This window comes from Elaeis guineensis, chromosome 15, assembly GCF_000442705.2.
Source record: "Elaeis guineensis isolate ETL-2024a chromosome 15, EG11, whole genome shotgun sequence".
NCBI classification, from domain to species: Eukaryota; Viridiplantae; Streptophyta; class Magnoliopsida; order Arecales; family Arecaceae; genus Elaeis; species Elaeis guineensis.
Window position 1 is genome coordinate 59,408,031 of NC_026007.2, and position 72,089 is coordinate 59,480,119.

The 72,089-nt window shown below is 37.2% G+C and overlaps 2 protein-coding genes and 2 pseudogenes across 2 annotated transcripts; all 4 read left to right on the forward strand.

Annotated features, from left to right (window-relative positions):
• Nucleotides 1-7,348: 7,348 nt before the first annotated feature.
• LOC109506653 (uncharacterized) lies at nucleotides 7,349-27,631 on the forward strand. Its single transcript, XM_073249087.1, has 7 exons — nucleotides 7,349-7,473; nucleotides 16,058-16,143; nucleotides 21,949-22,643; nucleotides 22,741-22,902; nucleotides 23,018-23,173; nucleotides 27,286-27,290; nucleotides 27,401-27,631. The coding sequence occupies exons 1-7, from the start codon at nucleotides 7,450-7,452 to the stop codon at nucleotides 27,629-27,631; spliced, it is 1,359 nt and encodes a 452-aa protein (XP_073105188.1). The 5' UTR covers nucleotides 7,349-7,449.
• Nucleotides 27,632-30,228: 2,597 nt separating this feature from the next.
• On the forward strand, nucleotides 30,229-32,276 carry LOC140853968 (uncharacterized; annotated as a pseudogene).
• An 11,342-nt stretch (nucleotides 32,277-43,618) lies between these two features.
• LOC114914824 (uncharacterized) lies at nucleotides 43,619-51,186 on the forward strand. Its single transcript, XM_029268369.2, has 6 exons — nucleotides 43,619-43,700; nucleotides 44,029-44,149; nucleotides 46,583-46,804; nucleotides 47,060-47,184; nucleotides 47,884-49,157; nucleotides 50,122-51,186. The coding sequence occupies exons 1-6, from the start codon at nucleotides 43,619-43,621 to the stop codon at nucleotides 51,184-51,186; spliced, it is 2,889 nt and encodes a 962-aa protein (XP_029124202.2).
• An 8,379-nt stretch (nucleotides 51,187-59,565) lies between these two features.
• LOC140853969 (uncharacterized) lies at nucleotides 59,566-66,170 on the forward strand (annotated as a pseudogene).
• The last annotated feature ends 5,919 nt before the right edge of the window (nucleotides 66,171-72,089 follow it).

Below are 72,089 nucleotides of genomic sequence, written 5' to 3' on the forward strand. Positions count from 1 at the left end.
AGAAATGCTAATCCAATTAGAAATCCAATCTCCTCAATAAGATCCTAATCTAATTAGAAAATTAGTTGAACCCAAGTCCTGATCAAATCAAAAATTGGTCCCCCTCACAATTGGGTTATCTCATAATTTAATTAGACTTGATCTAATCAAACTCAAACCAAATCAATTTGAATCCAATTCAATTAGACTTGATCTTAAGCCATTGCTCAATCAAATTGAATGAAATTACAATCTAATTACTAATTAATTCTTCTACAACTCACTAACTTTTAGTAAATTATTTTATTCGTAACTTTTGCATTGAATCAATCATCAATCACATTGGTAATTAGATCTAATTATGATTCATAATCATAACTCAACCATCTGATCAGTCAAAAATCTCTATTATATGTGACTCCATAGGTTCTATTCTATCTGATAGTAAAATATACCGTAATCCTTATCACAGTATCATTAAAACTTTTTTCAATGGATATGAACAATTTCAACTCTATCCATCAAGGATCATCGATCATCAAGATGATACTCGATGAATCTCATAATCTACTAGTGACACCTAACAGTATGTAGTGACAATCCAGCAGAATGAAAGTATTGAACCTCTAGATGTAATTACCGTGTGATTTAATCTTTCTATCATGAGTTCTGACTCGACGAAGGTTATGAAAACTCGTCAAACCCCAACATCAATCATATGCAAGATTGGCTCGACTCGAGTTCATTCGTAAATTTTCGTGAAAAATCTTTTTCAATATTCATACTTGCTTCGATCGAAGACTTTCTAAACTCAGTCTTGCGAATCGCATAGGATTTCTCTTTTTCTATCAAGATCGATAGATTCCATCTAGGTGCATCCTACTCCTAATAGTAAATCTGAATCTACTGTAGCCAACATACACTGCAAGGATCTGAATAGCTAGGAGACCAAGTATATATACAGTCACACTACAATAACCTTACCGTGCATAGCCGAAGCACCGCAGGTCAAAGGATCATTCATACTACTGCATCATCGAGTAAACCATTGATGAGTGAGTAGACATCTAAGTGGTTTCTCATATTGATCATATTCAGTGTAAGTTATTCTCTAACAACCATTTACACTCTTATTCAGTGTCTCTATACTATAGACTCGAGACACATCTGTCCAGAAGGGAAGCGATTCGTAAATCGATCTAATTGGATTGATCACCGTCCTCTGTGATGATCCCTCGATCAAAAATTTTTAAAAATTAATCATCAATAATATATGTCTCAAATTCTCAATATTTTGAAATACAATTATCATCTGTTAATTCCTTAGACGAATCATGGATACATAAAAATATGATTGGTATAAAAATTATCTTTTTATTAATGAATAAAATTTATAAGTATAACTTTATATCCTAAAATTATAACATACGTCTGCCAACAATTGACTTCTAGGATGCACATCTAACAATCGGATCCGTTGTATCTCCTTCCCACACCATCTTTATTCAAGGCAGATCAATTTATAAGAGTTTCATCATTGCTTCTGAATTAATCTTCTTTTGCAAGAGAACCAAGTCCAAGGGCCTTTTATGCAAGATTGACTTTGAGAAAGCCTTCAACACCATTTCTTGGGATTTTCTCAAAAAGCTATTTTGCCACTGAGGTTTGGGCCACGATGGACCTCCTGGATACTCTTCCTTCTTCAAAAATCCAATTCTTCAATTCTGATTAATGGCTATCCAGGTAAGTGGCTCTGTAACAAGAGGGGCCTTAAACAAGGCAACCCCCTCTCGCCTATGTTTTTCATCTTAGTTGCAGATACATTATCATGAATATTGATGACTACTGATCAATCTAAAGGACTCATCACCAGCATCGGTCCATATCTCTTTATTCTGTGTGTTAATGCTTTGTCTAGGACCTTACGAGTAGCCATCCTAGAGCAGGCCTTGGATTCCTATGGCCTGCCCTAGGAGCTAGGCCGATATCTCATCTTTTGTTTGCAGATGATTGTCTTTTGGTTAGCCAGACATCTATCCAGAATGCTAACTCCTTCAGAAGGATTCTCAAGAGATATTGCAGTGCTAGGGGTAGAAGGTGAATCTACTCAAATTAGCCCTATACTTCAGCCCGAGGACCAAAGTCCGACTGAGGCAGGCTATCAGACAGCAGCTAGGGATTACTAATAGGATTGAAATCGGATGGGATACAGATTGGATACCACCATATCTATATCTATATTTGTTTTATCTGACGAATACAAATATGGATATGGATATTATTTGGATGGAGAAATTTATATCCATATTTATTTTAAACGGATACAGATATAATTTGGATACTGAAAGTATGGATATAATTATGATTTTTACTTAGATAATTAAATTTTATGACTACAGAATTAAAGATATCACTAAATAGATGATAAATCAAGTTAGTAACATGCTTATATAGTTGTATATATTCTTTAAAAATTAATAACTGCTATATAAAATTATATAGGATCACATATAGATTCGAATATTTGGATATAGATTAGGTAGTTGTCTATTCATATCTATATCTATTTTTCTTTGATAGATATAAATACAGATATGGATATTAATCAGATCCTTAAATTTTTATCCATATTCAGATTGATTCGGATATGAAAATGAATCCGAATGGATAATATCCATACTACTTTCACCCATAATTGCTGAGCAAATGGGAGCTTGCCACTACTTAGGGTGCCCATCACGGGACGAAAACCTCAGAGAGTGGATTGCTTCAGGATGGAGGCGTCAATCTGGAGATATTTGGAGGGTTGGTAGGTCAGATGCTTATCCATGATGGGCAGGGTCACTCTGGTCAAATCAATGCTCAATTCAATTCCGATCTATCTAATGTTCATCACCATTATTCCAAAAGTAATCGTGGTGAGGATCAAGTAGCAATGTAGGCACTTTCTATAGGGATCACATAAAGATGCATGGTGTTGTAGTTCACCTTCTGATATGAGATGTGGTCTGCCAGCTGATTGGAGAGGAAGGATTAGGCATTCAGTCCCTTGCAGTGAAATGTGAGACTCTGATTGTATGACATGCTGTTAGATTGTTGTTTTAGCTGAATTATATTTAGAGTGAGGTGATTAAAGCCATATATGGCTCCTAGACTGCTGGCACTAACACTCAAGTTAGCCGGAGGGACTTCTTTATGTGGAAGAAGATTTGTCTACGGGCTCAGGTGGTTCTTGACCATGTTAGATGGATTGTAGGGGATGGATGGGATATCGACCTCACTATTGATCCTTGGATTGCCGACATAGCGGTGGACCACTGGCCGACCTTTATCAGTATGGAGACTATAGGCTCGATGCTGGTTACTGATCTTCTCCACCTAGGAGGGCATGGGTGGCGTGTTGATGTGGTATCCTAACTTGTCGGGTTGACCCTTGCGTGCAGAGAGAGTTTGGTCACTGTTGTCCCTATCTTCAGTGATTCAAATATTAGAGTCTGGAGCTCTACTTGCACATCAAAGATAATGACGAGAGATCTTTACGAGGTGTTCAGGGGGCTGAGAGGTGACCAAGAGAATTGATGGTGCATAGATTTGGAGGCTCCATGTCCACCCGAGAGTTTGTCTCTCTTCCTTTAGAAGATAGCTTGGCATCGACTTCTAACCAAGGCAGTGTTGTATACCAGGGGATAGAAATTCCTCTATTCTGCCCAAGAAGCTGTAGTGATGACGAGATGGTGGACTATGTCCTGCTTCATGGTCCCAGGGATCAGCATGTTTGGACATTGGCAATGCTCTCCCAGGTGGCAAATGTCTCTATGAAGCCAACTTAGCATTTCTTGGAAGGGCTACGACAGAGCGTACATAGCGATTCTTCCAAGGGGCTGGGGATTAGGGTGGCGTATATCACTTATCATATTTGGCTTGTCAATAATAAGAGAACCTTTGAGGAATCTTAGCAACCGGCAAGATTTGCCCTGGAGAGGGCATTAGTGCAGGCTAGGGAGGTTATGGATGTACTATTGACTAGTTCGACCTCTATTACTTGAGACACCTATAACTCTCCAACTGCTCAGACGGCGGTCTGTATAGTGTTTATTATTTGAGAGCCTCCACCTTCGAGTTTTCTGAAGGTTAACTTTGATGACAGTATGAGAGGTCCCAAAGGTGGTGCAGGCTTCATCATCTATGATCCTGACTCCAGACTTGTAGCAATCGACGAATGTCACCTTCTTGACAACACTATCCATGCAGCAGAGTTATGGACTACTTGGTCTGGTATTTCTTTTGTAAGGCTGTGGCTACATGCAGAGAGGCTAGTTGTGAAGGGTGATTCGGCTATGGTCATTAGTTGGCAGTGATGCTCACCTCTTCCTTAGCGATACTTAGCATCTTATGCAGGTTAGCTCCTTGATTGAGATTAGGCTTGTCTACCGTGAGGCCGACAATGCAGCTGATTGGGTGGCCTTATTCATGGTTGTGCATATCGGAGTTGTTTGGATGAAGATGGCCGTGGTGTCGCAGGCATTTTGAGATATTCTTTTTTTTGACTATTTTGGTTGTATTCATACCCATAATATATGAGTGCTCCATCTTACAAAAAAAAAAAAAAAGAAGACACTAAAGATCTCTTAAAATAAAGAATCATATGGATCGGATATTTGACACGTACTCAAACTCAAAAATAAAAATCTACTAAAATATAAGCTCTAAATTAAATTAAATAATTCTAAAAATAGAGTTTTATTTAAAATAGGACACATAATAAATATTTAAATAGAGTTAAGCCATTAAAACTAATAATCAACTAAAAATCGAATCCTATATAAACTAGGATTTAGCAATGAATCTCCATAGTTACTTGTACAAATACTATTATGGTGCTCCATACTTTCAAATAATTACAAGCAGAGTGCTTTTGGAGGTCTTTGTGATGTTACACATGCAATGGAGCCATTGCGTTGAAGATAGTGCATGTAATGTTATAGGTTCTTGCCCCCAGGGAGGCCACTAGTCCTTAGTTCCCTGTTTTTAATGCTTTGCTCTCTATGATATAGCCCAGAGCACCAGAAAGAAATTGCCGCAGCTCACTGCAGGAAAATCCGGCTCATACAAAGTTCTAATCATGAGAACTCCCCTTCCTCAAAAGGTATTTCCATCTGTAATACATGCACGTTACTTAAATCAGTTCATATTACAAGGGAGGGACAAGATGTTTTGTATATTTATTAGGTGATGAATAACAAAAATTACTTATCATAAGATGGCAATTTTAAAAGAGAGAGAGTGTCACTAACACACATCAAGCATGCCTTCATTGCACCAACATTTATCACTTTTATGCTGTTGGTCTAAACAGCTACAATTAGTAATGCACTAGTGCTAGCTTTTCCATTTTGAAACTCAGTAGTAATGTTTGTCTATACCACCCAGCATTTGACCATGTTTAAGAAAATTCTAAGTATAATGATTTTATGGACCTCCTGTTACTATAGCATTATCCTTTTAGGATAGTCGTCACATAGCAAGAATTAAATTATGATGACATGTTCGATAGTTACCGGAATGAATTCATGCATTTAGATTTGAATCTTCATTGCAAGTACAAAATAGTAATTTGCTGGGACAAGCACATGATTAAACAGCATCATTATTTTTTGCGTTACGTTATGGTTTGTTATGTTAAGTTTTTGTAACTACTCATTATTTTATTTCTAGAGAAACTCAATCCAGGACTAGACTGAAATAATGGTTGTCATTTCTATTAACATATAAGCAAAATGATGTGCAAGATAGAATTTTTTCTCTTTTTTCAATTTATTTTTCAGATGCAATAAAGCAATGAAATAAATTATAATATATAAAAATTTTAATAACCAAATTTCTATCATTCATTAGGTAATAAATTTTAAACTATAGTCGAGCAAAAACTCTTATCATTAATATCAGATTTATTAATACCAGTGTCCATTTGATGAACAGAGAACTTTATACAAGCCAAACTTTCACGTAGGATACTAGTTAGATTCATACAATGCAAAGCATATGGATTTTTTCCCTTTCTTTAAATTATTTTTTAAATTCAATATGATAATATAATGAATTATAATAAGTAACAAGATTTAATAGCTAAATTTCTATCATGCATTAAATAATGAACTCTAATGAAGGTCAGATATAATAATACCAGTGTCATTAATATATGTTGCATTTTAAGCAATTGACTTTAATAATGGTCGAGCATATTAATACCAATATTATTAATAGTGATGAATATTCAAGCACAAATCAATATGATACTAATGATCATGAGGTGAATAAAGAGCTTTATAAAAGTTAGACCTATATGTAGAAACTTCTATAATACGAGTCCTGTACAATGCATAGAGTCATTTTTTTTTCTTTTTTCCAAAAAAATGATATCACAATGTAACAAATTATAATAAATAAAAGATTTGAATAACCAAATTTTTATTTCATATTAAGTAATGAATACTAATGATAATTAGGTACATTAACATCAGCATATATATATATATATATATATACCATATCATGTAATAAATTTTAATAATAATTGAGCATAGTAATACTAATGTTATTAATACCAGTGCCCATACTGACACAAGCTGAACCTCCCACATATGTGTATATATATATATAATAATGATGTTGATGATGATGAAAAGAAATGGTTTTTAAGAATAAAATTATTTGAAAAATCAAGAACCAACAAAACTATGGTTGCGGGTGAGTAGCATTCAACCGAAGTAGGCCATGTTGGCTCAATTTTGTGTAATCAACAGTTCAATTACACATTGGGGCATGGCTTTGAAATCTAGCTTGTAGGTCCTAATCATGGTCTTGAGCTAGCCCCACTTCAATCTTGATCTAGGTTCCCCTTAATTGACCCTAATGCTCTGTGCCGAGAAACTAATAAACAAGCCCGCTTCACCTTGACCCGGCCGCTCACCCAACACTCCTCTTTCTATTACACTCCAAACCCACCCGATCATGCGATATGATGGTTCAGAGACCCACTAACATTCGGTTCCTTCGCCCCATGTAGAACCGGCTTGGACCAATTAAACGGTCCAAACATTAAAAAAAAACCGGGTCGACACGTCACGAAACTCACCACTCGGACCGTCAACAGGTATAACTGTCGTAAACCCAACCGACCGTCATCCACCCGGCCCATCACGACCGTCCAACAAGTGGTCCTTCTGATCGGAATCACCTCCGGATAATTAATAGTTTCCTAATTGCGGGTACACGGAAAGTCCCAGTACTGCCACTCAAGGTGGAAAGAAATTTAAAAGGCAGCCAGGAGCGTTGATTCCTTCTCCTACACTGCTCTGTTCTCCTTCTTTTTCCATTCTCGTCTGTCTCGCAGGAGATCCCACCCTCCCATATTTGACCCCCCAAAACCCTAGAAATCCATCTTGTGTCGTCACCTCGCCTGGTCTCAAGATGACGAGGTCGAAGCGCAGAATGGTGAGGAGCTTCGCTTGAATCCATTCTTCTCTGTCAAAGACTCGGTTTCTTTGGTTTTTGTTCTGCTTTCTTGCTTTCTATTGTGTTTTTCTTGCTATATTCGGCAATGCAAAGAAGGTTGGGATCGTTTCCGCTTAATGTTTGTGTGTTTTGTTTGAGATGGGAGGGAGGGTGAGGATTTTGAGCAGACCCCGAGCTGGATTTCGTGACATGGCTCATGGTTTAGTGTGGATTTTTGTTTTAGATGGTTACAGTTCTTCTTCTTATGTGCAGATGAGATTGGTGTGTGTCAGTAGGATACCCTCACTGGGTATTGATAGTTTGATGTAGTGAAGCTATATCCCATATTCATTATGTTTTCATTGTAATGGACTGGAGGGTGATAGTTTTGAGCAAATATGAGTGGGATTTTGTTAAACTAGGATGATATGATTTTGCTAGAAAAATCCTTTTTACACCATTATTTTATGCTTCTTTTGTGCAAATAAGGTCACTATTTTTGTTGGTGGGATACCTTCACTTGGTACTATTTGGTTGATGTTGCCAAGTCTCCCTCCCACCCATTAAGTGATCGATATTGGATATGTGTTTCGGATGATTATACATGGTGATGAAGCAAAGCTTGAAGCAAATAATGGTCAAAAGGAAATCAGTGACAGTTTTATTTCTGCTCACAGATGTTAGCCTTTTTTGATTGGTGAGCTCTTCGTGTTTCCTTATGAGTGATTATTTTATCGATCATGCAATGTTTCTGATTTGTATTATTTGAGTTTTTCTGTGTTTTTCTTTTATTATATTTGGCAACACTTAGATATTTTACTTGAAATTGATTGGAGAGTGGGAGAAGCAATTCTAGAGCCTGATTTTGTTGTAAGATGGTCATTGTGATTGTTCATAGGATATTTTCACTAGATATTAATTGTTTGATATTCTGAAGCTAAAGCTCATCCTTCTTGATAAGCAACCATTAACAAATTATGTTACAGTGGCTCGTCTTCCCCAAAGGAAGTGAACTGTGAAGAAAGTAACAGTTTGAAGGAAGCAATGGTTTAGCTTTACACTCAAAGTATTCTTGTATTCTTGTTCTATGGATTATATATTTTGATTTCATTGGGCAGGACCTAGTGGGTTTACTCATGGGATGGAACAAATCTTGGTTAGTTAGAGTGTACTCCTCTACAGACCCAACGAGGCAAAAACTTTGAATCCTTATTATTAGAACCCCTTTCTTGTCTTGTTGCAAGATCTAAAGCATTTTTCAGAAAGCAAATTCGATTGTTGCTCCTTTTTCCAACTCATATGGTCAATTAAGTAGGAACATATTTTTTAAACCTGTAAGGTTCCATGGAAATAGTTGATTACAAAAGCTAAGGTTTACATTGAGCTCAATGAATTTTGATTGCACAAAACCTAAATTTCGGAGTTGCAATAAGTGTGGGTTTCCACATATCATGTCTTATGGGAAGAGAATTAGATGCTATATACAAGACCAATTTTAAAAGGGATTAAGCTATAAAGCAGTAATTCTTAAATTTATAGATTTATGTTTTTAGCCTCCTAGCTAGGAGTGGTTTCTATTTGTTCCATATGAATTTCTGAAAAATAATGAAATGACCCAGGACCTAACCCAAAAAGGTTAGCTAGAAGGTACTATTTATGTTCTTTAGTACACAAGTCCTCACATTTTTCCTTATTTAATCCTTGGCATCCTCGCTAGACTAAGGTTCCAAGTCCATTCAAATCCACTCATAAACACCACTATGAGCATATGGTCAACGCAAATGGGCTTGTGCTACAATGTCCTGTAGTCCACATAGGTCATGGGCCAAGTCCGATCCGATACCATTTGAAACAACTCAAGACCTCACCTAAAAAGACTAGTTTGAAGGTATTATTTTTCTTAGTCTTGTATAAGTATCCAAGATCTCTCTTGCAAATAATTGATGCAAGATTAAATGCAAATAAAAAGAGTCAAAATCATCCATTTATTAGATTCATCAACAATCGCTGGCCTGCAAAACGGGATCCAATTAGTAGGAGGTCCATGTCTAAATCTTAGAGCATGGGATCTGTTTCTATGTTGTAGAGCAAGATCTCTAGTTCTACATCTCATGTGGCATTTTAGAAATTTCTTTCATTATATATTTTTTTCTGATAGTTGAGCTGCAATATCTATGACATTTTTTTTTCTTTGGCTATATTTTTTCCTGCATTTCTAATTTTATTTATAGCGACGTAAGTTAGGGCAAGTATAAGTGCTGATACATTGTAGATAATAGAGATGAAAGTGGATCGCTTGATATCTAACCAGGTTTGCTTCTGTAATTGAATGTATCCGGATATTGGCGAACAACCAATAGAAAGCCTCTTCACCAAAGAAAGCTGGAAAACATGCCAACTTAGTTTTATTTAATAAAACACAATGGAACTATATTATGTCCAAGAAGTTTATATATATGTTTGAAACTGCCATAATGGATCATTCACAATTATATTCACTAACAAAACTTCTTTCCATTTGTTTGAAATATGTTTCGATGCTACTCATATGTGATTAATTATCATTTTTCTTTGAACAAATATGGACATGTTGATATCCAATTACTATCCATATGTGTTTAGAACAATCGTGCATACAAATTTTAGCATCTAGTTAACATTTTGTATTTTCCCCATAAAAGTGGACAAGAATATAGACATATTAATATCAGATCCATTTTTAGCCTTATTGGATAGAACTTGAACACTTTTAGTGGTTGTCAAGTTATATGCCAAGTTGGGTCAAGTAAGCAATATTGTTTTGGCCATCATTATGATGTGTTCCCATTTGAAAAATGGTTGGTATGCTAGGTATTTGTTCCTAGGCAATACAAGTGGGCATTGATCTAGGCAATTGATATCCAAATTGCACCCTAATCAGTCAATTTGACCAACTTGAGTAGTTTGAGGTGCATCAAGATCAATCCAACCCAAGCTGAGCTCAAATTGGGTACCTCAATATTGTTGAAAAACTACCCCCATACTGATAAGTAACTTGGTTTGGTCAAACAAGTGGGGAAAATTGAGAGGCACCTAGGAATGGTCAAGAAAGTGGACCCAATCCATTAGGTACTTCCAAATGGGTCAAAAAGGGGTACTTTTTACCTCATTCTCCACCATTCGAAGTTGGAATAAAGTTTGGGAGAAGGGATAATAGCTTAGGGAGATTGTCTTGTGAGATCCAAGCTTGGATTTAGATTTCTAGGGATAGAAACCATCCTGGCATGGTAAATCTTCCCCCCTCCTTTTTCATTATTTCTTCAAAAATTATAGTTAAACTTTGTGTTTAATTGCAAAGCGAGGGAGAAGGAATTTTTTTGTTCAATAAGGATTTAATGTTGTTTAATCCTCATATTCATGCCCTAGATTATGAATCTAGGATCCAAACTCATGTTTTCTATGTTTTTGGTGAACCCCAAAACTTAGAGCCAAAAATTGTGTAAATCCAAATCTGATCAAATGGTGCCCATGCAGGTTGATTTTTGGATATGTTGTTGAGAAGGGCTGATCTATAACCCTATGGACTATTAATTTTCTTAAAAATTAATTTTATAAAAAGAATTTTAAAAATTATAAATAGTTACTATTTGGGAAAAGGTGGTAGCATGTTTTCATGATCGTGTATGCATGCTAACAAAATTGAAGCTAGATAGATACTATGTGGGCATGCCATGTTCCATCCAAGCCTAGGCTCAAAATTATTCTAAATTTGAAAACAACTTGACAAAATCATATCTATTTGAGTTGATATTTTTCTATGTTGTCAACATGGGGCTTATCGACACAAGCCCTAAACTAGAAATAATTTTGGGACCATTTCAAATTTTTAAAATTGATTCTAAATTAACTATTTATAAATATAGTATGAAATTAGTATTCTAATAGAGGTAAATTGTTAGACAATCACATGCTACCATCTATTTCTTGGAAAACCTAAGCATTAAGGCAAGAAAAAAGATAAAATATCAAACCCTAGACTTTACAAGTGAAAAATGGCCATATCAAGGGCTTAATTGTCTTATCTATAAAATCTATCCATTCCTTTTTTCAAGATGATCCATGCGCATGCTGCACCGACCCTTTGTCGATGGTCAGTACATCACCATACCTCTGTATTTCCAACCTTCTGCATACCTTACTCTAGAGGATAAAGAGCTTGTAGAAAGGTGGAACAGTGGACATATAGGAGTACAGTACTTCTAAAATTCATTTGTAATATTAATATATGTAAAATGTAACCACTTTTGTTGTATTCATTTATAATATTTTTTGTGATTTTTCATAACTGCATGTGTATATGGTGCCATAACTCTATCCTATATTATAGTTCATGCTTGATAGTTGATAGGGCTTACACACTAGTCAATTTTGCATGTAAGATCTGGACCCAGAAACCTTGATTTAATGTAGCAGACATTAAACCAATAGCTCAAGCATTAATGGTTGCAGAAAATGAGGTTTTAGAATTCAGGAGTACCTTAAATATGGTTGTCATTATATCAAAGAACTAATAAATTTTGCCCAGTGTTATTGGATTATATGGTAGTACACTAAGTGACTTTTTAGACCAGTCACTAGAGAAATCTTTTGCTGATCGTTTGGAAAATGTATCATGGTCATGGTGTACACTATTTTATGAGATGATACAATGTTGACTGATGAGATGAGGATAAAATTAAATGCCAGTTGAAATATCATGGGGAAAACTCTTGCAATTGAAGTACCTAAAATATGAAATTGCAACTCTTTCCAAAAGTGAACTTGAAACTAAGGTTTCCTTCACAAAATTTGATGGATTAAAGTTGGTTTTGTAATCTTGGATGTATTTGATACAAAGGAATGGTGAAATATGAAAACCATATCTCATAGAATTCAGAATGCACGAAAAGAAAAGCTTTTTGGGGAAGTTATGTGATGGATGAACACCATCTGACTTTAAGAAAAAATTTGCAGAATGAAAATAGGGTAAATATTGCATAAAAAATTTGTTGGTTTGTAAATATTAATGCTATAGATGAACATGGCAAAGATGGAACTTTTGAGATTGACATGTGTTTCGTTTGGAAGGATGAGGCTTATTATGTTAAAGGATGCCAACTTAGTTACAAATTGATTGGTATGGTATGGGCATCAAGGTTGGAAGTTAGGTTTGCCGCACCATCCCGTACCGCTCGATGCAGGATGTACTGTACCAATCTTGTATCGATATACTATCTTGTATTGTATTGACACTTAATACACTATATCGTACTGTATTGACACTCTGTATGTTGTTTCATACCACATCAAACCGCATATTGACACTGTAATAGAATGGTACCAATATGGGATCCGATATCGAGATGACAAATCTTGATTGGATTCTTCAATATAGAGCAAAGAAGGCACAATCGGTCCCAACCAGCATGCTGATAACCAGTCGATATGGTACCGTACCATATCGTACCAACATTAAAAAACCAAAGAAAAGGAAACCCCTCACCCACCGACACGAAAAAATAAAAGAAAAAGAAATTGGGCTGAACCGATCAGTTTGGTCGATTCGGACCCTATTTCGAAACTCAGGGCCAAACCGGACCGTTTTTGCACTGATTTGGCTCGGTATGGGCCAAACCAGGTAGTTTGGTCTAGTTCGGTGAACCATGATTATAGAGTGTGTAGTGATTGTATTAGCATCATATATGCCATGGTATGGTGGTGCATACCATGATGTGGTCGGCTTTTGAAACCTTGATAAGCACGTTGAAGAAACACTTGAGACCATGGTTTACTGAACCTGACTAGACTACCCAGTTCAGCCTGTACTAAGCCGAACCAGCATCAAAACGGTCCGATTGGGCCCTGATTTTCAAGTCAGGCCTAAACCAGTTCGAACTGACCTGAACCGGCCTGAACTGGACTGAACCACCCGGTTCGATATGGCTTGGGGTCGAACCAACCGATTCGACCCTATTTTTTTTTTGTTTGTTTGTTTTTTAGTGTTGGTGGGTGGGAGTTTCCTTTTTTTTTTGATTTTTTAATATCGGTACGGTATGGTATGATGCTAGCTGGCTACCGGCATGCCAGCCGATACCAATTCAACCTTTCTTACTTGAGATTGTCTCAATATCGGGCACCATACTAGTGTCAACCTATTATTGAGTCAGTATAGGCTAGTTCAGTGTACTGAGTGTCAATACATTCATAGGATTGAGAACCTCAATTGAAATGAAAGATCGATACCTTGATTCGGATTTTATTGAATGAAACCTCCTTTGATTAGGGTCAATCTTGGCAAACGACATATTGATGAGTGGGATGATCTATTTTCAAAGGAGTTTTTCTATTGCATAGGATGATAGTTTTCAAAGTCATTTATTATGGAATGAAAGGTATACTGGCTCTTTCCATCTATCATCTTGCTCTCCTCTATTGAGAACCCTGATTCACGAGCACGACCTTAAAAAAGGCTTTGACGTCACTAGGTGAGGACAGAACTTGAACCTACGATCAGTCAGTTAACAGCCAACTACTCTACCATGGAGCTACTAAGGAACAATAGGAGATTTGACCTCATAGAGTCCAACTCCCATTCTCAACCCATGAATAATATGAGTCCAAAGCTTCCTTCGTAACCCCTAGAACTTCTTCATAGTGGTTCCATTCCATGCCTCATTTCAAAGGGATAGTGATTCTGCTGCAATCTCGTTGTAGTTGTAGCTGTAGCTAAGGCATCCAACCGGTGCCCTTAGAACTGAAACTTAAAGCAACAGAAACTCCCATTAGATCGGAACTTGGACTGTTTCCTATGGCATCGAATGAAGAAAGGTACCCCATGCCACGTACAAGTACCAACTTGATCTGGTATGGTACACCCTGTACTGGTATGGTACGGCAAACCTTGCTTGAGAAGACTTCAAAGAGAAGAGGTGTGAAAGAATTAGGAAGGAGATGGTGACCTAAGCTTTCAAGAAGATCATGAGGAACAATACATAAGTGCTTGCAGAGCAATCATGGAAACTAATAAAAGGATGATTGGCAAATAAAAAATTTGTCATGCTGAAACCACATGTAGTTGGGAAGTGCTTGATTTTTATCATTTCACAGTTAGGGAGAAGCATATTTAGCTTCATGACTTCATGACTCCATGACCTCAAGGATGCAAATCAAGAATAAGAATATTTTAGGTTACATGCACATTTCAGCCTACTGATGCTAAGATTTCCAGAAATTCTTTCATTTCACAAGGTTTCAGTCTAAACTATATGGTTTCGAATTGGGTGTTCCAGGGATATTCTGAAGTGGGCAACGCACCGCACCCTATGATCCTAAGCAGATGATTCCTGCTACCAATATCAGAACTACTATAACAGTTTTTGCAGAGAATGATTGTTTTAAGTTACTCAGATATAAATACATGAGCCGACTACACTGGCAACCTAATTTAAACAGTTTGAGCAAATTTGAAAAGCCTAAAATTTTTTACATCCATGAGATCTGTTGGGGTTGCTTTGATATGCCATCTGACACAAAATTGATTCATGTTAGAGCTTATTGCCTTATTTCCATATTGCACACATATCACTTGCAAAATATTATTGAAATGGCCAATGTTTAGATCTATACTCTCAAGGAGAAAAATATTTCATGAGAGGAAATTTTTGAAATTTTGATGCCACTAGATACTAAAAATTGCCATGCCACTGTCAAAGGGCATGATCATCTGCTTTGTGTTGGTCTCAAAGGATTGATGTTCTTATCAATCATGTGGCCCCCACAATATGAAAAAGGGATCACCATGAATCTGGTCATTACTATGTTAATTAGCTCTGAGAAGCTAAAAAAGGACTCCATGAGTCCATGTTCTTCAGAATCTTCAACAATGTGTTGGATGGCCACAATGATCTTTGGAGGACTCTGATCTACACTTTTCTGCTCCATGTTCTCTCTATTTTGAAAATTCGCAATGTGATCCTTAATTAGTAAGTGAGTGAGGAAGTGAGTGTCTAGGATGCAATTTTTTTTGTTATACAGAATATCATGAAGTGCTAATACTCAACCGGTCTCTTCCTAATTAAGTATGAAAAGTTGTATTCAAATGAAAAGAGATAGAAAACATAATACATGACTATGACTACCATAGATTTTGTGGAAGACATGTTGATATTTATATAATATGGTAATATTTGAAGTTTGAACATTCTTGATGGAAAAGCATCTTAGCAGCAACAGGACTTGAGGATAGGCATGACATGATGGTCCCATAAATTAAAATAACCAAGCTGGTTAGCATTGTTATGTGAATAATTATCATATATGTGTCCGACTTTAGTTCTGGTTCTTCTATGAATGACAGCTTTCTTATTGATATTTCAAAAAATGACTTTTCTGAATTTCTCAAGTTGTTTTTGTTGGCTTCTATATAGTGAATAAATTTTATGTTGCTGATTACAGTATTAGTTTCTTAAGAACGTTTTGTTAATGTTGCTTTCTGCATCTTCATTACAGTGTTGTTTCATATGATTTCTTTTCTTCACCATACAATGACATTCTTTTTCTCTAGCAGGTTAAAGTCTGTGATATATGTGGCGACATTGGTTTTGCGGAATATATTTTCAATTGTTACCAATGCAAAAATGCTTCAGAACATATGTATGTCCTCTTATCTTTTATAAGGACACCCTTGTTATTTACATTCCACAATGTACAGAATTATTTGTACTCTAATATCTTGTAAAAGTAGAACTGAATACAATGATTTGATGAATATTTTTATTGGCTTTAAAATGATTCATTAGTTTATTTATATGTATATTCTTAAGACTGAAAGTTTGAGTTCTGGAATGTTTCCTCAAGATTCCATTTATCACTTCTTTCCTAAAAAAACCTTTGACCAAAAAAAATTCATGTGCAATATGTCTCAAGTCTTTCTCTTATGGACATTCAAAAGGTTGAAGAATAAATAAGATATGGGGAATGGCCAAGATTTTGTTAATATCTCTTCTTAATATAAATATAAATGACTCACTATTCTACCAGATGTATCTCATCTTCCCATAAATATAGATGTCTCTCCCTTGTTTCAGTCATTTTCTTGTAACAAATATAGATGCCCTGCCTCTATCATATTCAATTCAAAATCACAACCATTTACTAAGGCTAGTTAATATTTGTTCTTTTTTCTTATAATATGTTCTCCTTGATTTTCTTCCATAGATAAAAAATGGAAAGTCAATATAATATGTATATATATGATTTTTAGTTAGAACGAATTGTTGATGGCCCTTTCAATATGAAAATCCACAACAAAGGATGATCTTTGTTTTATAAATTACCTAGAAACTAAGGATTATTGATTTTGTAGGTCTCTTGCCTATTTATCAAGTGAGTAAAAAATGGACGACAAAAATATAGCTTGCAAGCAAATAAATATTGTAGACTATGGATCAACAATTTGCAAATCCAAATTGTTGATCTTGATCTAAATTTTTGAAACATATGCACATGAAAATTCAATTGATTTGGATGCTTCTAGTCTATGGATCAAACCAAAACATGATACCATGCCATTAAAATTCCTGATTTTGTATCCATTTCATGCATGGCTAAAAAAAATCTCAAACACATGATTTTTTGTATTCTAGCCATTTTGTAAATCATGATCACTACTGTGGATTTCATTTTGATAGGGCCATCATTGATTTTCATTGAGAAACATTTTGGTTAAATGCTTCCAGAAGCATTTTAGACTAACTCCCTATATGTGTGTGTGCACGCACTTGCATTTGTGCATGTGTGAGTGTACCCATCAAGGCCACTTTTATCTTCATAGAAAATAATCAAAATGATTAGTACTTTCCAAAATGAATGGTGGGCCATTCAAGTTGATGATCCATACCATTTCTTGTTTTTTACTTATCTCAGAACATGCGTATACTAAAATTCAATTGTTTTGATAACCATAAATCGAGGTAAGTATTTTGTTATATTATTAAAAACTGTTCATTTAGTGATCATTTGGCCCATAGATAAGCAGTCTAAATATATTTTAAAATATGCTTACAAGAAACTTTGGATGTTATGGATCATGAATGGTGTACCATTTTCTATTCCCCATAAAGTATGTTAGCTAAAGGATGTGACCAAGTTGGTAATGCTCTAGGTGCAATAAAGTTACATGCTTATTAATACTCTAGGTGCAATACAACTACATACTTGTTTTTGGTGTATATGACTAGCTTTAACGATCCAACTTTGTTGTGGCACTCTATCCAAGAGTTAGTCATTTCAAATGGAAAATATCATGTAACTAGTTTTTTAAATTTTTCCACGCTTTACTGGCCTCCCCCTCCTTTATACTAATATTTTAGGTTGAAGATTCTGGCCACGAAGGTTTAGTCATTCACCTTAACACTATACTTGTGTGCTGCACACTCTTTGCTGCACTAACCAACATCCTACTCTCTGAAGCAAAGCTTGTCTATTATCGTCTTAGAATTTTCTCCTTCAAGTCTTAACAGATGATCCGACTTCATTTCCTATATGAGTTATCAAAGTTGCTAGTTTTTGAGTCTAAAGTGGTAACCTAAATTTTTTCTTTGGCTCACATCTTGTGAATTACCTTTTTTCCTTACCTTCAATTTTCCTACTATCTTGGTATGCAATGTGTGATCTTTCCCAAGATTTTCTATATCGACCTATACTTGTTTATGTGTTTACCATGCTGGCTTGATGAAGTATCAATATAGTATGGAAGCTTGATATGGTAATGTATTGACACATAGTACAACTGCTCTCTTATCTCCAACAATATAACATGTGTCAATGCATGGGCTGCATCATACCAATTTGACCTATACAAGTAAGCTATCATTCAGGGTCCAGTACCGATAATGAAGATCTTGATCCTTTCAACCTCTTACTTGTACATTCCCCTCCTTCACATATGTTTCCAATATCTTCCCCAAACAAAGTTCCTTTCGTGTAACCTCCATGTCCATCATGAGTTCTCCCCATTTAAAAGCTTGTCCACATTAATTGCTTGAGTGGTATAGGACCAATTAGGGATGGCACATGTATGCGTGGAAGGTTCTATAAAGAAACATCTCTCTCTAGTTTTCAGAAACAGGGTGGAAGAGGGAAGTTTTGATTATTTTGACTAAATGAGAAACCAAATAAACATGTCTCATAAATTAGTCTGTAGGAGTATTAGAAATTCTAATACGAAGATTCGTGGTTATTAGAAGAGTTTTGATGTAAGCAAGACTCAAAAGACAGAATTTTGTGTGCAAACATTACATGTGAAATATAGTAAGTCTAATGCAATATGGATTATAGATCAGCATGCACAAAGAAGATACTAATGGTATGCGAGTAGAATAGAGGACTAAAGATGGATGATGAAAAGAGAAAGGGAGAGGAGAAGGGGCTGAACCTGGTTATGACTTCTCCTAACAAATTAAAATATCTTTGTTCTTTATTTACATAGGTCTCTATTTGTAGAGGCCAAACAGCTAGAAAACATGGGTCCTACTTAGGAAGGATTGTCAACTTATCTGTAATGGCTGTAGGATTCTTGTAGTACAGTTGACACCAAAGGACTCCTGAAATGAATCTCTTAAACAAATCGATAACTCAATTGATGCCAATTAAGGTATGTGAAAATCTATTGACAATCAACTAGTGCTTTGGACCGGTCATGCTATCCCATACTGCCTAGTATAGGGCGTACCATATTGTACCAAATGAGAATTGATATGAAACTCAAGTTCAAATTAGTACAAGCCTTATACCACCTTGTACTAGGGTATATCGAGGAGACCCATATCAAGACGTACTGACCCATATCAAAGCATATCGAGATAAAAAGTGAGAAAAATAGTTGAAGGCCTGTTTTGGTATGGGATGCATGCTATGGCATACAAATTTGTATTGTGCTGAACCAATAAGGTACCCATGTGATATCTGGTATTGAGATTATAGGCTTTGACTAATGCTTATGACCTAAGTATTAGTCTTTATTGGACTCTAACACAAAAAGAAATCAAATTTTCTAGTAGGAATAGTACTTTACAAATTGTACCATTTCAAAAAAATACTTGAACCACTACAATAAATATCTTTTTTGTGGTTAAATTTGGATCATTGATGTAGTTCTAATTCTCATATCTTTCTCCTTTAACAATTCCAATGAATTGATTATAAATTTGAACCATCATCAAAAGGATTGTGGAACTATCCCGAACCGTCCAATTTGGGGCATACCGAGCCATGCCGATGGTGGACTAGGATAGTTTTGGTATTCGAAATGAGAAAATGGTGAAGGAGAAGGAGAAGGAAGGAGAGGAAAAGAGGGAGGGGGATGGAAGGAGGAGAGGGAGAAAGGGCATTGGAGGGTGGGGGGAGGGGCTCTGCACTCCTCCCGTTTGAAAAAGTGACCATCCACCCCTGTTTGTTCTTTGATTTTGTCAACATTAAGTGAAGTTGGCAATAGGATCTCAAACCATATTGACGCATGCTATACCTCGCCATCTTATACTATATCGCATATCGACACTGTAATGGGATGGCACTAGTATGGTGTCTGGTATAAGATAGTGAAACTCGATCGTACCCTTTAAATATCAAACAAAATGATCTAAAAAGTTAGACTTTAAAGGAACTAATGTATTTACCAATGCTTATTGTTTTGCCTTAAACTGTCCAGTTTGGGCATACCATATTGTATTAGGTCCGAATCGGCATGAAAATATCATTTTGGATTAGTTAGGCCTCTAACCAACATGTACCAACTACCAAACAATATTACCCCAATTCGGGGTGATATTGTATTGTATCAATCCGTACAGCCTAGTTTTCAGATAATATCATGATAAAAAGTGAGAAAAAAAGGTGACATTATGGACTGCATCATGGTTTGTGGTACCATTCTGTATGGGGTGTACTGTATCGTATCGGGAGAAAATTAGTACAAAATCTCACTTCAAGTCAGTACAAGCTCTATACCATCCGTACGAAGACATACTGTTACATACCGAGGTGCATACCGACCTGTACCAATTTGAACTGAAATATACCAAGATAAAAATTGAGAAAAATAGTTTGGGAGCTATTTCAGCATATGATGTATACCATACTGTATTGAACCGATAATGTACCAATATGGTACCCCATACTGAGATAGTGGACCTTGGACTACATACCATATTATACTGACTATACCGTAATGAACCAATAAGGTACATTGTAATGAGATTGAGGACCTTGGCTACGAGGCCTTTGTATTGTTTAAGCAATATCTAGTCTAGTGCAATTCGTAACGTGCATAAAACAACCAATGATTTGTGAGTACTTCAATTAAGCCACAAATACACCCTTGTTTTTATTTAGTTTTCTACACTAGGGTCATATGGTGTACTTAGAGATTTACAATCAAACATATCAAATTTCTTCAGCATTTTCTCTCTATAATATGATTGTGAAATAGATTATAGTTAAGATATAGAGTTATATTTAAGTAGGCATTCCTTTTATCTTATATCCAATATGGGATTATTTGAAAATCCCACAGTTTTCAATCACTTTTCAACAAAACGAACATGTGGAACTGTAAGATGAATGTAACATGTCAATAGTACCATTCTAAAAAAACTAAAGGCGGTTTAGACATTTTACATTAAAAAAAAAAAAAAGATGGTTTAGACATACTATAATAGATTCCTTTCTTATGGTTAAATATTCCTTTGTTATGGTTAAATCTGAATTGTAGATGCATTTTTTATATCTCCTATTTGCTCCTTCAACATTTCCACTTAATTTGTCATAGACTTGGATCATTATGATAAGAATTGTGCACATGCTTTATTCCCTTAACTTCATCATAAATAATAGAGATTAATATCACAGAAACGCCACCTTGAAGAAAATAAAAATAAAGAGACTGGTGGGTTGAGATAACTGTCAACATGATAATATGCTGCTGTAGCAGAAAAAACTGTCTGATGCATTGTAATGTAACTGATACTTAATCAAGCTCTATTTATGGCATAAAATTGACCATAAAGATCTCTGAGGCATATGGCATTGAGGATTTTTGCAACTTATGTGAAAAAAAGTCCTACATCTGCATACTGACAAACTCTCTTGTTAGAATCATCTTGTTGTATATTGTCTTTATACTTAAAATATGCCCAATCAGCAGAATCAATAGTTGCTTTCCAGCAGATAAATTTCCACAAAATTTCATATTTGGCCTGGTTAAAACCTGCATCCATTTGGGCATGCTTTTATAGGCCCAGCAGATTGGCCTGCTGGTGCTGGTGAGGTCCATTTAATACAGCTCAGGAGTTCTCAATTCCTTTATTTCAGAATGTTAGCTATGCATCCCTTCACTTTGTTACTTCTGATATACTGATTTTACTATATCTTGTCTGAGAGTATCCCATTTCCTGTTTCCAGATATTGCATGCAAGGTCAAGGTCTTACAATTCCAGATATATGGTATTGTGAAGTATGTAAACTGAATACTCAAGTAGCTCATGAGGGAAACGGACAGGATTCTCATATAGAAAGGATGTCTGTCAAAGGTGCTAGTTCTGATCTGGAGAGATCTAAGACTCCACTTGGAAAAATCCTTCCAATGAATTACTGGGGAAGCCCTGAACAAACAACTGATGGTGAAAAACAGGTATCAGGAGCTAAAAAGCTAATATATTGCCCAGATAACTCATCGAAGATGGTTGATACTGGTAATGAGAGGAGGGTTCCAGTTGCTGGCTTTCCTGATAAGCCTGTGACACAGCAACTATCCCATAACACTTATTTCAGGACAGTTGAAAATGCCAAAGTAAAATTTATTCCTTCTGAAGAAGTTGCTTTCTTGACTTCTCGAGAAAGGACTGCTAGGAGATGGAGTAACTTGGGTGGATCACATCGTGAAATCGGCGTAACAAAAGGGAAACCTCCTCCCAGCTTGAGGAGGATGTCTACTGATGAGTCTACCTCACATGATCCAAATACCTTGAACGTCCTTGCTCAGACAAACAAGGGATCTATTCATGTTGAAGAACACTTTTCTCATGTGAAACATGCTATGACAAAAGAACATGCAAGAAATAATCACAATGCAAGGTCACAAAAAAGGAAAGTTTCAGGTTTGTCTTTGATGGATCTATCATTTTTGATATTTATCTTCAACAGACAGCTTGATGTTACTCATGCCGTGATTCCTCTGCTGGTAACATCTTTCAGAAATAGAGGCTTCTGCTGGATTATGCAAGAAAAAGCTCACTAAGGAATGTGTTGGTGCTGAAGGTTATCTTTCTTCCACAAAGTTAACGACACCTACAGTTTCAGATGTTCCAGTGTTGCCTATTGATGAAAAGAGGAATAGAGCAACAGTTAAGGCTTTAGGTATGTCTGCACCATCTTATAATCTTAGTATCCTTGTCATTGGTGCATGTTGAATATCTTTTCTCACCACAGCTGCCATCTTTTATTTGTTCATTTATTTTTGCTTAAGGAGCAGATGTGCTCCCGGCACCTCATGTTAGTGGAAAACATGTGGAAGCATTTGTTGATGCTGAAGTGAAAGATTCTCCAATGAACAATGCCAGACCTGCAGATTCAAAACATATTGATCACAAACTACCAGACACTGATAAGAATGAGAAAATGAGAACCGGTGAGTCACTATGTTTTTGTTTCTGTCATGCTCTCATTTTCTTTTCATCTTCTGATATGTTGGAAAATGATTGATATGATGCATGCCATGCCTTATATCGTCTTCTGTTGTGGCCAATCCTCGAGTACACCTAAGTCTGGTGACGAGCGACCTGCAAAACAAGTCCACACTAATCGGAGCAGTGTCCGACGGGGACCCTCCGATGCCTAAGTCAGCGAGGAGTGGTAAACAGGATAGTTGAAAGTAGACTTTGGCAGAGTATCAGCCCAGTATGTTTTACCCTTGCTATCCCCTTACCTCCCCCTTATATAGGCAATTTGGGTGTAACCGTCGAACACGTGAAGTCCCACTTATTATGGCACGAAAAGGTAGTTAACCCCTATTATCGGGCCATTATCATGGAGTTAGTAGGCAATTTATGCCCACTAACAGTCGTGGTGTAGAGTAGTTTCCCACGATTGTGGTATCATAACTATCGATTCTGATTACCGACCGAGTGTCGGTGATCTGGACGTACTGATTGCATATCAGTGCTTTTGATATGCTGACTGACCATTGGTCGTTGACTCTGATATACCGACTAGCCATTGGTTATGTAGTTGATCGAGTCATTATGGTTGTTTTGTAGCCATCAAGGAAGTTGATTGGGGGTTACCGATCGTTAGTCGGCATACCGACTGATGGTCAGCAGTCCGTGTCCATGGCATCGATGAAACATCGGGTGATGAGACTTGTAGATGTTGTGGTTGAACTGGAACTCCTTCGACGGTCCAGCTTTGATGGTCCATCATTAGTTATCGACACATAGTTGGTAGACTGACTGTGAATCGGGAGAGCAGATTCGATTGTCCCAACCAAGAAATGTTGTACCAGGCCGAACCGCCCATTACGGTGCGTATCGAATCGGACTGGCGGCTAGTCGATTCGGTTCAATTCTTCTTTTTGAAAAAATACTGGAACCACACTGAATCGGGCGGTTCAGCATGGTTTGGAGCCATACCACCCAAAATCGGATGGTATGGCTCGGTTCGATATGGTTCGCTTGAACTGAACCGTACCGACATTATCACATGGGGGTGGAGAGTGTGGGGGGGGTGTAGTGGGACCTGGGCTGTCATTTAGTGGCGGCCCAAGATTCCTTCTCTGAGTGAAATCCAAGAGCTTTCTCAAAGAACTCTCGAGCGCTCTCACCTTTTAGGCTTTCGACGATACGAGCCGAAAAAAATAGAAAAAAAAATTCATCAAATTTCAACACTTCTTCGAGGAGATGATGATTTTTGATCGGAAGTAAGATAATGTATTATTCTTTTAGTAAATATTTTATTTTTTATATTTTTGTGACTAAAAAAATGGATAAGAATGAAGAAGTAAGAAAATAAGAGAAAATTATGCCAAAATTTTATGATTTTGGTATTATTTGATCATATGTGATAGATCTTTGGAAGATCTACATGATGATACTAAAATCATTGATTTTTATTAATTATATATTTTTTAAATATATATATTTATTCTTAAAAAATATTAAAAAAATAAATTCAAAAAAATATAAAATCAGAGATTCAAAATTATGTTTAGAATGATTCAAGCTACTTGAATCTAACCTTAGATTTTTATAATTATTTAAATAATAATTATTTAAATAATAAAAAATAATCAAATAAAAAAATATGTAAAATTACTACTATATTTTAGCTTATTCAAAAATATTATTTGAAGTATATATAATATTTTTTTGAATTTATGAGTTTTAAAATTATTATTGAATTTTTTTTGAATTTATATATAATATTTTTTTAATAATTATTAAACTGTCGTGTTTTGTTATACTTGCAGAAATAAGTAAGAAGAAAGATTCAGAGCGTGATATTGATTGGGATCATGGCGAGATGCTTTCGGCTCGATATCATTGGAAATACAGACGGTGCAACACAGAGTTCAAGGGAGGAGGGGTGACTAGGTTGAAGTTGCATATGACTGGTGGTTATCCTAATGTGTCCATGTGTCGGAAATGCCCATAGGAGGTCCGACAATTGATAAAAAAGTACTTCACTGATTCGAAAACAGCGAAAGAAAGGGCAAAGTAAAAGAAGGCGGAGGTGGACCGTCAAGCTGCAGAGCCACATTCCTATCACTCTAGAGAGCCAGAAGAGGCTTTTGCTTCAGATGATGAGGAGGCACAGATTGAAGTTGTCATTCAGACAAGCTTGAATGATCAGTAGATGGCCAGATATAGAGAGCAATTTGGACTATCATGCTACGAATCGGGTCTGGATCAACAATCGATGGAGGAGAATCCAAGTTCAAAAAGACTACCTCAATCAGAGAACCTAATAGTAGAGGGAGCAGACACAGTATTTTATTTTTGTTGGGAGCTTTTGACAGTAGGAGGAGGTCTTTCAGAGATATTTTGGCATGAGCCACCATCCATGATTTGGATCCATATGCTTTTTCCAGCAAGAATTCAAAGCAGCAGAGGATTGACATTATGGTGAAAAAAGATAAGAAGAAGGATATGTGGCGAGCTATTGGATTATGATTTCATTTCAGTCATATTCCAGCAAATGCAGCAGGCAATCCTTACTATCGATTTGCTATTTCAGTCATAGAGACTGCCGGTTAGGGTGTAGATCCGTCAGGACTTAAAGACATTTATGGTCAGCTTTTTGATAGTAACAAGGAGGATCTGCAGAGATGGATTATTTTTTACAAGAATAAATGGTCCACATATGGACTGACGATGATGTGTGATAGTTGGACCAATCCTACTAGATGGAGCATCATTAATTTTTTGACATACTATGATGAAAAAATATTGTTTCACAAATCAATTGATGCTTCAGATAAGATGCACGATGCCATATATATCCTTGATTTGATGGAGGAGGTGATTGATTCAGTGGGTGAGCAGTATGTCATGCAAGTCATCATAGATAATGGGCCACAATATAAGGTTGCCGAAGAGTTGCTGATGGAGCGGCGACCGCAGATATACTGGACCCCATGTGCTGCACATTGCATTGATCTTATATTGATGGATACTAAAAGATTCGTAGGGTACACTAGGTAGTAGAGATTGTCCAGATTATTACTAAATTCATTTACAATCACACATGGGTCCTTTCATTGATGCGGACGTATACTGGAGGGAAGATCTTGAGATCAGGTGTCACGCGATTTGCTACCAACTATATAGCACTTGATAGTCTTCTTCAGAAGAAAGCAACCTTACGTCAGATGTTTGTCAGTGTTGAGTGGCAGGAGAGCAAATATGCGAAGACCGGCATTGATGGAAGTCATGTGGAGAACTTGATGACGAGTCAGTCATTCTGACAGCGGGTTGAGAAGATAGTGAAGGCTATTAAGCCATTATACGAAGTGCTTCACATCATGGATAGTGAAAGATACCCTTAGATGGGCTTCTTATATTACATGATGGAGACGGTAAAGAAACAGATCAGTGAGAATGATCCGAAGTATGCTCAGAAATTCATTAACATCATTGAGCACCGTTGGGACTATCAGATGGGTAGAGATTTGCATCTAACCGATGAGCATGGATTCAAGAATACTTTAAAATATTTTTTTCTTATATTTGTAAAAGTATACTTAATCAATTATGAAATTTATGTGCAGCTTACTATTTGAATCCGTGATTTTAGTATACCATTCTTAAGATAGATATGGATAATAAACTTCTTGTTGCTCTTCATAATGTGATATATAAGATGGTGCCTGATTCATAAATCGCATCTTTATATTTGCAAGAGGTATGCTAGTTTAAAACAGATGTGATTATTCAATTGAATTTGATATGTACTCAATAATATATTTATTAATTTAATAAATATATTTTTTACAGATGAAACAGTTTAGAGAGGGATCAGACAGCTTTGAAGTCCCATCAGCTATCGTAAGCAAAAAGAAGATGAATCCAGATAAATTATATATCAATAATGAGCAGCATAAATTGACATCATATGCCTAATAATATTATAAAATTTGATATGTAATTTTATTTTTGCAGCCGAATAGTGAATTTATTTTAGAATGTCCGCAGAATATTTGAGAGGTGTAGCTGTCCGTATTCTTTTCCAAATGGTCTCTGCTAGTGGCTGTGAGCAAAATTGGTCGACTGTCGTCCTTCTCCACAGCAAACAAAAAAATTATCTGATATAAAAGTGCCTCAATGATCTTGTATATGTTCACTATAATCTGAGGTTGAAGCTAAAATACGTTCAGAAGGAAGTACAACTGAAGTACACTAATCCGACACTAGATGATTATGTTGAGGAGGATGACGATCTGATCATCGAATGGCTTGTAGGTCAGCAGGAGTCAAAGCTTGATGAGCTGGGATCCCCTCCACAACCAGCCAGTGTGGCAGTTAGGGAGATCAAAGTGGATCCAGGGCAATGGGCAGAAAGAAATATTCCATATAAGGTTTCAGTTGATTAGCCATAGTCTGAGGGGACACAGAAGACTCATTCATCACATGACTCGATGTCCGATACATCCTTATAAAGATTTGAGCAAAAAATATTTAGACAAGATCGGCGGCCAGTAACAAGACATTCATCCTCCTAATCAAAAAAAAACTCAATCAGAGAGGGGCATAAGGGAAAAAAAAGATTGTTGCATGTGCACTACTCTCGAGAGTACATGAGCTATCTGGCTCAGATTCGGAGATCAGAAAAAAAATTGTACTAGTAGTAGACATGGATCTGATGATCAGGGAGGAATCGGAGGACAAGAGACCACTACTTATGAGACACAGCTGTAGGATAATATTCGATTCATCGGTGAGTCCTAGTTTACATATGCCACATAAGATAGGGACCATGATGGATAAGTCGGTAGAGACCATGGGGAGTCGATTTCATATAGACGACGAGCTTCTGGAGGTCGTTTAGCATACGATACAGCTGTAGACGATCTTGCACATGGAGTAGGATCCATGGATGTATTTGGATTATCCTGGCATTATAGATCCTATTACCTGCAGCCACCTTATGATCCATATGGATATGGTACATCCGAGGCATTATCTTCTAGTGGATACTACCATATACAGCTTGGAGCATCTTACGAATCAGATTTTACGACCGGCATATTTGGATGGGCTCCTCCATAGTCATACCATTATCTCGAGGATACTTCTCAAAGTCAGAGTTTGAGTGAGAAATCTGAGATGTCTTACAATCCAAAGAGGATGCCTTATGGGATGAATATTCAGGAGTACAGTGCTTCTTGGTTAGAGGGATTGACTGATGTTCCTTCAGACTATGCTAATGATCCAGATATCTACGAGCGTCACAGACACTTGATGAGATATTAAATGTAGAGCAGATCTTGAGGTTAGTATATCATTTTTTGTGCTTTGTACTTTAAAGGTTTAGATACATTTTAATGCACATTTATATATATATATATATTTTTAATTTTAAGATGACAGTGGTAATATAATGTAAATAAATATATATTTAAAATTTTAGATCAAGATTCTCTGTACCACTGCCGAACTCAAAAATTGAATCCAAATATGTCAATAATATATAATATAATATAATTTTAGAGTTATATTATAAATTAATAACTTGGATATCCAAAAAAAATAAAATAAAATAAAATAAATTTGTATAGGTACAGAATCGGTACGTCGGAGCATATCGTGTGTTGGTATGGTATGGTACCGATACCGTACCATATCGGCCTGACGTCGGTATGGGTACCGATATCGGTACAGCGAATCTTGGCTCCAACCAGGGTTCGTCGTACCGGGCCGAACCGTCCGATACGGGGCATACCAAGCCGGACTGGTGCTCAAACGATCCGGTTTGGATCTTTTTTTCGAGAAATAGCCTGAACCGGTACCGAACCGGCAGTTCGCTTCCATACCATCCAAAATCGGACGGTATGGTCCGGTTCGGTGTGAACCGAACCATACCGACACCCCATGTGCCAAAAGTGACGAGGGGGGAGGGGGGAGGGGGGTCGAAGATCACATGCATAAAAAGCCTTACCTGTTTTGGAGTTCTCTGAGATGTCTCAGAGAACTCCCGAGGGTCTGAAGGTCTCAACGAAACCGTTGAGACCTCCGAAAAATTAGAAAAAAAGAAAAAATTTCCGTCAAATTACAGGAGTGATTCGAGTAGAGGCTGATCTTTGGCCGGAGGTAAGATAATGTGTTATTTTCTTAGTAAATATTTTTTTTAATTTTTGTTGTTAAAAATAGGATAAGAATGAGAAAGAATGAAAATAAGAGAAAATCATGCCAAAATCTTATGATTTTGGGATGATTTTAATTATATGTGATAGATCTTTGGAAGATCTACATGATGACATCAAAATTATTAATTTTTGTTAATTATATATTTTTTAAATATTTTTAAATATTTATTTATTTAAAAATTAAAAAAAAAAATTAAATTTTATGAAAAAAATCAGAGTTTGGGAATCATGCTTAGAATGATTCAAACTACTTAAATCTAATTTCTATTTTTTTTCAAATATTTGAAATTAAAAAATATTTTTTTAATTATTTAAATTTAAAAATTTAATTATAAAATAAAAAATATATAAAAATAGTGTTATATTTTAGTTAATTTTAAAATATTATTTGAAGCATATAACATATTTATTTTGAATTTATAAGTTTTAAAATAATTATTAAAATTATTTTAAAATTATATATAATTATTTTAATTATCGTTAAACTATCGTTGTTTGTTATACTTGCATATATTTATAAGAAAAAAATTTAGAGCATGACGTTCGTTCACTTTAATTAATCAGCTATTTTATAGTATATATTTATTTATATAAAAATTATTAAAAAAATAAAAAAATAAAAAATCAGTGTTAGTTTTGAAATTGAGAATAATGTTTAGAATGATTCAAAACAATTGAAATATTTGAATCTAACTTGAGATTTTTTTGAAATTTTTTTTGTAAATATTTAAATAGTAAAAAATATTATCAAATAAAAAATATATGTAATTAGTGTTATATTACAGGTAATTTGAAATAATTAGTATTTTATTATATCTGCAGAAATGAGTAAGAAGAAAGATCAAGAGCGTGACATCGGTTGGGATCATGACGAGATACTCTCGGCTCGGCATCATTGGAGATGCAAATGGTGCAACACAATGTTCATGGGAGGAGGAGTGACTAGGTTGAAGCAGCATCTAGCTGGTGGTTATCCTGATGTGTAGATGTATCAGAAATATCCGCAAGAGGTCCGACAATTGATGAAAAAGCACTTTGCTGATTCGAAAGCAGCGAAGGAAAGGGCAAAGCAGAAAAAGATCGAAGTAAACCGTCGAGCTGCAGAGCCACCTTCTTATCACTCTAGAGAGTCAGAGGAGGCTTCTGCTTCAGATGATGAGGAGGCACAGATTGAGGCTGCCATTCATGCGAGCTTGGCGGATCAGTATCAGCAGGAGGAGATGATCCGATACAGAGATCGATTCGGACCATCATGCTACGAATTAGGATCTGGATCAGCGACTGGTAGGGGAGAATTCGAGTTCAGGAGGACTACCTCAGTCAGAGAGCCTGGTGGTAGAGGGAGCAGACGCAGCATGTCTTCTTTGTTGGGAGCTTTTGGCAGTAGGAGGAGGTCCTCTAGAGATATTCCAGCAGGAGCCAGCATTCAGGATTTGGATCCACATGCTTTGTCCAGCAAGGATTCAAAGCAGCAGAGAATTGACAGTATGCTGAAAAAAGATAAGAAGAAGGATATGTGGCGAGCTATTGGATCATGATTTTATTTCAGCCATATTCCAGCAAATACAGCAGCCAATCCTTACTACCGATCTGCTATTTCAGCCATAGAGACTGCCGGCCAGGGTGTAGATCTTCCAGGACCTAAGGACATCTATGGTCAGCTTCTTGACAGCAATAAGGAGGACATGCAGAGATGGATTGCTTCTTACAAAAATAAATGGCCTACATACGGTTTGACAGTGATGTGTGATGGTTGGACAGGTCCTACTAGGCGGAGCATCATTAATTTTTTGACATACTGTGATGGAAAAATATTTCTTTACAAATCAATCGATGCTTCAGATAAGATGCACGATGCCACATATATCCTTGGTCTGATGGAGGAGGTGATTGATTCAGTGGGTGAGTAGCATGTCGTGCAGGTCATCACAGATAACGGACCATAATATAAGGCTGCCGGAGAGTTGCTGATGGAGCAGCGACCGCAGATATACTGGACCCCATGTGCTGCACATTGCATTGATCTTATATTGATGGATATCGAAAAGATTCGCAAGGTACAGCAGGTAGTGGAGATTGTCCAGACCATTACTGGATTCATCTACAACCACACATGGGTTCTTTCATTGATGCGGACATATACTGGGGGAGAGATCTTACGATCGGGTATCACACGGTTTGCTACCAACTACATAGTACTTGATAGTCTTCTTCAGAAGAAAACAGCCCTACGTCAGATGTTTGTCAGTGCCGAGTGACAGGAGAGCAAATATGCGAGGGCCGGCACTGATGGAAGTCATGTGGAGAACTTGGTGATGAGTCAGTCATTTTGGCAGCGGGCTGAGAAGATAGTGAAGGCTATCAAGCCTTTATATGAGGTGCTTCGCACCGTGGACAGCGAGAGATACCCCCAGATGGGCTTCCTATATTACATGATGGAGAAGACAAAGAAACAGATCGGTGAGAATGATCCCAAGCATGCTCAAGAATTTATTAACATTATTGAGCGCCGTTGGGACTATCAGATGGGCAGAGATTTGCATCTAGCTGGTAAGTTTGGATTCAAGAATGTTTTAAAATATTTTTTTGAAGCATGAATATAAAATTGTGCTTAATCAGTCTTGAAATTTATCTGCAGCTTATTACTTGAATCCGAGATTTCAGTATACTATTCCGGGGATAGATATGGATAGCGAACTTCTTGCTGCTCTTCGCAATGTCATATATAAGATGGTGCCCGATCCAGAAATCACGTCGTTGTATCTGCAAGAGGTATGCTAGTTTAAAACAGATGTAATTATTCAACTGAATTCGATCTGATATATTTATAAATAATAAATATATTTATTTCAGACGAAACAGTTTAGAGAGAGATCAGACAGTTTTGGAGTCCCATCAGCTGTCGTAAGCAAAAAGCAGATGAATCCAGGTAAATTACATATCAATAATGAGCAATGTAGATTGATATGTAATTTTGCTTAATAATATCATCAAATTTGATATATAATTTTACTTTTGTAGCTGAATGGTGGATTCGTTTTGGAACGTCAGCAAAAAATTTGAGACATATGGTGTCCGTATTCTTTCTCAGATGGTCTCTGCTAGTGGCTGTGAGCATAATTGGTCCACTTTCGTCCTTATCCACAGCAAACAGAGAAATCGTCTGACACAAAAATGCCTCAACGATCTTGTATATGTTCACTACAATCTGAGGTTGAGGCTAAAATGTATTCAGGAGGAAGTTCAGTTGAAGTACACTGATCCGACGCTGGATGATTATGCCGACGAGGATGACGATCCGATCATCGGATGGCTTGCAGGTCAGCAGCAAGAGCTAGAACTTGATGAGCCAGGATCCCCTCCACGACCAGCCAGTGTGGTGGTAAGGGAGATCAGGGTGGATCCAGGGCAATGGACAGAAAAAATATTCCACATAGGGTTCCAGCTGATCAGCCACAGTCTGAGGGGACACAAGGGACTCATTCATCACATGACTCGCTATCCGATACATCTTCCCAAAGATTCGAGCGAGAGATGTATAGACGTTCCTCCCGACAGCCAGCAAGAAGGTATCCATCCTCCCAATCACAGGAAACTCAGTCACAGAGGGGCACAAGGGGGAAAAAAAAAGACAGTTGCACGTGCACCACTCTCGAGAATACAGGAGCGATTTGGTTCAGATACGGACACCAGGGAGAGTGATGATGATACTGGTAGTAGTAGCCATGGATCTGATGATCAGGGAGGAACTGGAAAACAGGAGACCACCGTTTATGAGATACAGCCACAGGGTGATATTCGATTCACCGGTGAGTCTCAGTTTACGCATGTCACACAGGATAGGGATCATGGTGGACGAGTCGGTAGAGATCGTGGAGAGCCGATTTCATATAGACGATGGGCTCCTAGAGGTCGTCCAGCACATGATGCAGCTGTGGACAATCTTGCATGTGGAGTAGGATCCATGGATGTATCTGAATCATCCTCGCATTATGGATCCTATTATCTACAGCCACCTTATGATCCATATGCATATGGTGCATCCGAGGCATCATCTTCTAGTGGTTACTACCCTATGCAGTCTGGAGTAGCTCCAGAATTAGATATTGCTACTGGCATATTTGGATGGACTCCTCCACAACCGTACCATCATCTCGAGGATACTTCTCAGAGTCAAAATTTTAGCGAGAGGTCTGAGATGTCTTACAATCCAGAGGATGCCTTATGGGATGATGAATATTCGAGAGTACGGTACAGCTTGGCTAGAGGGTTGGACTGATGTCCCTTCAGACTATGTTGATGATCCAGATATCTACGAGCGTCACAGACACTCGACAAAAAATTAAATGCAGAGTACATCTTAAGGTTCGTATATCAGTTATTTGGTTTTGTACTTAAATATTTAGATACATTTTAATGCGTATTTTATATATTTTTTCTTTAGTTTTAAGATGACATAGTTGAAATATAATATAAATAAATATATATTTAAAATTTTGGATCAAAAATCTTTGTACCACAACCTAACTCCAAATTGAACCCAAATATGTCAATAATATGCAATATAATGCCATATTAAGGTTGTATTTATCAATTATTAATTTTAAAAATCAAAAAAAAAATTAAAAATCAAAAAAAATTGTGTACCGGTATCGGACCGGTACGTCGGGGCATACCGTATGTTGGTACGGTACGGTACGGTATCATACCATACCGGTCCAGCACCGGCATGCCGATCGGTACCGGTACAGCGAACATTGGCTCCAACAGTTTCCCTCCACTCCCAAATCTAAGGTGGCTTGACATATTGGATGATAGGAGTTACCACATGTCATATTGAGTCTAATTTCGCTGTCTTTTTGGTTGCAGACATTAATGGTTCTTTCGAAAACCAAAAGGTCTTCAATCCTTTTATTGTTTCGATGGTCGTGCGATCATCATTAGCACGTCTAGTCGAAGAGATGGTTATTAATGTTGTAGTCGGTTAGGTGGTCAGATGATTCGATTGATTTGAGTTTAACCAATCAAGTGCCGCCATGCATCCAATGATGATTGGCTCTTGACGACCAACGCGAATAATGTTGACATATTTCGATCAGACGGTAGGTGCGCCGAAAGGTTCGAACAATGATTGGTTCGGACGTTGCCATATGTTAGGATCCGAGAAAGTCTGGATTTAAACAAACTCATCCCGGCCGTTGATGGGTCTTATATATAAGGTCATTTTCCTCCATTTGGGTCTCCTACTACAATTTGCCTGCAATCCTTCTGCAACTGAGAGTTCTCCTACGGGTGCCGAGAGTTCCAGGGGCTTAGGGTTATCTTCTTCTTCTTCGCATCATCAAGCTTTTGCTTCAGGTTGGCCTTCCTCTTTTCTTCCCTTTGTTGTTTCTTTGCCATTACCTCCTATGTCGAGTTCCTCCTTGTTTGTTGAATTTTTCTTCTTTATCGAGTTTTACTGTCATTAACATGGTCAGTAGTAGTAGAAAGGGCAAGGGTAAAATTAGGGAAGATGAACCCTCTCAGGATAATCGATCGGATAACTCGGTTGACGATTCCCCTTCGAGTCCGGATGTGAAGCTTCTTCTTTGTCTAAATCCAATATTCTTCGGCTCTGAGAGCAATATCGTATCCCGAAGCAATTTCAGCTTTTTGCATCTGGTCCAGATGGTTGGGTGAATTCTCCTCCATGCTAGGTAGCGATCTATGTAGAGGACCTTTGGGCCAATCTTCACTTTCTAATTTCGAAGTTTGTTCAGAATCTTCTTGATTATTATAAGATCTGTTTTGCCCAGCTAGGCCCAAACTTTATTCAACTCATTATCAGCTTTGCTTTGTTGTGCCATATGATTCCGACCAATCTCAGGCCATCTCTCTTTTGTGCTTTCTTCGCCCTCACCCTAAGGTCAAGGATTGGTGGTTCATCAACCCGAGGAAAGGTTTGTCCTTTATCTTCGATCTTCCTTCTTCCATCCATGGATGGAAGAACCAATTTTTTTTTGGTCTCTTCTTCTTTGCCTTAGGGTTTTTCGACTTCTTAGGGTGCACCAAGAGTGAGCCCGAATGATCACAGTCCAGTCGATGTCGTCGATCGGGAAGACTTCCTATGTTTGAAGATATGGAAGTCCCTCTGCAACGGGAGCTGTTGACGAAGCAGGCTTTGTACGATGCCGGACTTAGTTCGATGCTTGTTGTAGGTATAACATAGTATAGTTTTTTTTTTTTTTTTTCATCTGATTTCAAATTTATAGCTAAGTTGTTGTTGTTTTTTGCTTGCAGCTATGCCACCTTCAGCATGACCTTCGACAGATGAGATCTGACAGTTTGCTGCCACCAAGAAGAGGCCCGCTGCTGGTGCAAGGCCATCTCGGGCTTCAAAGAAGAGTTGGCCTGACACACCGTCAGTAGTAGTCTCAGTGGCCCGTACCAAAGCATTGTCGATAGTTGCTTCTGAGGCCCATTCAGAAGCAGTTGTTGCACTATCGGCTCTAATGGCCCTACCACCAGTGGGAGTTCTCTCGTCGATTAGGCAACCAAATGATCATGATGCCGTCGCGGTCGTCAATCCAGAGCCGGCCAATGAGGGGCCGATAGTATCTCGTTCGCCTCCTACGCTCGGGCCAGAGTTGGTCAACATTGGGCCGACAGTATCTCAAGTGCCTCCTATGCCCGAATGGATGGCGGCTCCAGTTGATCAGCCATCCACTCAGGAGCGAGGGAAGACACCAGAAGCTTCAACTGACAGTGAAGCTCCAAAAGACTGGATGGAGCACTGCAACATTTGGGTGCCGTCAGGTGAGTCGGCTCTGTTGAATCTGAAACTGGCGAAGCAGCTTGTGGAGGCTGCGCTTCTCTCGATTGGTCGAGAGAATCGAAAGAGTCGAACTGTGGCCGACATATTCTCATCATTTTATCCGACAATCCTCAACGTAAGTTGGTAATCTATTTTCTGTTTGTGCCTCTTCTACCTGCTTTTTCTAATCATTCTCTCTTCCTTTCAACTGGCGCACGACATGTCGGCATTGGAGAGAGGATACCGGGGGATCGCAGATCTCCATCGAAAAGTCACAGCTGCAAATGCCGACAAAGTTGCCACTGTAGAGTGCCTTCAAGCAGCAACTGAGCGGGAAGGGAAGTATCAGGAAGAGATTTTCCACATGAAAGCTGAGTTAGAGTCGGCTCGAGCTGAGTTGGAGTCAGCTCAGCAATCCGCCAAGTCCCAAGAGGCCCGAATCCAGAGGAAGAAGCATGTGATTAGTTGACTCCAGAGGAAATGTGACAACTACCTCAAGGAACTGGAGAGTGAACAGAAAAGGCATCGGGCCACTAAAGCACGGTTGGTACTGGCTGATGTAGAGTCGGCTTCCATCAAGAAAGAGGCAAAGACCATCCAAGAAGCTCTCAGTCGGACGTAGGAGCGGGCCATCAGGGACTACAAGAAGTCTAAAGACTTCAAGAATGAAATCTGCGAGGGTGGCAATGCGGCCTACTGGGTCAGGTATGAAGATAGCACAGATGTTGTCAAAAAACTTTATCGGGACCTGGATCTAAGCAGCATCACTGGTCCGGCCCTTGAAGAGAGGGCGGCAGAAGTAAAACCGACCGACGAAGCGATTGCTTCGACGAAGCGATTCCATGTTCAGAGGACAGTCATTCCGTCGAGGGTCTCTAGTCGATATGCATCCGAACGAAGGGTTTCGGTCACCCTATAAGGTCCTTTTCAGTTTGAAGATAACTTCCCTTGGTCCAAGGATTTTGAAATTTCTGCCTTTCTTAAGACCAAATCTCCAGGACGGAAGACCTTCAGCTTGACCCTTGTATTATAATATCGGGCCATTCTTTATCGGTATGCAACCATTCTTATTTGAGCTTACCATCGAACCTCTGGGAGTAAGTCCAAGTCAGCCCTTCGACAGTCGAAACTACTTGGCTCTACATATTGTTCGATCCTCATTGATGAAAATCCGATCTCCAATGGGATCACCGCTTCTGTTCCATATGCCAGATTTAATGGTGATTCTCCTGTCGGGATGCGAAGAGTCGTCCGATAAGTTCATAAGATTGGGTATAGTTCTTCCACCCATAGGCCTTTGACTTCATTCAGTCGGATCTTAAGACCATATAGAATTGTTTGGTTTGTCACTTCTACTTCACCGTTTGATTGTGGATGGTTGACAGAGGTGAGTTTGTGCGTGATATAAAGTTTTGCACAGAACTCTTTGAACTTTGGATTGTCAAATTGTCGACCATTGTCGGTAAAAATGGTGCGTGGCAATTCAAACCGATATATGATGGACTTCTGAATGAAGTCTTCCATCTTTTCTTCGGTAATTTACGTCAGAGGTTTAGCTTCCATCCACTTGATGAAATAGTCTACCGCAACGACAAGAACTTCCTCTGACCAATCGCCAGGGGGAAGGGACCGAGTATGTCGATTCTTCATAGGGCAAACGGCCATGGAGCAATGATTGTTATCAACTAGCTGGTTGGTTGATGTTGTATGTTGGCATACTTTTGACATACTTCGCATCTCTGAATAAATTCGGCTACGTCTTTCCTCATGGTGGGCCAGTAGTACCCCTATCGTAGAACTTTGTAGGCCAGCGATTTACCGTCCAAGTGATTTCCACAAATTTGTTTGTGAACTTTTCGAAGAGCATAATCAGCTTCGATAGGTCTCAAGCACTTTAGCAGTAGAAGAGAGAATGACCTTTTATACAGTTGTCCATTCATCAGAACATACTATGAAGCCACCCACCTTAGTCATTTGGCTTCTAACGAATCTCCAGATAGAATCCCATCGGTCAAATAGAGGATGATTAGATCCATCCAGCTTGATTCATCACTTATTTGTTGCACTTCGTCGATCTTGTCAATACTCGATTGTTTGAAATATTCAACGAACGTTCGATCAAGTAGATTAGAAGTAGTCATCAGTCGAGATAGTGCGTTAGCATGGGCATTCTTTGTTATTGGAATGTGAGAGATCTCGAAATATTTGAAGGTTTGAACGAGATCTCTCACCTTTTGAAGGTACTTCATCATGGCCGGATCTCGGGCTTCAAATTCGCCTTTAACCTGATCAGTGATTAGTTGGGAGTCGATGAAGACCTTTAAGTTGTCCACACTAAGTTTCTTTACCATCTTCAAGCCGACTAGCAAGGCTTCATATTCGGCTTAGTTATTCGAAGCTTTGAAGTTGAACTGAAGGGCATATTCAGTTATTGTCCTTTCGGAGTTGGTGAGTATAAGGCCGGCTCCATTTTCTTGAGCGTTGGATGCTCCATCGACATGCAACACCCACATCGATTCAGGTTCGGCCTCTGGACTTTCAACTTGCTCAGGTTTGTCATCAGGCTTATCGTCAGGTATAGTGCACTCGGTGACGTAGTCGGTCAAGACTTGAGATTTCATTGACGGTCGTGGGTGATAGTGTACATCGAATTCACTGAGTTTGATTGCCCACTTTGCCATTCGACTTGAGATATCCGATCGATGTAAGATCGCCTTCAAAGGTTGGCCTGTCAAGATGACTACAGAGTGCACTTGAAAGTATGGTCAAAGTCGCTAAGTCAATATGATCAGAGCATAGATCATTTTCTTCATCTTTGAGTATTTGGTATTGGCATTGTGAAGTACTTTACTGGTGTAGTAGATAGGCTATTGAATCTGATTTTCATCCTTCTAAACGAAAATCGAACTGACTGCTTCTGATGATGTAGCCAAGTAGAGATACAGCATTTCTCCTTCCTTTGATTTGTAAGCAGTGGTGATGCTAAGTAATTTTTTAAGTCTTTAAAGGCTTTTCGGCACTCATCCGACCATGAAAGGTTATTCATTTGCCGGAAGATCTTAAAGAAGAATAGACACCTTTTTATCGATTTTAAGATGAATCGGCTAAGTGCGGCAATCCTTCCGTTAAGTTACTGTATCTCCTTCTTGGAGCTTGGATGCTTCATATCGATAATGGTCTTTATCTTCTCTGGATTAGCCTCGATTTCTCATTATGATACGAAAAATTCAAAAAATTTTCTGGCAGTCACCCCGAATGCACACTTAGTTGGATTCAACTTCATTCGATATCATCGAAGTGTGTTGAAAACTTCCTCTAAGTCTCGAACATGATCATGGGTTTTGGTGCTTTTCACCAACATATCGTTGACATAAATTTTCATATTGCATCTGATTTATGCCTTGAATACCTTGTTGATCAGCTGTTGGTAGGTCGCTTTAACATTCTTCAAGTCGAATAGCATCACTTTGTAGTAGTAGATGCCTTCGTCAGTAGTGAAGGCTGTGTGCTCCTCATCTTTGGGCATCATTTGGATTTGGTTGCATCTCGAAAAGGCATCCATGAAACTCAAAAGTCTACGTCCTGATGTTGCGTCGACTAGTTGATCAATTTTTTATAAAGAAAAACTGTTCTTCAGATATTCTTTATTCAAGTTGGTATAGTAGATGCAGATTTTCTATTTTTCATTGACTTTTCTTAGCATCACGATGTTGGCTAGCCAATCTGAATAATTAACTTCTCTTATGAAGCCTGTCATAAAAAGTTTGTCCATTTTTTCATCGATGACCTTCTGCCTCTCTGAAATAAAAGGTCTTTTCTTTTTCCTCATCGGTTTAACTTTTGGGTCGACATTCAATCGGTGAGTTATTATTTCTGGAGGAATCTCAAGCATGTCAGCTGTCGACCAAGCGAAGACATCGGTATTTGCTCTCAGTAATTCTATTAGCTGTTTTTGCTCAGACTTAGTTAGTCGTGACCCAATTTGAATAGTTTTGGTTGGATTACCTTCTCTCAGTGAGATCGAGATCAGTTATTCAACTGGCTCACCCTTTTCTTCATTATCTTTCTGGCCCAATTTGTCAATCGACAAAGGATCTTCAGACTTGCTGCCTTCGATAGAAATCATGAAGCAGCATCGGGCCAGTTGTTGATCTCCTCGCATCTCCCCGACTCTGCTTCTTATTAGGAATTGGATAAGTAAATGATAAGTCAAGACAACTGCTCTCAATGCGTTAAGTCTCAATCATCTGAGTATGGCATTGTAAGCCGAAGAAACTCGGACAATGGTGAACGTTAAGATGATACTTTGTCATGGGTCGGTTCCTGCAGTCGTAGGGAGAGTAATTTTTCCTTCCATGTTGACTGCATCTCCGATGAAATCGACCAAAGGTGTAGAGACTCTTCTGAGTCGGTCAGTTGGTAGTCATATTTGTGAAAAAGTGAAGTAGAACAAAACATCAGTTGAACTTTCATTATCCATAAGAATTTTTTTTACATCAAAATTTGCTATCGTCATCGAGATGACAACAGCATCATCATGAGGAGTTTGTACTCGAACATCATCATCCAAAAAAGAGATTACATTATCATACCGTTGCTTTTTAGATGATTTTTTTTCGAATTTATCCTTCAGTCTCTTGATCGTCCGAAGATCATATTGATGACTCCCACCGTTGGTCGATTGTTGTTTGCTTCCTCAAGTTGAAGCTGAGGTTGATGGTCGGTAAGAGGTTGAGTCGGACAATCGTGTCAAAATTTTTTGAGGTAGCCTCGTCGAATTAAGACTTCTATTTCATCCTTGAGTTGAATACACTGTTCGGTATCATTACCGTGATCACGATAGAACTGATAGTACTTCCTCTTGTCGTGGCTCCTCGATAGTGCTTTCAGTGGTGGGGGTGACAGAGGTATTCTTTTTTTTCAATTTCCATCAAAATCTATGCACGAGGGACAGAAAGAGGAGTGTAAGAGCCATACCTGGAACCAAAGTTATTTGATTTCGGACTCCGTCGGTAAGGTGAAGCTCTTTTATTGTTTGATGTCCAACTTGGCTCAGTTGGAGCTCCACTCTTTTGTTTCTTCTTCTAACCTTTTCCTTTCGATTGACTCGGTCAGTAGTGCCTTCATCCATACGAATATACTTATATGCGTGCTCAAGAAATTCGGCATATATCCGAGGGAGTGTCTTATCCAGAGACTAAGTAAACTTGGAACCTCTCTTCATGGTGGAGATAGCCATGTCCTCATTGAGGTCTTGGACTTCAAGCGTGGCGGCGTTGAAACGCGCCACGAAGCTTCGTAAAGTCTCTCCTTCATTCTGCTTGATGGAGAAGAAAATGTTGGATGTTCGTGGTATTCTTCTGCTGGTACCAAAGTGGGCCTCGAACGACTGCTCCAGCTGCTCAAAAGAATGTATGCTTTCCGACTGTAGTCCAAAATATCAGGCTCGACCAGCTTTTCGAATGGTAGCCAGGAAGCCAAGGTATAAGAGGGTGTCAGTTATCCTCTAAATCATCATAAGAGCCTTATAGCTCTCCAATTGGTCGATAAGATTGGTGGAGCCGTCATAAGACTCCATCTGTGGCATCTTAAACCGAGTCAGAATCGGCTCATCCAAGATGTGTCGGGAGAAAGATGGAGTAGCATGGATGCCAAAGTTGTTAGAGGATCCTCGGCCATCCACCTAGAGTTGGGCGAGTCGACAATCAATTTCTCTGAACTTGCACTCATAATCGTCGAGTCGCTATTGCTGTGAGAATGCAGGAGTAGAACCTTTTGAAGAACTTGAGGAGGAAGAAGTTGAAGGTAAGTACGGCCTCTTCCCCTTCTTGATACTACGGCGGTGAGAAGGAGAAGGAGACTGTCACTGATAGGAGCGGCATTCGAATCAGGTCGGGTCATAAACGGATCGGGTCAAAAAATCATCAACCCAAATCCGATCTATTTATTAAACGGGTCAAAAATTTAAACCTGAATCCAACCTGTTTATTAAACAGGTAATCCGATCCATTTAATCCATTTATTAAATAGATCAAATTAAGTTAAATGGGTTAAACAGGTTAAACAGGTTAAGCAGGTTAAACAGATTGGGTTAAATGAATCAGAAACAGGTTAAACAGATTTTAAACAGGTTAAACAGATCTTAAATGGATTAAACAGGTTAAACAGGTCGGATTAAATGGGTCAGAAATAGGTTAAACAGGTTAAATGGGTTATCTGACTTAACCTGACTTGAATATTAAATGGGTTAAACGGATCAGATATCTAAAATCCAAATCCAACATACTTATTAAACGGGTTAAACGGGTTGACCCGTTTATGACCCAAATCCGTTTAGCCTAAACCCAAATCTGTTTATGATGGATTGAACACGGGTTGGGTTAGCGGGTTGGGTCATATTTTGCCAGCCCTAGTTACTGATGACGAGAGGTACAATGGGAGTGTCGAGAAGGTGGTGGCTCGACATAATGAGAGTGTCGAGCCGGTCGTCATTTCAGGGATGGAGAAGAAGATCGTCGTGGGGCATGGTGACTGTGGAATGGCACTGTACGTGGGTTGGCTCCTCCGCCACCGGTTGCTGCTACTGCTGCATTTGCTGTTGTTGGAGGCTATGTACTACCTCTGTCTGCATTTTTATCTACTGCATTAAAGTAGTGAGTTGTTGGACGTCCGTAGTGATAATCAGATGCGAAGAATTGATCTCTACCAATGGAGGTGGAAGATCTTCCCGATGGAAAGATTATCGGGCGGAGCCGGTGGAAGCATTCTAGGCTCTCGTTTTTGTCATTGTAATTGAATCTTTCACCCCTACCTACCACATCAATCTGTTGCAGCCAATCTCCGAGTACGCCTGAGTCCAGTGACGAGCGACCTGCAAAACAAGTTCATACTGATTGGAGCAGTATTCGACGAAGACCCTCCGATGCCTAAGTCAGCAGGAAGTGCTGAACAGGATAGTTGAAAGTAGACTTTGGCAGAGTATCAGCCCAGTATGTCTTACACTTGCTGTCCCTTTACCTCCTCCTTATATAGGTAATTTGGATGTAACTGTCGAATACGTGGAGTCCCATTTTTTATGGCACGAAAGGATAGTTAACTCTTATTATCGAGCCATTATCATGGAGTTAGTGGACAGTTTATGCCCACTAACAATCATGGTGTGGAGTAGTTTCCCATGATTATAGTATCATAACTGTCGATTCTGATATACCGACTGAGTGTCGGTGATCTGAACGTACCGACTGCATGTCGGTGCTTTTGATATGCCGACTGACCATTGATCGTTGACTCTAATATACCGATTGGCCATCGGTTATGTAGTCGATCGAGTCGTTATGGTTGTTTTGTAGCTGCCAAGAAAGTCGATTGGGGTTTACTGACAGTTAGTCAACATACCAACTGATAGTCAGCAGTCCGTATCCATGGCACCGATGAAACGTCTGGTGATGAGACTTGTAGATGTTGTGGTTGAACTAGAACTCCTTCGGCGGTTCAGCTTTGACGGTCCATCATCAGTTGCCGACATATAGTCGATAGATTGACTGTGAATCGGGGGAGCAGATTCGATTGCCCCAACATCTTCAATATCAAAATCTTCTTCCCAAAGCTTATGAGAGTACAATTCAAAGCCCATAAACCTGAAAGGGAGATTAAGGTTTGCATGGCAAGCTAGAATCTAGGGTGTTACAATCTGGTGGTTCAGGCAATAGAATGCTTTCATTTAGCTTATAAATTCTATCTTGTTAAGCAGTGTGGAACCTCAATGTCTTATTATCTATGTGATATATCTATACAATTTGTTTTGTGAACAATAATTGAATGCTTTTGGCAGGAAATGTGGTTCGTCCTGATGCTTCATCATCTGGTTTTCAAGAAATGAATCTGCCACTAACATTTATCACAAGTCCATGTGAAAAGACTCCAAACCGCGTTACACCTGGAGCTTGCTGGAAGTAAGTAATTTATCTCTGCCCCCTAATCAGTATAAAAAAAGTGACCAATCTTTTTAGCATATGATCCATGAGTCCCAGTATGTAAAGTGATCCATGATGTCACTGTTGGAAGCCTTTGCAAGGTGATATTTATGAGTAACAAACTGGTGTCATTTGATAGTTTAGTCTTTATCGTGTAGTCATTGCATTATATGATGCTATTTGTTCTTCTGGTTTGTATGTCTGACTTTACCATGCCACCACCTCTCTCTCTCCTCTCAAAGAAACTAGATGAAATGGATGCATGATGAGGTAACAGATATAACAAATTATGATTTGCATATGTTACAGCATTTGCAGCATGAGACCATTTAGAATTTTAAAGCAGGGATGAGAATAGGACTTCATGAAGAGTTGTTGGTTGAGGAAAGGGAGAGACTGGCCAAAAGGTACCCTGATGATGGAAAAACTGTAAGATGAGGGAAGTTCATGTCAAATAAGAAACTTGTAATGACCAACATACCCATTTGAAGCCATAACATGAGCAAGTAGAAAAGTGATACAGAACTTGGGGGCAAAACTTGTATACATGAAATGAATGTAAATACTGCTATTGATCTTGTTCTGAATATATGAATAAATCAATCATCATTTACTAATGCAACTCTTCTGCGGTAGTTTGGGTCATACATCGGAAAAGAAGTGTATTATCAGTTTTCTTATTTTTCCTACATTCATGATGACCTGTCACCGTAGATGCTTAGATATAAACTTTTATTCTCCATGAGAATATAAATTTGAATTAGTTAAAGAAGATAGTGATCCTTTCTCCACTTTGTGGTTCTTTCTCAAGAAGGCTGAGTCGAAGATAACATGATTTATTCTGGGGATTTGTCACGTTGTGGGGCAAGGTTCATCTTTTACAAGATGCATTAGGTAGTGTTGCTGCCGATACCTGGATCGCTGATGTAGGCTACTTCCATCAATCTGTAAGGCAACAAAGGGGTCAGAGAACTAACTGGAGTTTTACTCTGGCCAGGCCCTCTAATGCTTTAGTTAGAGAGGGTGTTTTGGTGTGGGAATGGAGGAATAAGAGAGACTGTGTTATTTAGCTAGGATTTTTCTGATTGTCTTTCGTGGAGGATTCTTGGGTCTGTTTATAACTGAGGGGTACAAAATCCCTGGACATTGCATTCTAACAATCTGGGGTCATGACGTAACCATCGGAGATTCCACTGTAACCATATGAGATCAGGCTGTAACCGCCTAGGATATGTTGTAAGGTCCTTGGATCATGCAGTAACTATAGCGGAACATGCGGTAACCATCTGGGTGAGTGGGCACCACCCGTAACCTGTGCCTCTGGCCATTGTTCAAGGTAAGAGGACCCTGGTCGGCTTGATGTCGACTGAGATCTCTTGTCTGGCTGAGTTGGGGAACTCGACCTCGGATGTCAGTCACTTTTGACCTGCTGTGGCTTGACCATATGATTGGCGTGAGTTGACTTGGTCTGATCATGTCGAGGAAGTGTCAAGGCTGCTTGGTATGAGCTGGATGAATATGTTTGCACCACATCACCATGCTTATTTGATGCCACATCAGGTACAGTACATTGTCTTGCTATCAGCCAATCCCTCTATAAATGCATAGAATGTGAAACCTTGTTATCTGGAAGCTTCTACAAAGTTTACATAGAGTGCATTCTAACTCATTAGTCTTTGCAGAAGCCATTAAGCACAGCACGCGTCCAAATAAAGACCTTGGTTGATGTAACAAATTGTGAAAGACTTATTTATGATGTTCCTAATTGGCATGACCATTGTATAGACAAGAAAAGAAGAAATCTCATTATCCTTTTAAATCATTAGGAACAGGTCTTATAATAAGACAAACAATTGAAGCTGGGTTAGCACTTAACACATGTTGTAGCTTGAGCCTCCTTGTAAAATTTATCATTTCACCATTTGTTTGGATTTATCAATAAGGAGTAAGGCATATGACACTGTAAGTCAATCAGAAAGTACCTGTACAAGATTGACAGGAAACCATTGACTTTGTTGTTATGTGAGAGAAATGCTATAATAAATTTTCATATGAACATTTCTAAAGACAGGTGAATTTCCTTTTTCTGGTTCTACCCATGATATGTTTTTCATGCTGTCGTATTTCTTTATTGCACATGTTTATAGCAATGCCATCTGTCTAAACTGAGACGAATTATTCCTTGCCTAGCTTTTTTTATGAGAAGTGAAAATGTCAAATATACAGTTTTGTTGAATTGAATTTTATTGTGTCGCTGATTGTATTTGTTTTGTTGAAAGAAATTTTGGGAACACTAAATAACCTCATATGCACCAATTCTAGGGAATAAAAGGATGTCCACACTGCTTATTCCATTCCCTTTTTTCTGAATTATTGCATGATCAGCCATTAATTTTAGCTTGTTTGTTGCAGGGGTACCTTTGAATTTTTCGATGTGGTTTACCATTTCTACACAATTCAGGCACATTTTCCTTGCCAACTGTTTCGTAAAGCTTATGGAATTTCAAAAAAAATGCCTGAAAAATTAAACTTTAAGATACTACCTCGGGTAGATAGCTGGCCACAGGCATTCCAGATAGCTCCTCCCACCTATGAAGATATTGCATTATACTTTTTCTCGAGTGAAGTTGGGAGGTATGACTGGTGCATGAGATAGAGTTAATTTGATGTTTATCTAGAAAATAATTCAATATTGTGGAATGGCGTGCTTGATGATTGTCCTTTTGGTAGTTATGCTACTGCTTGGAATGCTTTGTTTCCACTCCTGACCACCACTAATTCAAATATTCATATTGGTGCCTTATATTAATTTGCCTGGTTGTTCCTCTTTTTGTATTTGGGATGCACAATAAACTTTTTGCATATTAAGTATATATCCTTCTGTTGCAGGCAAAAAGAGAAGTATATCCGTCTTTTGGAGCACATTGAGTCGCGTGATTTTGCAATGAAAACTTGTGTAGATGGTGTTGAATTGCTTGTGTATACATCTAAACAACTGCCACAGGATTCTCAAAGTGAGTTCTCAATACATGTGGCAAATTTTTCAGAAATACAGAATATGGTAGGTCTGTAGGATAATAATTAGAATTTGAGATTGTACACTCTTAAATGATTTGGAGGCATCTGCTGTGCATTTCTCTAAATCAGTTTTAATATTTCCACATTTTCCATGCTTATGTATTACAATATTGGCATTTGGAAGTATTCTTCAATCGTACAGTTAACTTTAGGAGTTTTTATTCTTGTGAGTGTTCCTTCTTTTTCTTCAATTCTTCGGTGCATTTTTGGAAATTAATTGGAATATTTCAACGTTTTTCATGCTTATGTAGTAGAATATCGGAAGTATTATTCAATTCCACAGTTTCCTTTAAGAATTTTATTCGTGTTAGCGTCCCTTCTTTGTTTTTTTTTTTTTAAGTTTCCACGTGCATGTAGTAGTGTCCTATGAATTTGTCTTATGTCTTCTATGGTTGTTTCTAGACAATCATAATTGCAGAGTGCATCAGCAAATAAAGTATTGCTACTAAGTGTAGACATGTACATGATTTTCATGTATATGTTGAACTACTGCACTCAATCAAAAGTTTTCTTGCAAAAAAAAAAAAAAAAAAAAAAAAAGTTGGTTTCACTAGTTGAAAAAAGAGCAGGAATAACTACCAAGCTTTTAAGATGTAAGATTGGACTGAGATTTGAAATGGTGTGGTTGGTAACAGGAATAGATGAAGATCCTTTTTTATGGGGTGTATTCCGTCATCTGAAACATAAGAAACAGTGCCAGGATAAGCAGCAACAATCTCTTTCTTGCATTTCCGCTGCTGTTATGAACAGCACCAGTCTTGGTCAGTTTGATGTGTCATCTGATGCCAGTTGTCAGGAAGTTGACAAGGTGAGTGATATGGTAGGAGGCAGCAAGGCTGGTAGGATAGACAGACCAATATTGAGAATCGATGCTCCTCCTGGTTTCCCAAAACCAATTTCAAGAGATGCTCCTCCTGGTTTCTCAAAACCAATTTCAAGATATGTAAGTCATTTGAAACATAAGAAACAGTGTCAGCATAAGAAGGAGCAATCTCTTTCTTGCATTTCTGCTTCTGTTATGAAGAGCACCAGTCTTGGCCAGTCTGATGTATCATCTGATGGCACTCGTCAGGAAGTTGACATGGAGATTGATATGGTAGGAGGCATCGAGATTGGTAGGATAGACAGACCAATATTAAGAATTGATGCTCCTCCTTTCCCAAAACCAATTTCAAGAGATGTAAGTCATCTAAAACATAAGAAACAGTGTCAGGATATTCAGGAACAAGCTCTTTCTTGCATTTCTGCTTCTGTTATGAAGAGCACCAGTCTTGGCCAGTCCAATGTATCATCTGATGGCACATGTCAGGAAGTTGACATGGAGATTGATATGGTAGCAGGCATCGACGTTGGTAGGATAGACAGACCAATATTAAGAATTGATGCTCCTCCTTTCTCAGAAACAATTTCAAGAGATGTAAGTCATCTAAAACATAAGAAACAGTGTCAAGATATTCAGGAACAATCTCTTTCTTGCATTTCTGCTTCTGTTATGAAGAGCACCAGTATTGGTCAGTTCAATGTATCATCTGATGACAATTGTCAGGAAGTTGACATGGAGATTGATATGGTAGGAGGCAGAGAGATTGGTAGGGTAGATATACCCATTTTAAGAATCGATGGTCCTCTTAGTTGCTCGAAACCAATTTCAAGAGATGCTCCTGGTTTCTCAAAACCAATTTCCAGTGATGTATGTCATGACAGAAGATCTTTGGCCAAGTTTCTTCCACATGTTGCTCCTAGATTTTCAAAGACGACATTTAAACATGGATGCAGTTCACCTGATCTGACACTTAAGAGTCAAAATCTTTGCATGAAGGACAAGAGAGGTTCTGTATCTTTCTCTAGTGGAGAGGATCACACAACAACAAATTTGGAAGCATGTGAAGGGCAGCCAAAGTGCCAACAGGTACAAAATATTATCATGCTTGTTCTTTTCAGAAAACCCATAATGTGAACTTTGGTCTGACAAAATCATCATAACAGGTCTGGTGCTTCCTCTGATGTCCTTATAAGTTCATATTAATAAATCAATCACCATTTCTTCCTTCTTATGTCCATTTAACATTAAAATAGTAGCCTTCTCCTCTAGGCCTTTGGCACAGATGGGAGAGTGTTTGTTTTTTGTCTCATATTTTTAAGAGAACCTTTTAACTCAATCAAAAGAAAGATAACCATGCTGTTGAGTGTTGACCTCTAGATCAACAAGCCCTATCTATAAATATGGGACTGGCATTGTGCATAAACATACCATCCATTTAAGTTTGAGAATTTACTCAACTAGGTCTAAACTGATGCCTATCCTTGGAATCTGTGCTGAATCCTAAAAGGCCAAGTTGCAGGTAGAAAAACTATCCTGTTTGTCAGGATCCAATGAAAATTTTGTGCAGCTCTTCAAATCTGACTACAACTAAAAATATCTAGTGAGAGAGGTTTGGCAATGGAACTGCTTTCATGTCAAGGACAAAAATATGAGCTAGTGAGAAAAATTGCAACATAATATCTACATGGAATCAGACAGAGGACTGAAGAAGATCGAAATGTTTTTATTTTGCTTTTTATGTAGCTTTTGGTCGAGAAACTGCTTTATTTTTCTTTTCTTTTTTTTTTTTGTGAAAAAGAAAACAGAGGATCACGCTTGCAAAATTTTAATAGATATTGAATATAATCTTATTTCTATCATATAATTTACTGAACTAACACGGCAAGGGTTTGGATTTTTAATTGTATTCTTATTCATTTGCTACTTCTGCTTTTCAGATCTTAGTTTCTGATGTTCTTAGTTTTAGATAAAGATTTAGTGAATCTTTATATTGTGATATGTGCAAGTAGATGATCACTTCTCATAGCACTGAGGCCAATGTTTCAAACAGGTATCTGGCCACAGGCACAAGTCTGTGGAGCACGGTTTTTCCAATCACTCAGCAGGAAAGAAGAAAGAGTTTGACTCCATTGACAGGTATAGTTATGCAAAAGAAAAGACACCACCCTGGACGGACACCAATCCTTGTTCTGCTAGCATTAGTCTTCCTTGTTTATCTGCAAAAAAGAAAGTAGACAGCTCATCTGAGAAACCTTTACAAAAGAGCTGCACAATGTTTGGAGACGTCGTATTGTCTTCCACCTCTTCGTCCAATGAAAAGCAAGAAAGCCGATTTTTTAAGAAGCCTGCCAATTACGGTGACAGATATTCACATATGACAGATACTGAAGCACATTGTTTACACCGAAATATGGCACCAAACTCATCCAAGGAGAAAGGACATAGACCCTCTGGGAAACCATCAGATAAGAATTTTGCACAAGAACACCGATTTGGTAAAGGTGTATCGCCATCTGGAACTGGAATCAAGGAAAGCAAGATAACTAGTTGTATGATGGTTCCAAAGGCAACTGAGGGGAATGAAAAGATGGGGAAACAGAGCACCCCGGGTCGAAGGCAGGAAATGAGGATGATAGCTCCTGGTAAGCAGAGCTCTAAAACAGTCAAAGAAATGATGGAAAGACAGAGCAACTCAAACCCAGAAAACAAGCAAATCTCTCAAGTCTCAGCAAATTACGGGAGCCCATCATCCAGCCTCATACAGCCACTTCTCTCAGGAAGCAAAAGAAAGGCAGATGGATTGCCTGACAGCAAAACGATGGTATCTGATAAGTGGCATCTTAAGGAAGACATCAAAAGAACAAAAAACATGGAAAACCAGTGTGGGTTGGTCGAAGGGAAGAAGCAACAATATCCAGTTTCTCCAAGTTATGGCACACCTGTCAGCATCTCCGTACAGCCCCTACTCTCAACTGGCGGTGACTTGCTTTCTTTTCTTCCCCAGGACTCTGAGCCCATGAAGACTCCCAAGACGATAACCAGTACAGAGAGGCAAGCTGTCTCCAGAGATCTTAGGTTATCAAGACCTGAATGCATGAAGGATGGGACTGCTTGAGTCTCAACAATTTCGACAGAACACCTTGAGTAAGATGGCTGTGTGGACCGTGGAGGATTTGCAGTTGTCACTGAGACTCTGACATTAGACTTGACACTAGGACAATGGACCATGAAGACAAGTGCAGGATAGCATGTGCCATCATTGCTTCAGGAAAAATATTTATATGTTGTTCTCTCTTCGTCTGGTAGATTTAGAACTTCCTATGCAACAGAAACTTTAGGCATGGATGGTTGTATGTGTGCATATATTCTCGTAAGGGACGATGATTATTTGATCTTTGAGACATTGAAGCCTGTTTTGGGGCAGAGCACAGCAGATAGCTTCAGGAGAGAGAATCTCTGGCGATTCTAGAGAGAGAAACCGCCATTACCCACACCTCCTGTTTCCTCACCAACGTCTCCCTTCATCTACACACGCTCAAAATTCAAATCGACGCTCATGCCCAGATTCAGCAACCCATTACAAAGGAAAAAACTCTCGTTCTTTGGATAAACCTTCGGTTCTCACGGGAGCAAACGCCATTCCGCTTGGTTCGAAGCCCAGCTCCATTTTTCCAGCCTCGTCTGCGTGCGCGATTAAATCTCTTCGAAATCCTCCGAACCCTCGTCCTCGTTTCGTGAAACCCCCTTGTCCTCAGAGTGGTGGTCGATGGACACCTGTCCAGAGTAACAGCAGACAAAATCGACCTCACTCCTCTCAAGTCCCCTTTTCCCGCCGCTCCTTTGGCTCCCAGGTTGATAATCGTTCCGCCTTCTGGATTGAGCTTCGGCGGAACCGCCCCTCCTCTGCTGCTCCTCGAAGGGTAGGTTTTTCTTACGCCGATGTGTTCAGAGGCTCCGGGGAAAGTAAAATCAATCGGCGCAGCGCCGACCGGGAGTCTGATCTTCCCTTTAAAAAGGAGTCCTGCTTCCGCTGTGGCTTCACAGGCCACTGGATAGAGTCCTCAGTACTGATACGATTTAAAATTTTTTTTTATCAATTTATTTATATAAATAATATAAAATTTATAAAATATTATTTTAAATAATATTTTTAAAATATCATTTGAAATGATATTTTTTCGATCTCAATCAGCATCCATCTGTAATCCTGTCATCAAAAAATTAAAAAAAAATAAAAAATATTATTGAAAATGACGTTTCTAAAAATATCATTTTGAATAATATTTTTAGAAATGCTATTTTCAATGACTTTTTTAGAAACACCATTTTCAATGATGTTTTCACAGAAAATGATATTTTGAATGATGTTTCTAAAAATATTATTTAAAATGATATTTTTTATTTTATATATATAAAAAAAAATAAATCTGACTTATTGAGCTTCTTCTTCGATGAGCTTCTTCTCTGACGACCTTCAATCCTTCTTCCCCGATGATTAACCTGTTCATGTCGGTAAGCCACCGCCTCTTCTTCCCCCCCTCTCTCTTCTTCCCCCCTGTCCCTCTTTCTTCTCTCTCCCTCTTCCCCTCTTCCTCCCTCGACTGCCTCCTCCCCCCATCCGACAACCCCCCAACGCATCTCCCCTCGTCGACTGCCCCCTCCACCCCCTATCCGACACCCTCCCCCCCCCCCCCCCCCCCGTCGGCTGCCCCCTTCCCCCTCACCCCCCACAGCTGCCCCCTCCTCCCCCCATCCGATGCCCCCCAACCTCCCGTCGGTTGCACCTTTCTCCCCCCACCCCGCTGGCTTATACCACCCCTCCCCTCTGCCATGGTAGCTGCACCCCCCCACTGGCCCTCTGTCGGCCCCCCTCCCCTGCGATGGCTACCCACCCAGCCACCCCTCCCCCCAGCTGGCTCTTTGTCGGCCCCCTCGGTGGCGGCTGTGCCCCCCTCCCCCGACGGTGGCTATGCCCCCCCCACGGTGGTTGCCCGCCCCCCCTCGCTCGCCCTCTACCGGCCAGCCACCCGTCTGATGCACCCCCCCATGGTGGCTACCCGTAAGCCTCCCCCCCCACTGGCCCTCTGCCGGTCGGCCACCCATTCGACACGACCCTCCCCCCTCCCCGGTGGTGGTTGCTCGCCCACCCACCTCCCGTGGTGGCTACCCGCGCCCCCCCACTGGCCCCCTATCAGCCGGCCACCCGTTCGATGTGCCCCCCCGCAGTGGCTGCCTACCCCCCCCTCGATGGTGGCTGCCCGCGCTCCCCCCGCTGGCCCTCTGCCAGCCGGCCATCCGTTCGACGCGACCCCCACCCCTTCGACAGCTGTTGCCCCCCACCCCACTGGCCCTCTATTCTCTCTCCCTCTGTCCGTCCGACGCCCTCTCCCCCACCTACACAGCACCCCCCTTCCTCTTCCTTCTCTCTCTCCTTTCAGATTTTTTCAGTCATTTTTTTTGCTAATGTATTTGTTAATTTAATATATCTATTAATGTATTAATATTATTTATTATATTATTGAAAATCGGTTGGAATCTATTTTTTTAAATTTGATTAAAAAATTTAAATATATTGCATTGCATAGAATCATAGACCCGTCTCTTAATTAATGTATATATTCTACGACATCCATACATTTATATATTTTTATATGGATGGAAGAATTATGTACATTGGTTAATTGACTGTCCAGTTTGGACAGTTTAAAAATTATAATTAATTCTATAGGTAATTACAATAATCAAACGATATGCAGAGGCTTCGAAAAAAATTTTGAATAGTATTTTCTTTTAGTTGTCCTCACACATCTCCAATCGTATGGAGAGAACTAAAGAGAAATACTGTCGAAATTTCTTCCGAATCCTATTACATATCGTTTGATTACTGTAATTACCTATAAAATTAATATAATTTTTGAATGAGATATGACCTATATTTACCTATTAGTTAATAATATGATGTATTTATTATATAAGTTATTTTATTAAAATAATTATTAATATTAAATATTTTGATTTTAATATTATTATATTTTTTTAAGAAAATGGTCAATGCTCAGATTCGTCTATTATTGTATTATGATGGCACAATATAAATAGCAAATATGACATGTAGTACAGTCAGTCTGCAAGTCAGATGGTTAGACTGTCTTTGTTATTATCATGTCAAGAATTATTAGACCATCTATACAGTGGTGTTTCTATAGATAGAAAAAAATATAAAATTAAATTAAGGTAGAGATCTCCTAATTTATCGGGATAGTTAATGTGGAGCAAGTATATCTTAGTTTCAATTGATGATGATGAAGATGTTCAAGATATTTCCTTTAAAAATTTTAAAATATCAATATATTGAATTATATATTGAAAAAAAAAATATACCATCTACTGAAAATACTACTCAAATGATGGTACTAAGGTTTGGATACTTTAGTAGGCTTTCAACCCAAGAGGATAATACCCCTAGACCTTCTTCACATTTCGTAAGTCTAATGGTGCGAACCATTAGTGTTAATACCATGTTTGCAAAACAGTATTCTAATACTGTTGGTCCTAGTTGTCCAATTATTCAAAATCCTATAGTGACTTTTTCTATGGTGATTTCATCTATGGTGACTTTTTCTATGCTGGAAGTAGTAGTAAGTGTGGGATACGACACTCAAATGGGAGACGATGATTGGATCAGTACTGGAATAAATTCTGATAATTAAGGTTTTGAATCAGATGAGAATGAGGCTGATGAAGAATGATTTGATGAGGACAATAACAATGATGAAGATGAAGATGGTGATGAAGATAATCAGCCCGATATTGTAGGAGAACTTGAACTAAGTTTGCATGAAGATGATAATGTACAAGTATCTGAACCTCATTTGCATGAACCTCCATAATTTTTTAGTAACTTAAATTTAGATCAAGATGATGGTGTTAGTGCTGGTCGAAGATTGAACTCTGATTCTCAGTTTTGGAACTCTTCGATGACTAGATTTTCTATAGGTCTGATGTTTCAGAGTAAATATGAGCTAAAGAGAGCTGTTGATCTTTATCACATTCAAAAGCATCAAACATATAATATAGTTCAGTCACATTCAAAGTTATGGTCCATATGATGTGCATCATCACATACTGAATAAGAATGTAAATAGAGGCTTCGTACTGTAATTTTAAAAAAATATGAATATTTTCAGATCACAAGATATGAGGGTTGTTACACTTGTTTGTTTATAGGATTAAGTCGAGACTACAAATATGTCAGTGAAAAGATGATTGGGATACTAGTCTGACATTTGATTGAGAAAGATCCAGATGTTAAAGTTGAAGCTATTGTGACAGCCGTTTATGAGCAATTCAATATACAGTATCATACAGGAAAGTATGGTGTAAAAAATAGAAGGCATGGGTTGATATTTATGGAGAATGGGAGTCGTCTTATGCAAAATTATCCTATTATATGACTGTACTCCAAAATATAAATCTTGATATTGTTGTTTCATAGAATTTCTTTCCAACTGAGAATTTTGATGTGTGGGTTTTAAATTATATTTTCTAGACTTTTCAACCATCCATCCAGGATTGGAGGTACTGTCGTCCTGTGATCAACATCGATGGCATGCACTTATATGGGAAGTTTAAAGGTAAGATGCTAATTGCAACAAGAGTTGATGCAGAGAATGAGATTTATCTCTTAGCATATGCAATTATGGATGAGGAGACGACTGCTAGTTGGAGTTGGTTTCTTTTCTGGCTGAGGACACATGTCGCATAAGATAGAAATGAAATATATCTAATTTTTGACAAATATCCAGGTATATTGAATGCCATTATAGATGAGTCTATTGGATGGAGTCCGCCACGTGCCTATCACCGATACTGCTTAAGATATATCTACAGTAATTTCAATACTCACTTTAAAAATGCACAGCTCAAAAGAGCAGTATGGCAAGCAGGGAGCACTCATCAAATTCGCAAGCTCGACTTTATCATGGGTAGGATCAAGATAGTGAATGTACAGACTTAGAGTTGGTTGTCTGAGTTGGAACCAGAGAAGTGGACATTGACACATAATGCCGGCATGCATTATGGTGTTTTAGCTACAAATTTATTAGAGATTTTTAACAGTATCTTACGAGGAGCTAGAAATATGCCAATTATAGCTTGTGTTCAAATAATATTTTATCATCTTATAAAATATTTTAATATGAGACGTGCCCAAGCTTCAAGATATATGCAGGAGAATTCAAATAGTTTTTTTACTCCTCATGTTGCGATTAAGATTGCAGAAGATCAAGTTAAAACTAACCAGCATACTGTAACAGCATTCAATATCCAACGAGGTATATATGAAGTGCTTACGAGGAGAGCAAGTGCAGGATTAAGAGGTGGAAAAAATTTTCAAACTATGATTTTAAGTGACAGAAAATATTTTTATAGAAAGTAGAGCATCTATAGATATCCTTATTCACATATTTTAGCTGTGTGCCAAAAAATTACTGTATATTTTAGTGGATTAGTGGATGATGCATATACAGTTGTGGCATACATGAATGCTTGGAGTGGTAAATTTTATCCATTATCAGATGAAGACTATTGGATGTCCACACACTTGTATACATATATTTCTGATCATCATTGTTTGAGACCTAAGCAGAAAGGCAGGCCAAAATCAACAAGACTGCGAAATGAGATGGATGATAGGCAAATGAGAAGTAAGAATCATTATGGCATTTGTAAGAAATAGGATCATGATTATCGTCACTGTTATAGGTTACTTCCACACACATCAACTTCAAATAATGGAAGATATTAAAGAGTTATGTATTATTTTATGTATTTTTAGAGTTATGCATTATTTTATATATTTTTAATAGTTGAACTGTTGTATAATATCGATAGTTTAGCTGTTGTGTAATCTATGTCCAAAATTGTGTATTAGTCTCTCCATTATTCTATGTATGATTGCAGAGTTATATTTATCATGAAATGAATTAGTATCATATTTCTCATGCTCTAATACACTTGGGATGTATGTTATTATTTTAAAGTCATTAGTGTGTTATGGCTTACGAAAGATGGCATCCGAGCCCTCGAGACCGCAATATTCTTATATTGCAGGAGATCCATCGCTCACAGGCCATCATAGATGGCAATGTTAGTATTATATTCTTACTATTTATATTTTTGTAAAGAAAATCTTATTTGAGAGATACACATTATCTAATTATTCTATCTTATTGCAGGAGCCCAGACACCTCCGATTACGATGAGCCAATACTGACATATGGAGGATGGAGGATATCCCAGATAGAGTTATAGATTATTTATGATATATGAGATTTTATGGAGTCTATCGGATTGGGTGGATACAGATGGATGTTAGTTTTATTACTGTCTTACTTGAGAGATGATGTCTAGAGACACATTTCATCTTCCATTCAGTGAGGCAACCATCACGTTACAGGATGTTAGTATCCTCACCAGACTATCAGTTGATGATGAGGCAGTTACAGGAGCTGATCTCACTCTTAACATTTTAGAGTGGCAGGATATATGCTATCGATTATTAAGATTTCAGTCAGATGCATAGTTTTTTGATCATTCACGATTGCGGATAGAGTATTTGGATGATCATTATCGATATTTTTACATTGAAGATGATGCACCAGAGAAGATAGTACGATAATATATCAGGGGCTATGTACTGCGATTATTAGGTTGTGTCTTTTTGTCTGATACTTCATTGAACAAGATGAAGTTGATATTTTTCTCATTATTAGAGGATTTAGATTTTACTCGTAGGTTTAGTTAAGACAGTGTAGTACTAGCTTGCCTGTATAGGGCTATGTGTTGGGGTTCTATGGCAGACCAATCGGAGATCGAAGTTTATCTTGTGTTATTGCAGGTATGAGATGTTCACATATTTTAATTTTCTATATTGTATTACAGCTTTGATTGGACATATCATATATGATTTTTTTTGAATTGATAGATTTGGATATAGAAGAGGATGCCGACTATCGGTTCATTACGGAGACAGTTGCTTAAGATGCCATCAGAGCAGCACGATCTCAATGTTCCATTCAGATTAGACGCACCTTGAGGATATAGGTATATGTTGCTCCAAGAATTAATTTTGATGATCACAAACTATTTTAGAAGACTACTAATGAGTTTTCTATATTTAAAGATTATTTTTATGATATTTCAGTTAGTCCAAAAAATTAGATTTGAAAAGCTTCATCAAATATGCCAAAAATTAAAGTTTCAACAAGTTGGTGAAGTTTTGAAGGCTTTTGAGAGTGTCCAAACTAATTTGAATTCATTTGAAAGTATTTGGATGATTTTTGATAAGTTTCAAACTTTAAATACATAAAAAATTAGGTTAAAATATGATGGGATGACCCAGGTAGTCATCCCCTTTTGTTAGGTAGCCGGCATGCAGTATTTTGGATCATGGCACGCTATGGGACGATCCACTTGGGATGTCTCATGTAATTGGGATGCCCCATGCGACGCCTCCGTGAGATCTGAGACCAAAATAGAAAGTCAGACTTTCTATCTGGCCAATTGGGACACCCCATGGGATGCCCCAATGCCAATGGGACGCTCCATTTCTACGAGCACACGTAACGGCTAGTTTTCAATCCATTTTTGATGCATTTAATGCTCATTAAATACTTTTCAATGGCTCTAAACCAACTCTAAGATATTCTCAAAGGTGAATGGCAACTATAAATACTCTATTCAAGTAGAAAATCATAAAATTTTTGCAAGCTCAAAGATTAAATTCGAGAAAAGCTATTTTCAGTCCGAAGAGAGAGATTGAAGTATTTAAGCACCTTATCAACCACTCTCTAGTAGTAATCAAGTATAGAATTCATTGAGAGTATACAGCAAAGGCTTCCACCCCTTAAGTATTATATTTCTATTGCTTTTATTGTATGTATTTAAGGGATTTATGTGCTAAAATTTGTATACTCTATTTTTCTCAAAAAGTTTTTGGGTGTTTGAGTTTTGGAGGGTTCCAAAACTCATTTGGATTGATCCGAACCCTGAATCGAAGTGTTGAGGATTGGCTTGTATCGAAAAAATAAATGTTCTTGCTTAAAAAGCAAGGATTGGGGGGTATCCGACGTGGTGTAATCCATTGTTATCCATTTAGTGGATTGAATTCTCAAGTAGAAACTTAGAGAGTAGATGTAGATGCAAGGTTGGCACCGAACCACTATAAATTTTTTATGTTTGTTGTGTTTGCCTCTTTTCTCTTATTCTTTGTGCTCATTACTTGCTTACTTCTTATTTGTGTTTAATTTTATTTCTATTGCAAGTTGATACACTTCACTCTTCACCTTGGCACATTGCTTAAGTAGTTCAATCTTTAAAATTTCAAAAAGACCCAATTCACCCCCCCTCTTGGGCTCCATATCTGGGCAACAAGTGATATCAGAGCCTGGTACTCTAGTTCTTGCTTGATTTAACCATCAAGAGCTAAAGATCCATGGCAGTCCAATTTGGCACATCCTTATCCGAGGGGCAATCCACAAACCGACCTCCACTTTTCAATTGATCAAACTATACCTATTGAAAAACTTAAATAAAAATTTTTATTCAAGCACTTGACTATGACATATGGAGTGTCATAGTAAATGGACCACACACACCTATCAAATTGATTGATGGCATGTCTATTCCTGAGTCGGAAGGTGAATGGGATGATTTTGATAAGAAAATGGCTCAGCTCAATGCTAAAGCCTTGAATGTTTTATATTGTGCTTTGGATACTAATGAATGTAATCGCATTTCCACATGCATATCTGCTAAAAAATTTTGGGATAGACTAGAAGTCACACACGAAGGCACAAACCAAGTAAAAGAATCTAAAATCAATGTGCTTGTGCATAACTATGAACTGTTTAAAATGAAACCTGAAGAATCAATAACTAAAATATTCACTCAGTTCACTGACATCATAAATAGCTTAAAAAATCTTGAGAAATGTTACTCTAACAGTGATCTTATGAGAAAAGTACTCAGGTTATTACCAAGATTATGGGAAGCGAAAGTCACTGCAATCCAAAAGATCAAGGACTTGAATGTTCTACCATTGGAGGAACTGCTTGGATCCCTCATGACCCATGAACTGATAATGAAACAGCACACTGAAGAGGAAATCAGAAGAAAGAGGACCATAGCCCTCAAGTCAATAGCTCAAGAAGAAGATGACTCAAAAAAATCAGACAACAGTGAAGAAGATGAGGACTTGAACCTAATTACTAAAAAATTCAGACGGTTCATCAGAAGAAAAAGATAAGGGACCAAGAGAAGGCCACCAGCTAAGGGGGAGCTAAGTAAAAAGAAAGAAAAAAAGTAGCCCATAATTTGCTATGAGTACAAGAAGCCTGACCACTTCAGATCAGAATGCCCTCAGCTCAAGAAAGATCAAAAAAAATTTAAGAAGAAAAAGGCTATAATGGCTACATGGAGTGATAGTGACGACTCCACCACTGATGAAGAAACTCAGGAAGAAGCCAACCTGTACCTTGTGGCATAAGAAAATGAGGTATCATCTAAAACTCAACCTGAATTTACTTATGATGAATTATTAGAAGCTTTTCATGAACTCTTAAATGACTTAAAAGAATTAAGAATTAAAAATAAAAATTTAAAATCAAGAAACCATGAATTAAGTAAGGAAAAAAAAGAAATTGATAAAAAAAATGAAGAATTAGATCTAAAGAATCAATCACTAATAAAAGAAAAAGATGAACCCTCTAGTCAAAATAAAACTCTTATAAAAGAAAATTAAAAACTAAAAGAAGAGATATCAAAGTTAAAATCTATAGTTAACAAATTTATTTTAAGTTCAAACAAATTTTAGATGATTATTGACAGTCAAAAGGTTGTATATGATAAAGCAGGACTTGGCTACAATACTCTAAGAAAATAAAAGTCCTTCAAAAATATTTTTGTCAATGAATCCACAAGAAATTTGCCAAATATTAATTGTTTTAGATGTGGTATGGTAGGGCATAAGGCATATACATGTTCATCAAACAAATTTAATGGTAGAAATGTTAAGAAAATATGGGTTTCAAAAGGGATCATTGTGAGTAACCCTAAAGGACCTAAGTTAGCTTGGATACCTAAGGTTCAAATTTGATCTCATATGTGCAGGTGTGTTTTGCATCCTAAGTAACAAAAAGGAAGTAGTATCTTAATAGTGGATGCTCAAGACACATGACAGATGATGAATCATAATTCATCATATTGAAAGTCAAGAATGGAGGGATGGTCACCTTTGGAGACAATGACAAAGAAAAAATCATCGGTATCAGTAATATTGGTATTACTCCCTCCACTTGCATTGAAAATATTTTACTTGTAGATGGTTTTAAACATAACTTGTTAAGTATTAGTCAATTATGTGATAAAGATTATAAAGTAATTTTTGAATCATCTATGTGCATTGTAACTAGTCCCACTGATGCTAGCACTAGATTCATTGGATATAGGTATGGCAATGTATACATGGTTGATTTAGATAATCTCTCTTTACAAAGCATGCAATGTCTTATGGCCATGAATGCTAAAATTAATGAGACTAGTTGGCTTTGGCACCGTAGACTTGCACATATTAGTATGCACACACTTTCTAAAATCATCAAAAAAGATTTGATTTTTGGTTTATCAAAAATTAGTTTTGATAAAGATAAAATATGTGATGCATATTAATTAGGTAAACAAACAAGAGTTTCTTTCAAATCTAAAAATATTGTTTCAACTTTTAAACCTCTAAAACTCTTGCATATGGATTTATTTGGCCCAACAAGGATAACTAGTCTAGGAGAAAAAAGATATGATTTTATAATCATTGATGATTTTTCATGTTTTATTTGAGTTTTATTTTTAGCTTCTAAGGATGAAGTATTTTCTGCATTCTCTAAGTTTTGTCAAAAAGTTTCAAATGAAAAATGTTTACCAATCACTTCTATTCAAAGTGATCATAGAATTAATTTTGAAAATAAAAATTTTAAAAAATTTTATGATGAGAAAAATATATATCATAATTTTTTAGCATCTAAAATACCTCAACAAAATAGAGTAGTTGCAAGAAAAAATAGAATACTAGAAGAAATGGCACATACCATGTTATATGAAAGCAAGCTTCCAAAGTACTTTTGGACTGAAGCAATTAACAAAGCATGTTACATTTTAAATCGTGCCTTAATAAGATCAATTTTAAAGAAAACACCTTATAAACTATGGAATGATAGAAAATCAAATATAAGTTATTTTCATATTTTTGATTGTCGGTGTTTTGTTTTGAATAATGACAAAGACAACTTAGGTAAATTTGATGCTAAATTTGATGAAGCTATCTTTCTTGGCTATTCTATTTCTAATAAAGTCTTTAGATTATTTAATAAAAAATCACTAGTAATGGAAGAGTTAATTCATATTATTTTTGATGAAACTAATAACCTTCCATCAAGGAAGAGAGAAGATGCTGATGATGCAGGTATTATAGAAGATGGAATAAAGGAGCTCATCCTAAATGACTCGGATCAACAAAACAAGGATCAGATGGATGAAAAATATGAGGATAAAAACATCAATGATCAGAACATTCAAAAGCAACCTCAAGACACAGATAATCTTCCAAGAAAATAGAGGTATGTCCACAATCACCCTAAAAAATTAATAATTAGTGATCCAGTATAAAGTGTAAGAACTAGATCTTCACTTAGAGGTGTTTGCAATTATATAGCTTTTGTTTCTCACTTAGAACCTAAAACAATAGATAAAGCTGAAAAAGATAATAACTAGATAATTGCCATACAAGAAGAATTAAATCAATTTGAAAGAAATAATGTATCGATACTAGTTACAAGACCTAAAAATTATCCAATAATAGGAACCAAATGGGTATATAGAAATAAATTAGATTAAGATGAAAATATTATAAGAAATAAAATAAGATTAGTTGCTAAAAGATATAATCAATAAGAAAGAATTAATTTTGATGAAACTTTTGCTCCTCTTGCTAGACTAGAAGCTATAAGAATGCTCTTGCTTTTGCTTGCTTTATAAATTTTAATTTATTTCAAATGGATGTTAAGAGTACTTTTCTAAATAGTTATACTGCTAAAGAAGTTTATGTTGAACAACCTCCTGATTTTGAAAATCATAAATTTTTAGATCATGTATTTAAATTAAACAAAATATTATATGGATTAAAACAAGCTCCTAGAGCTTGGTATGAAAGATTAAGTAAGTTTTTATTAGAAAATAATTTTTCAAAAGAAAAAGTTGATACTACTCTTTTTATAAAAAGAAAAGATAAAAAAATTCTAGTCATATAAATATATGTTGATGACATTATATTTGGATCTACTAATGAAAATTTATACCAAAAATTTGTCAAGCTTATGTAGGGGAAGTTCGACATGAGCATGATGGGAGAACTCACATTCTTCCTCGGACTTCAGATCAAACAAATGAAGAAAGGGATCTCCATCACCTAAAGTAAGTACACAAGAGAGCTATTAAAGAAATTTAGAATAGAGAGCTCAAAAATTGTAAGTACCCCTATGTCTCCTTCTTGTAAATTAGAAAAAGATGAGCATGATAAAAGTGTTGATACAAAACTTTATAGAGATATGATAGGATCTTTATTATATCTGACTGTAAGTAGACCTGATATAATGTTCAGTATATATATATGTGCTAGATATCAATCAAATCCTAAAGAATCATACTTAAATACTGTTAAAAAAAATTTAGATACTTAAAAAGAATACAAAACCTAGGTAATCATCTATGGACTTAATAGATTTTTCAAATGCTGACTTTGCTGGATGTAAACTTGATAGAAAAAGTAGTAGTGAAACTTATCAATTTCTAGGGATAAATTTAATCCTCTGATTTAGCAAGAAATAAAATTTAGTGGCTTTGTTTACGGTCGAGGTCGAATACATTGCAGCTAGAAGTTGCTATGCTTAAATCTTGTAGATTAAGCAACAGCTCATGGATTTTGGCATTAAATTTAAAAATATTTTCATAAAATATGATAACAGTAATACCATCAATTTAATCAAAAATTTAATTCAACACTCTAGATCAAAATATATTAAAATTAGACATCATTTTATAAGAGAATATATTCAAAATAATGATATAATACTTGAATACATAAATACTGAAAATCAATTAGCTGACATTTTCACTAAAGCCTTTAATGAAAATAAATTTTGTGAAATTAGGAGAGAATTGGGCATCTTAGATTCTTCTATTTGATTTTCTATCTCAATTTTGCTCCAAAATTTTTTTAAAAATTCTTAATTTCATTATTTTAATTTTGAGAGCCATCTATTATTTTTTGAGGACTTTTCAAGTCATTTAAAAATTCTTCAATACTATTCAGATACCTTCTTGGATTTTTTTTCATTGAATTTTTTTGTCAAAAATCACATCAAAATTTATATAGACCCTCCATGACCTTCTCAACTTGATGCGACTATTTTTTGATTTTTTTCTCTATTTAAATCATTTTTTTTATCGCTTGAAAGAGTCCTGAATGGGGCATCCCATGGGATGTCCCATTCATGCGGGTAGGTCACTTATAAGTGAGCCCACCTGATCATTTTCCAATAGAACAGGGAGTTAGGATGCTACAAATCCCAAGCCTTCTCCTCTCCCTCTCATCCTAATCAAGAATCCACATCCTTGCTCTCTCAAAAATCTCAAAATTCCTCTAAACCAAAACTCGTTCTTCTCAAATCTTTGGTTCTCACGGCTCATTTTTAGTTTTCCCAAAATTTTCAAACCTTGGCCATCAAATCTGTGGGAAACCTCTCAAAAACTGACTTCTCCTCCTTAATTTCAGTTCAATCCAACCCTTCTCCACTCTCAAGATCATTTTTCATCTTTCTCTTGCATCATGGCCCCCAAGATGAGGACGCCACAAAGGAGGAAGTCCGTGAGATCCCTGGAGGCAGAGGAAAGAAGGAAGAAGATTGCACAAGAGCCAACCCATGCTTCACCTCCTGTGACATCAAGATCTCCTTGTCTGCTAGAAAAGTTGTATTGGGTAGGAATATATATTTCAAGTTTTTAAGGCAAGATGGATTTTCTATTGGGAAGAAGATGATTAGGTAAGGTTGGAAATTCTTTTTGAGCTTATCCGAACCAGTTTACATAGATTTGGTAAAAAAAATTTATTCCAATCTATTTTTCTCTGAGGGAGTTTTAAAATCTACTGTTAAGGATGTTCAGATCATTTTAAATGCTCCAAGACTAGGTAGATTGCTTCAAATGCCCTATGTAGATAGTTGTTTAGATAAACTGCCTAAGAAAGAAGTTGGACTTAGGACCATACTTGGGAGAATTGATGTGGAAGGTTTTCTAAAAATTGAAGCTAAGGATCTGAGTGTGGAGATGAGACTGCTCCACCATATGATTTTCAGAATTTTCTTCCCTAGAGAGAGAAGATATGATCTAATGATGGGGAGAGACATATGTCTTATGTACCATGTTGTTTCAGAGTCTCTCATGAACCTTTCATTTTTGATGATTGATGCTATGAGGGAAGTCTTGAATAGGTCCAAGGCTCCCTTGCCCTATGGTATGACCCTCACAGTTATATTTAGAGAGAATAGAGTCAGTTTTGATGGAGAGGCTATTTGTAGGCTGTCATACACTGACACCTACAACAACCACTCACTTAGGAGGATGGGCTTTGTGAGAGTGGATGGTCGGTGGGCCAAGAGTCGTGTTGCAGAGGAGGATAGTGATGAGGATGAGGAGCATGCTGAGGGGGAGGGTCCTTCTTCTCTTGTGCTTAGGCCTAGCCCAGCAGACCACCATGTTTCGGAGCCTGAGGCAGGACCCTCGATCAGAGTACCCCCATTGAGCCATACCGTGCCTACTTCTAGATTGGGGGATATTGATATGGGACTGCTAGCTGAGAGAGTGATAGAGATTTTATCTGTTCAGCTACAGCGGTTTCAGGTTCAGCTTCTTCAGTCTCACCAATTTCAGCAACAGCAGTTCCAGGATCAGGTTATGCAGCAGCTCTACCTGTTTCAGCTATATCAGGAGTAGATCCTTCAGCAGCTACAGCAACAGCAGTCACAGCAGCCACAGCAATATCAGCCAACTTCTTCCACTGCCTTCCCTACTCCATCATTGGATTCATCTATTGTCCCACATATTTCTTCGTTGATGGAGCTGTTATCAGACTTGAATATCAGATTGCAGGGTGTGGAGAGCTCTCTTTTGAGATTCAGTGATAGGATCTTTGATTTGGAGAGAGAGATCAGACAGGTAATGGATTCCCTCTCTTCTGACGTGGGCACATCGACCTCTTCTGCTCCTCAGGTGGATGTTTTGGCTCGAGAGGTTGACAAACTTCACTCATAGCTTCACTCTTCTCTTGAGGTGCTCAGGACAGATATTTGAGACTCCAAGGATTTTCTGACATCTGATCTGGATGGTCTCCGACTGATTGTGAGGGGTATCCTGTCTCAATTTGATGCCATTAGGACTCAGCTTCAATCTAGGTCCTCTACATCTACTGAGCTTGTGTTCGTACAGCCTATTGCTTTTCATCCTCCTGCATCCTCTTCTCTGACCAGACCCTTTGGTCGTCGACGAGGCTGATCATGTCTTTACATATCTGGATCTTGTGCTCGATGCTTTGTCTCTCTGATTTTATTTTGTATTAGATTACTTAGTTATATTTTATAGATTGGATGTATGAGAGCTTTATGCTCTTTATGACTCTTATAACCTCTATTTTGATGTATATAAATGAGGTTGTTTCCTTTCTACTCATGTCTCTTTGGATGAATGTTTATTATCATATCCCTTTAGTTGTATGAATGTTTATTATTATGTCTCTTTGGATGAATGAATGCTTAGTATCATTTGTTGTTGGATGGATGAATGTGGTATCATACTCTATTTTCTTGATACTTGACTTAACACCATGAACATCCTTCTCTTCTAGTTTATTCTTTTTTGGATGATGTCAAAAGGGGAAGAAATAATGGAACATAAAAAAATATATAATAATGATAAAGGGGGAGAAATAAAGATAAATGAAGAAAATAATGCATTGGAGGGAGAAATAATGATAAAGTATGAAAATGGTGTGGTTCTTAAAATCTTTTGAAAATCTTTTGCTCTTTTTAGGTTTTTTAACAATTTTTACTCTGATACAGTATTCTATACTAAATGGTAAAAGCTCTGATACTGTTTCATCTATTTTTTTTTAAAATAGCTCTGATACTGATTCATAATTTTTTTTTTAAAAAAAAATACTGATACATCCATTTTTACATTCATTTTGATACTATTTGAAAAATTGCTCTGATCAACCTATTTATCTTAAATACTCTACTAATCTTATTTTTGCACTGATATCAAATTGACTCGATACATTCATTTTTGATTCTTGTTCTAATTGTCTCACTCTTACTTTAACATCAAGATAAGAAAAAGAAAAGAGATATACCTTCTTATATCTATTGCTCTGATACTAGAATCAAAGAATTTTTTTATATACACTCTTTATATAAGAAAGAAAAAGATTTATTTTCAAATAATTAAAATAATCTAATCTATACAAGAAAGAAGAGGATTTTGATTGAATTAGAATAATCTTTAAAAATTCTCTAATTCATTCATAAATTATTTGAGCTAAACGAGTTAATTCATTAAAGTTTGTATATCATGACCCTTTATGATTGAACTCTTAGTATAGTTCTTCTAGTACTTCACAAATTCAAATTATTTAAGCTTTAAAGATATTTTTTATGAACACTCAAATATTTTGTCATCATCAAAAAAGAGAAGATTGTTGCTCCAAAAATTGATTTTGATGATTACAAACTATTTTAGGAGACTACTAATGAGTTTTCTATATTTAAAGATTATTTTTATGATGTTTCAGATAGTCCAAGAGATTGAATTTGAAAAGCTTCATCAAATATGCTAAAAGTTAAAGTTTCAGTAACTTGATGAAGTTTTGAAGGCTTTTGAGAGTGTCCAAACTAATTTGAATTCATTTGAGAGTGTTTGGATGAGTTTTGATAAGTTTCGAACCTTAAATATATGAAAAATTGAGTTAGAACATGATGAGATGACCCACCTGGGTTATCCCCTTCTGTTAGGCAGCCAGCACATAGCATTTTGGGTCATAGCATGCTGTGGGACATCCCATGTAATTGAGACGCCCCCCTGAGATCTGAGACCAAAATAAAAACTCAGACTTTCTGTCTGGTCAATTGGGATGCCCCATAGGATGCCCCAATGCTAATGGGACGCCCTATTTCTGCTAACACACGTAACGGCTAGTTTTCAGTCTATTTTTGATGTATTTAATGCTCAATAAATACTCTCCAATGGCTCTAAACCAACTCTAAGATATTTTCAAGGGTGAATGGCAACTATAAATGCTCTATTCAAGTAAAAAATCATAAAGTTTTTGCAAGCTCAAAGATTAAATCTGAGAAAAGTCATTTTCAGCCCTAAGAGAGAGATTGAAGTATTTAAGCACCTCACCAACCACTCTCCCACAGTAATCAAGTATGAAATTCATTGAAAGTGTACAGCAAAGGCTTCCACCCCTTAAGTATTGTATTTCTATTGCTTTTATTATGTGTATTTAAGGGGTTTGTGTACTGAAATTTGTATACTCTATTTTTCTCAAATAGTTTTTAGGTGTTTGAGTTTTGAAGGGTTCTAAAACTTATTTAGGTTGATCCAAACCCTGAATCAGAGTGTTGAGGGTTGGCTTATACCTAAAAAATAAGTGTTCTTGCTTGGAAGGTAAGGATTGGAGATGTCCTATGTGGTGTAATCTATTGTTATCCATTTAATGGATTGAATTTCTAAGTAGGAACTTGGAGAGTAGATGTAGGTACAAGGTTGGCATCAAACCACTATAAATCCTTTGTGTTTACTGTGTTTGCCTCTCTTCTCTTATTCTTTGTGCTCATTACTTGCTTACTTCTTATTTGTGTTTGATTTTATTTCTATTGCAAGTTGATACACTTCACTCTACACCTTGGCACATTGCTTAAGTAGTTCAATCTTTAAAATTTCAAAAAGACCCAATTCACCCCCCCTGTTGGGCTCCATATCTGGGCAACAGTATATAAATATTAATTTTATTACTTATAAATTTTAATTACTGATGAATTTTAATTAATGTGAATATATTATCGAGCAGATGAAACGTTGCATTCGACGTTCACTATGTGTCAACAAAAATGGTACAAGTTTATAGAGATCAGCTGGATACATTGATTGATACACATAGACAGATAATTTTAATTTATGTACAAATATAATTTTATAGTATCATAGTCTATTGAAAAATGAGCTTACTAATCTGACTTTATTTTTAACACTATCAGTTTTTGTGAGAGCCATACACAGATCAGATATTATCCATATTACCATAGAGTTGCACAGATGGATATGATATATGGACTGCTAAGGTGCCGCTTATTTATTTTGATATGGTGGAGTGGTACCTTCCAGATCATATGCTACAATAATTTGGTCAGATTCAGGGCATCCTAGAGCAATTTGATACCAGCCAGCAACTTCATCATATAGATCGATGAGAAAGAGCTCATATTGACTGGCATATCAGACATGCATAGTATATCACTATTTGAAATGCACGATGAGATCATATAGTTCTTGGTGATCATATATTAGGAGGTTATCCATATATCGAAGATTACATGACTTAGTTTTTTAGCATTACAGTATCGGTCATCGGACAGTTTCGATATGCAGTTTCAAGATATGAGGGTGAGAGTTCTACTGTGTGCATGTTGGTAAGGCCTCAAAAATTATATCTTATGTCAATCTTATATTTAATTTCAATTTATTAAGTCTTTATTTTACTTATCATTAATGCAAAATATTTTATGTAACTACATTATATCTTTATTTTATGATCTATAATGTATGGCTAATTTTTTTTTGTTATGTAAATTGATCATTTGTCAGGTCTTATGTTGGACACTCATCGTACTTTATCTATGATTAATAAGGACGAGTGGATCCGGATACTACGAAAGATGGAGAGATCATGTTTAGAGACATTGACGGTAATTGGAGCATCTTATGTGTCAGATATGAGATATACACCATCACCACATGCTTCAGATATGCCAGCACTATGTATTTCGCAAATGTCATCACCACATGCTGCATATATGCCACTATTTTTTGATCCACAGATGTCAAGACTTTCATCTTCCTACATGCCCTAGACGACAGCACCAGATTCGAGTTGGCATCATGATTTTTCATCTGAGTGGTCTAATTTTTTTGTTACAGGCCCATTATTAGATCCATATGAGGAGGTTGAGGGGATCACTCAGCTCGTAGATGCTCCAGCAGCATCTGTTATTCCTGATATACATGTTCAAGAGACGTCTACTATTATAGGAGAGGGGCCATCACAGGTGATATAGGAGCAGGAGCGACCGTTGAGGACCTTTGTGAGAAGGTCCAAGCAGCCATGGGCACCATGACACCCTTGTGGGACTTAGTATTTTTTGAATTTATAGTACTGTGAGATTTTTTTGTAAACTGTATACTTCTGCTCTATCTTATATTATTCATTATTGTTTCTATCAGAGTTCTAGATATTTTACTTGTTTAATTCAAGTGGTAGGATGCTATATGGTTTGTCATAATTTTCATATGTGTCTCGAAAAAAAGTTAAGGAAGAAAATATGATGTTAAACAAGCTATCTAAATTAGTTTAAAAAATAATATCATGCACCAAAAAAGTATAAATAATAATGAGAAAACATATCACGCATCCAAAAAAAATTGTTTAAAAAATACAAATAAAATATATCATGGATCGAAAGTTAAGAAGAGAAAAAAAAATTATCTTAAAAATATCATTTGAACATATGCCACTACTTTTTCATCCACAGGTGTCAAGGACTTTATCTTCCTACTTGCCCCAGATGACAGCAATGGGTCTAAGTTAGCATCATGACTCTTCATTTGAGTGGTCTGATCTTTTTGTTACAAGTCCATCATTGAATCCAGATGAGGAGATTGAGGAGGTCACTCAGCTCGTAGATGCTCCAACAGAATCTATTATTCCTGATATGCATGCTCAGAAGACGTCCACTGATATAAGAGAGGGGCCATCACAGGTGACACAAGAGTAGGAGCGACCGTTGAGGACCTTCTCAACGACCACGAGCACCATGACGTCTTGTGAGACTTAATATTTTTTTAATTTGTAGTACTGTGAAATTTTTTTTTGTAAATTGTATATTTTTATTTTATTTTATATTATTAATTATTATTTCCATCAAAATTTTAGATATTTTGCTTGTTTAATTTTAAGTGTTAGGATGCTATATAGTTTGTCATGATCTTCAAATGTATCTCAAAAAAAGTTGAAAAAAAAAATCATGTTAAAAAAATTATTTAAATTAATTTAAAACATAATATCATGCATGAAAAAAGTATAAATAATAATGAGAAAATATACCGTATCCAAAAAAATTAACTTAAAAAATATAAATAAAATATATCACATAGAAAAAAAAATGCCAGTTTGAATGGCATTTTTAGAAACACCATTTTCAATAGTATTTTTTATTTTTTTTATTTGGTGGTAGGATTATTGGTGGGCACTGATTGGGATCGAAAAAAGGCCATTTCAAATAACGTCTTCTAAAAAAAATATCATTTGAAATGATATTTTACAGGATTTGCATTATTTGTATAAATAAGTTGATATCTATATTAAATTGATAAAAAAAAATTTAAATCATATTAGTATGGTAAAGGACTCCTCAACTTTGGCCATAGAGCAGCCAACTATAGAGTGCACACTCCTCGTCCTTCTTCCTCACAGAGAGCAACTTCCAAGAAGGGAGCGATGGAGAACCTTCAAGGTGGTCAACCTCATCAGCAAAAAGTTTTCCTGGCATTTAGTTCAGAGATGGCGGAGGTATCATAATA

Excerpts from the sequence above, each read along its gene's own strand:
- LOC109506653 (XM_073249087.1), top strand. The coding sequence starts at position 7,450 with ATGACGAGGTCGAAGCGCAGAATG. Across the intron at positions 22,644-22,740 it reads ACAAAAAAGGAAAGTTTCAG|AAATAGAGGCTTCTGCTGGA; the intron begins GTTTGTCTTTGA and ends AACATCTTTCAG. Across the intron at positions 22,903-23,017 it reads AGCAACAGTTAAGGCTTTAG|ATGTGCTCCCGGCACCTCAT; the intron begins GTATGTCTGCAC and ends CTTAAGGAGCAG.
- LOC114914824 (XM_029268369.2), top strand. The coding sequence starts at position 43,619 with ATGGCACCGATGAAACGTCTGGTGATGAGACTTGTAGATGTTGTGGTT. Across the intron at positions 44,150-46,582 it reads ACACCTGGAGCTTGCTGGAA|GGGTACCTTTGAATTTTTCG; the intron begins GTAAGTAATTTA and ends TGTTTGTTGCAG. Across the intron at positions 49,158-50,121 it reads GGCAGCCAAAGTGCCAACAG|GTATCTGGCCACAGGCACAA; the intron begins GTACAAAATATT and ends TGTTTCAAACAG.